The 72,089-nt window shown below is 46.4% G+C and overlaps 2 protein-coding genes and 1 non-coding gene across 3 annotated transcripts; 1 reads left to right on the top strand and 2 right to left on the bottom strand.

Annotated features, from left to right (window-relative positions):
- Window positions 1-14,569: 14,569 nt before the first annotated feature.
- Trnal-aag (transfer RNA leucine (anticodon AAG)) lies at window positions 14,570-14,651 on the bottom strand. Its single transcript has one exon. It is a non-coding gene; the product is annotated as a tRNA-Leu (tRNA).
- A 26,360-nt stretch (window positions 14,652-41,011) lies between these two features.
- LOC144174742 (uncharacterized) lies at window positions 41,012-61,078 on the bottom strand. Its single transcript, XM_077703582.1, has 4 exons — window positions 60,721-61,078; window positions 46,873-47,074; window positions 43,840-43,969; window positions 41,012-41,770 (listed from the first exon to the last, which is right to left on the bottom strand). The coding sequence occupies exons 1-4, from the start codon at window positions 60,788-60,790 to the stop codon at window positions 41,687-41,689; spliced, it is 486 nt and encodes a 161-aa protein (XP_077559708.1). The 5' UTR covers window positions 60,791-61,078; the 3' UTR covers window positions 41,012-41,686.
- On the top strand, window positions 55,809-56,889 carry LOC144174741 (uncharacterized). The gene has a single exon (XM_077703581.1). It carries the CDS (start codon window positions 55,832-55,834, stop codon window positions 56,807-56,809), a length of 978 nt encoding a protein of 325 aa, XP_077559707.1. The 5' UTR covers window positions 55,809-55,831; the 3' UTR covers window positions 56,810-56,889.
- Window positions 61,079-72,089: the final 11,011 nt, after the last annotated feature.

Raw genomic sequence — 72,089 nt, 5'->3', positions numbered from 1 at the left:
TGAAAGCTTTCAGGAATTCGGATCCTGTGTCGGTTTCCCGCTACGAATGTGCGCGGACTTCAGATTACTCTCTCGGGAGCAAGAAGAAAAAAACGACGTCAAATGGTGAGCATAAGGAGAGAGAGAGAGAGAGGAAAGATTGTGAGATCGTATTGTGGTATTGTGGAGGTATTGTGGTATCGTCGGCATATAAAACCTAACGACATAAGTTTTCACGATTCGAAAGATCATTGATGCAGATTATGAACAGCAAGGAACCAAGTCTCGACCCCCGGAGCACACCTTAGTTAGTAACTTGAGATTATAAAAACGTGCCATTCGTGCACACAACGCACTCCCTGATTAATAGCTAGCTTTTTTAAAAACACTTGCCCGGTCCGGCAGTTCTACAGCTTTGACGCTTTGTAAATAAGTGGCTATGATATATGTTATCAAAACCTTAAGTAAAGTCCAATAATACCGAAGAAACTCGATAGACATAGCCAACAGAAATGATCGGTTGAAAGAAGCAAGGCCAGACCAATTGAGCTTTCTGAACAAAACCCAACTTAGCACTGTTGTAATAACATATTTAGTTACTTCAGCAAACGTTCAGGAACTTTCAATATCCTACTTAAAGGGGGAAGTATCTGAAACAGAAATTCAGTTTTAAATTAAAATTTAGGCACCTTTTACGCATTTTGAATTTCATGGAAGAAGCAGCTACGAACAGATTTAGCATCACTTAAATAAGAAAAAGTTCACATCACTTCCGCAACCCGGACTTCTTGCAATAGTATATTACGCAAACTACCGAGAGCTGATTTCGGCAGCGGACTGCGCATCAAGTCACACAACGTCACTGGTTGATACCCTCACCAGCTCGCCTGCGTGCGCTACGGAGATACAACATTTACTGTGCTGTCGTGCGGCACAGCCCCACACTGAGGGCTCAACCTCCACGCTAATGAAATGACGTACGTATCGCATATATCGCCTTTACATGCAACCTTTACGTGCGTAAAGGTTGCAGTTGCAGACATTGTCCGGATTTCCAAATTCCCTGGTCAGCAGAGTCAGCATGCAGCGAGCAAAAACAATAACGAGGACCCCCGATCACCGCAAGCCCCTGTCTCTTCAAAACAGGCCATTGACAACACGTCTATATACAGCGGGGCGCTGAACATAAGATAGAAAGGTATAATGAAACATCGTAGTTATTTTTAGGTAAACAAGCAAACCGGCTGTGTATATTCTCGCTTCGCAACAAATATCGTCGAAAGACCGTGGTGTTCTTCCGCCCCTGCCCCGTAACTGTCCCTCCTATCTCAGCCGCCTACCTCTGACGCTATTCACCCCTTGTTTCGTCGTCGTATGATAAAGGCAATGGAAGTTTGCTGAATTAAACTTAATTTTCCAGCGTTTCCACGGCTGGCACGGCATCGTTTGGGACTTTTTGTTCCTCGGGGGATGGCCCTCTAGCCACTATAAGTAGAATCGGGCGCGAGCCCTTTTTTTATTTTCGTGGTCACAGTATTGTTTTATAGGCCCCAGACAAAAATGACGGCAGGAAAAATATTTGTAGTTTTGTATTTTCGCGTGTCGTACTGTCGTCTTGTCGTAGTATTGTCGGGTCGGGATTCTGATGTTCTGTGGCGTGTCGTATTCATGTCTTCGTTTCCATGTTCCGTCGTGCCGAATTCCTGTCTTGTCGTGATCCTAATGTTCCATCAGAAGTTGCACATAATTTGAATGTTATTGCCCTTCGTGAAGAGTAGCGTAAATGGCAGTTCTGTGGGGACTACAGGAATGTTTGTCGTTGGGAAAATTGACTTTGTCGTTACGAGAGAAATGTGTGTCGTAACAACAGAAGGCTTTGTCGTTACAGGACTTCTGTTGTGACAGCAAAGTTTTTTTGTCGTACGACCGGAATTCTTGTTAGGATCGTGGGGTATTCCTGTTGTGTTTTCAAACTGGGGCAACTTCTTTTTCTTGTTTCTATCGGGGAAAGTCATGCCCGCGCCATTTTGTTTATTAAAAGAAAGCTGCTAGTATCAGTTTTGCCTCAAATCTGTCTACTGCTTTCTTTTTGCTGAACAATGTCGACGAGGGTAGATTATTGTGCCAGCTATAGTAGTTTGGAAATATTTTGCCTATATATATTGCCGCGAATCATGCCTTCTATTTTGTTTACTTATGTGTTTTGTTGCCAGCGTCTGGCCGCGCCCGGTTGTTTTATCTGTGTTCGAAGCGAAGCTCGTGTTTCTTCCCTTTCATTTGCGTGCCGGGCAGGCTATCTTATCTGAAGGGGAGCATGTTTATCCCTCTCGTCACTAAAGTGGAATCTCTATCTTTGAGCGCCAGTGTTCTCGATCGAATTCTATCGTTCCCGAAAGAATGAGGTGGAGAGATAAATGCTCGCAGGGTGAACGCCACTGCATTCCATTCGCCATTCCATTGCACGCCACTCTGATAAAATTGCTTCTTTGACGCCTGTTTCTTCTTTAAGTTTATTGCGGAGAATAAATTTTCTCCAATAAATATTGTTTACTGGAAGAACCCCGCGTCGTTCCTGGCGACGTGATAATATAGACGTCTTGCACAAAAATTACTGTAACACTTAGCCGGGCAGCTGTATCTGGGGACAGACAGGCAGACATACAGGGACACAGACAGACGAAGATTTCTCATTTAAGTAGCCGACAAAAGCCGAAGAAGGACTGAGAATGACTGCCGTCTTTAAAACGCTTTAATTTTTGTTTCTTTGGTTTCTAGTAAATACGGGGCAGCAGCAGCGGCAAAGGGTTACGCAGTGGCGGGGAACTGAAAGTAAATTTGGCCTGGTGATAATTTTCCCTACTTTCTTTCTTTTTTTTTTTTTTTCGAGTGTATATTCTCTTCTTTAGCGGTGCCCCCGTGATGGCGAATTTGAAGGGCGGCATGGCCTATCAAGTTGTCATTTTTTTTAAATGCATACTAGATTCAAACATATCTCGTAAGGATGACTTGGATGCTCGTACTCGTTTTTATTCCTCCGTAACCCATAGCCTTCGTGACACTGAGGCGGCAGTCGCAAATATTGTATCGAGGGCACCCGTTAAAATTCGCTTGGATCATAAAGGAAAATTGAATGCTCAGAAAATTAAATGCGTGCAGGAATATACACAGGAAAATGGCCGGAAACCTAACGCACACAGAAACACGCACGTAGGCTATCGGCCCGTCTACAGGCTTTCCGTGTGAAGCCGGTTTTTAGTCTGGGAGGCGCATCATCGCCGAAGAAAGCATTTCCGCCTCACACTAGCGCCCAAAGCACATCACCTCGCTAATCTGCCATTCCGCGTCGTTCGCTGTCTGCGCATTAGAGAAGTTTCCTCTTGAATTCTCGTTCGATGGACGCACGCGCCGAATGTTGGTCTGGCGATGGTTGCGGCGGACGATGTAGGAATAAGGCGTCGGCGCTCGTTCCTTAGAGAGCCTTCCTTAACGCCAATTTGTTATTTCCCGTAAAACTACGCAAATTAGCACATTTAGATGAAGGAAGATATACAGGACGAAATATAAAAGGAAAGTTATTCCCCGGCTCTCGAGGAAGGCGTACACCATGAAGTGAGTAGGAGTAAAAATAGTGGCAGCAGCATTGGAAGCTAGGAATTTTATGTCTAGCCTTCGCCACTGTTCGCCTTCGGGGCGATAATATCATCATCATAATCATCCGCAGCACCAGCAGCATCATCGGCATGAATAATAAAAACAGCAGAAGAAGCAATAGCAACGAGGGTGCTGCTTTGGGCCAGTTGGAAGAACCATAGAGTTTCTTACAATATAACTCTGGCGCTAGCATCTATGCGGCTGACATCATGGCCGTCTATGTAGTCACGGACCGCCATTACATTATGCGATCGCCTTAGTTTCATCATTGGCCTGGATTGAAACGCTTTAGTGGCCGTATATTTGAACACGGTGCCACAAAAAACACAAATAATGTTTTTTTTTATTATTATAGAAGTGGAAAATAAAACAGGCTGTTTTAAATGTAAGGAAAAAGGAAGTAAAGAAAATTTTCGCAGGAACGGTTGTGCCTACTATTCTGCAGTCCAAACAGGTAGTTAACAACAATGGTAATATTTTGGGGGAAACTCATTAGAGACTCTTGTTTTATTAATTTTACCGTTATTTCAGATAATAGGCTGTTTGAAGTGTTTGGAAAACTTTTTGAGCGTGCCTATGAAAACGTCATCTTCGTGGTGAACCGGCGCACCGACTGTCAGCTACAGTTTAACAAAACTTGTTGCTGAGCGAGTTGGTTCATACTTGAAGAAAAGAAGAAAACGTGGCGTTAAACAGTCGCGGACAAAGAGAAGATAAGACAGATACAGGAGCCCGTATCTGTCGTACCTTGTCTTCGTTGAAGTATGTTTTGTTTCTTTTTTTTTTCGTCAGCTACAACTTTCGCGGCGGCAGATTACCCGCTCAGTCATACGTCTTTCGACTGTGGCATGACCAACGTCAGGTACGATCCCGCACTGCCTGTTTTAATGCATAGTGAAGAAAGCAAATCCCAAAAACCGCTTAAGAATCCAATTGTCATGCCACGCCCAAGCCAAAAGCGGGGGTCTTCCCATAACCACCCATGACGACACGGATTCCCAGGTGCAGTTTCCTGTCTAGTATACTTACTAAGAAACTCTATGGGTAGAACATGACTAAGAATTGAAGCGCTAGGACAACGAGACAAGCGAGTCAACAGACACAAAGCGCCTGTGTGTGTTGACTCGCTTGTCCCGTTCTCCTAGCGCTGCAAATATTTGTCAAGCAATAACCAAAACAATGAAAGAAATATCATCATCATCAACAACAACAACAATAAAGAGCTGAGCTGGGATATATGACGAACGGGCGTTCCTAATGTCGACCGCACGATTCCCTGTGTGCGGTCATCGCGTACATAATTCCCGATTTGTTCTTCCAACGTGACCCATCTCATTGTTTTTTAGTGGCTGTAGCTTCGGCGACGGCAAGAGGATAGTGCATCAGTATCAAGAAACAGATAGAACTTCGGCTGCAGATATACGTACGCATAAGATTAAAAAGCAGACATGAATAATTTGGCTAGCACTATTCCCAAAAATTTTGGACGGAAAATTTGATAGGCATTAGACCGAAATACATGACGGATCCGAGAAGATGTACCACCGTGTTGACAAGAACTATTTGTCCAACTCAAATCGCCCTAAGGTCCAGTCAAACTGAAACTTATTTGACTTTGTTGCAATACCACGTTGGTAGGAGATTTTGAACCAGTATGCTTATCTGTCCCGGCTCAATACAAGCTTGTTCAGCTGATATGTCACCCTTAATACCGCGAAATATGTGCGTGCGTATTGTCTGTACGCGTATATGGGTCCCGACACATCGTGATTTACCTCCGAAACCCTAAGGGTAGAATTATGAGTAGTATCACCATAAGAAACAACGGTGGCTCATCGCGTACCGATTTCGAGTGAGGAACCTTGCTTCATTAAAGGACGAAACCATGCTAGAAGTCGGCATTATATCCTATCCTCTTGCAGCAAAAGGCACAACCTTTGACATTCGATACTGCTTATCGAATTCCTGTGCTGCACTCGTGTGTAGCTACGCTACATTCAAGTGCCCTGCACCAAGACCTTGCGAAAGGCGGGTAATACACCGGGTAAATAGAACCAGCTAACGAGCCCACGGTTCGGACCCAGCTAAGATGATCCGCGGACGCGCAAAGATCATTACCCTACGATTTGTTTTACAGGCAGTGGTTACGCAACAGCACACCCGAGAAAGTACTAGAAACACCCTGTACAAAAGCGATATAGGGTGTCTTCTGAGAATTCCTCCGAGAACTGGTGTCTTTCGTGTAGCCGGGTTGAATAACACGATGCTGTTACGCCGACGATACACAACCCTTGAATTGAGTGTCTTCTATCGAAAAAGGTCGCTGCCACGACGCGAATCTCTGCAGCGTGGTTTGTTCTTGTGTTTATGTTGTTGTCGCATCTCTTTTTGCTTTGTATCGAGAAAGGTTACTCAACACATTGGGTTGGATATCCTAGTCTCAAGGGTCACTCAGTCAATAGACTAAGTAAACTGATACGCCAAGGTTAAGAACCATGAACAACAAGAAACACTCCAGTAAGCTACCGCACTGTTGTGGATAAGGTTACTGGTTGTGATAACATTGTTTCGTTTTATTAAGCGCATAGCAGGCAGCCGGATAAATGATCTAGCCAGCTCTTCACGCTCGTGTCATTCTACGAACATGATACAATGCTAATGTACTGAAATGAGAAATACTAGCGGTATTATGGGGGGATTTCATTACGTAACCATTACACCACGTGCGTAGTACACTCAGTTCAAAAGGTTTGCCGTAATAAGACTTCTTTATAGTATAGCGAAACACAATCAACAATAAAGTTGGACTCCATAAAAATCGATTTTTAAAAACATAACCGCAGACTTCTCGTATTATTGCACCGTATGTTTAAATGCGGAATGTTCCAAAGCGTCGCCCAGCTAAACTGTTTGTTTAGGGAAGAAGTCGGCTTTATAATTACCGCGATTGCATCGTTACAGCACTGTTCGCTAGTTTCCAACGTAACTACATTAAACTTCTCTCAACTCGCATTGCTCGCTTTTGCTCAGTTTAGATAGCAACGTATAGATAAAAAAATTTGAATCCTGCCTTGATTTTGCTGCAACGTCTATGTTCACTGCTTCACTTCAAGCCCCTAAAAAATTACTGACGTACTTACATCACGTTTTAGGGCTAAGGAGCTTTCTTACACTGCGTTAACGGAGACCATATCTCTTAGCGGCCAACAAAATTTCGTCTGCCCGACGGCGCGTTATTAAGGGCTCACTTAGCTCTTGGGGTACAAATAGCCTTTTGCGAATTGCCCGGAGTTGTTTAAAGCAGCAGAAGCTTGATCTGGGCGAGTTGGTGGAACATACTGAAGAAAACGTGCCTTCTTCTGCGGTATTGTTTTCTTCGTAAGTTGTTTGTCTGCCAGGCTGAAGAAACACGCGTCCAAATGTTTTTTTTTTTTTTCGGGAGCTAAGTTACCCTTGTGCACAAGAAGTACTTTATGGTGCCGCATACCGCAGTGAGCTACATACAAAGAGCACCAGTAAGGTTTATTGAGCATGTCCAAAACAGTAAAAACATCTGTTAATCAAAAATACCAGTCTGTTTTAAGAGAACGTAGGTACTTCATAAAGAAAAGCGAAGTTATAAAGGGATAAACTTGCGCAAGGAGGGTAGAAACTAACGAAAAAATAGCTCGTGCAACCCTGTAGAAAGAACATGCCTACAACGTGGCCTAAGATATACCACTGCAGATTTGTGAATCCGGCGTCTGTAACTGCTGGAAGCATAAGCCACCGTCACCGCGGCAACAAACAATTTTGCATTTCAAACACTTCTGACTGCTAAAGTCTCTGGTTATAAATGTCCATGCACCAAACAGCTCACCGGAACGTGTTGTATTAGAGAAGCGGGTTTTATTTGATGATGATGATAATGACTACGCAAACACCGCAAGTCTGTCTGCCTGTCTGTAATCTATCTATCTATCTATCTATCTATCTATCTATCTATCTATCTATCTATCTATCTATCTATCTATCTATCTATCTATCTATCTATCTATCTATCTATCTATCTATCTATCTATCTATCTATCTACCTGTCTGTCTGTCTGTCTGTCTGTCTGTCTGTCTGTCTATCTATCTATCTATCTATCTATCTATCTATCTATCTATCTATCTATCTATCTATCTATCTATCTATCTATCTATCTATCTATCTATCTATCTATCTATCTATCTATCTATCTATCTATCTATCTATCTATCTATCTAATTTAATTTTTTTTGCTCTTCTAATAGAGCGTGTTAGCGTGAACTGATCGATGATGGCGGGATGACGCCGTCTAATGATGTACTCTTTCGTGCGTGTGCACGCCCGCTCCTTTTTTCGGTTTTCGTTAACAATCCGCCACGGTCTAGTGAGGGCAGCGTAGGTATCAATTTAACCCGTTCTTGTTGGCATCGATATCAGCGTGACCCGAAAACTAATAGGATCAGCGCCGCGAAACCACGTTCAGTAACTCGCCGTGCGGCCTGTCATGAGACATGTGACTCCCAGTACATTCCCCGGGTTGGCGATGTGACCTGCTTCTCCAATGCCACGCCGGGCTGCGGTGTTACAAGCGCCCGTGCGTCGAAAGGTTTGTGTACATACCTGATTTGCCTCTACGCTGCTCCCATCGCTGTTTTCGGCCCACAGTAGCCAGTTTCCTACGCGTGATTTGTTTCCGCAGGGATTCCGGTACGAGCTTTTTACGATAAAAGCGCATCTTTGCCGAACCCCGGCTGGTTTCTTGGTGCCAATATTTGGCCGTTGCCCTTTTGGCGTCACCATTTTATGTGAAAGCATTTGCGGATCGTGGAGCGAAGAAGTGGTGTCGCCGGCACGAACAGTTTTCGTTGGCTGTGGCACGTTTCAGTAAGGAAAACAAACACACACCAGAAGAGCAGCGCGGGCAACAACGTTTGCTAAGGGCCTAGCCAATAGCAACGTAAAGGGAGGAGGAGTCGCGGGTGTGCGCCATATTTATTTTCGGCCTAACGTTGCCCTTTGTTGGATGAGAGGACACGTAATCTCAGCACGCGCAGCGCCGAGCTCTGCGCCCCTGCCGCTTATTATTATATCTGCCTCGACATTGACATTGACTGGTTTCACGTCTACGGGTGCTTCGACGTTGACTACGGCGACGGCGACACCTGCAACCAAACGCGTATGATCAAATGGCGAAGTAATCTCGGAAACACCCCGAAGCACCCATTTTTACGCACACCCGTCCGCTTTGGCATCCTCACACAAGAGAAAACTCAGGTGTCTCCCGCAAATTTTCTTTGGAGTAGTTTTGCACGGAATTTCTCAATATTTATTTGTTCCGAAACTCAGCCTCGGAACCCTTTCCCCTCGTACTACCTACCCCCCTTGTTTTGAACAAGGACGCCGCGAGTAAGCTCAAGCTCAGGAAAATTATTATTATAATTCTTTATTTAGAAGAGGCGAATGAAGATCTATTAAGGGATGGGGATGGCGGTAAAGGAGGTGGAAATAAACTTGCGCTAGTCTCATAACATCGAGCCTTGTTTTGTTAAAACTATGAGATACCGGTCACTAAAAGCGGGTGTCTTTAACGCGATTTATTGTTTAAATGCTTCACCTCTCCCGTGGAATGTTCGGAGGGATGCGTTTCAGTTTTTTTAAAGGGACCATGCAACACTTTCGATAAGCGCTTTCCTTCGCGTGTGGAACCACTACGAAAGCTATAGTTATCGCCAGCGCAGAGCGGCACTACGCAATTTACTCGGCGCACCAGATACACCTTCCATTTTTGTTTTGTTTTTGTGTCTCTTCTTTTTCAATTTGTTATTGAAAGCGTTCATTGCTGCAACTGGAGGACAACCGGCCAACAGCCGCTACACGGCCTTAGTGACGTAATTCGAGCCGTCAAAGAATGTCAAGACCGGGAAAGAGAGAAAAATCTTTTGAGCGCGTTTACAAGTTATCCGATGGGCATAGAGCGGTAATTTTTGGCTGAGCTACTTTGCGACTCCCTAATCTAAGTATTGGGTGTGTTGGGTGACCACGCTCTGCAAGCATTAAAGATTTTTTTAAAAAATTGACAAAAAGTGTTGCAGGCTCCCTTTAAATTGAAAGCTTTCAGGAATTCGGATCCTGTGTCGGTTCCCTGTCACGAATGTGCGCGAACTTCACATTACTCTCTCGGGAGCCAGAAGAGAAAAACGACGTCAAATGGTGAGCATAAAGAGAGAGGGGGAGGGGGAGAGAGAGGGGGGGAGAGAGAGAGAGAGAAGCTTGCAGCAGCAACCAGATAAGAAACCGTCAATCACAAAAGTTGATGCTAGAATATAAGTAAACATGAATCCGTGTCACGCTGCTGGTATTAAAGGCGACTTCCCGGAAAGGCGGAAAAGCTGAACAAAAAAAAAAATGGGGGAAAGAAAGCAGGGACGCCGCGAAGCGAAATTAAAGAAAAAGGTGAGTATAGGATGACAAAATCGACGGAAAAGCAAAGAAAGTGGTGATCACGGCGGCGCATTTCTGGTGCTTCGCTGTCTTTGCACGCCCTGATTGGATTAGATGCATGCTGTAGGTTGTGGTGGTACTTTTCAATACTCGTGGCATTTATAAACCGGCTTACGAATTCTAGGAAGGCTTCGGTACGAAGGAAGACCCTGCCGAATAGAGAAAAACAAAAGTGCAGTTCGAGAGCGAGAATGAAATTCCCCCTTAGAAGCAAAAATTAGAATCACAATGAGGCGATGGTAGCGAGAAGAAACCATACAAGGGCTACGAGGAAAAAAAAACGAAGAGGTGAAAAAAAAAATTCTCAGTGTATATTGAAAGCCTTCAGCGACGTCGAAAATGGATGTAGTTTCCTCGCAGAAAGAAGGCTACAAAAAAAAAACTTTACCGCTCGCCCCAAAAAAAGAAAATGTGGAAGAAAGGAAATTGTGCTTATCATGTAGTCGGGAAGGACGCGATGTTTTCGCCCAAAACAGAGTTTATTGGGGAGAACTCGGGCGTCACAAAACCACAAAACACTGGAAAATAGAACAAACGCCGAAGGAGCAGCATAACGAAGTGATGTGCGATGCCGAGCGTGGGAGAATCGAACTCCGCGGTGTTTCCTCTGCGTGAATTTACCTTGGAGTGCAGTGATTTTCAGAAAGATTCAATCCCACCGCGGTGGCTCAGTGGCTAAGGCGTTGGTTGTGCTGCCGAGCACAAGTACGCGGGTTCGATTTCCGGCCGCGGCGGCCGCTTTTCTGATGGAGGCGAAAAGCGAAAACGCCGGTGTGTACCGAGATTCCGGCGCACGTTACAGAGTCCCAGGTGGTCAAAATTAATACGCAGCCGTCCACTACGGCGCGCCTCATCTCCTGTGTAGCGGCGGCGCGTTCAACGTCATAATCGACAGTCATCATAAACTTCAAGAAAACTTAAAAACACGCATGGTTTTTATTCCAGTTGTGTACATTATTGTGCTTTGCAGAATTTGTACTCTTTGCCTGGAACGCCCTGCCCCATTTGCAGTCCAGCCCCGCCGTATTGGCTTTATGCAACTCGGCCCTCCCTCTTGAAAGGTTGCGGACCCCTGCTCTAGAGGAATTTTAACCCCTATAGGCCATCATACTACCGACGTCCCTACCCTGACATTGATTGCCCGATTTTCCTTAGATAGCGATCTTACACGGGCAGTCTGAAGCTGCGAGCCTGCTGCCCACGCGAACCCAGCCAACCAGTCCGGCCCACCAACCTCCCCGGGGACACGCGCCGAGATTCTGTCTTGAAGCCAACACAGAGCCTCCGTCCCTCCATATTTTCCTTCAAACGGGCCCAGAGCCTTCTCTCTCGAAAGGAGTGATCCTCATCATCCTCCTCCTTCTCCTCTAATAAAATGACGCAGCGTTAAGACTCGGGATAAATTATGTTATTAACGGTAGAAAGTCACCTATATATGCTGAGAAAACTAACCGAGAAAAACACATTAGTACATTTTAACTGAGTTTATTTTGCTTTTGAGTAGAAACAGCCAATTTTTGCGCCCACACAAACTCGCATTCGCAAACACTCGCATTCATTCATTCATTCATTCATTCACTCATTCCCTCTCTATTCATTCATTCCATATTCATTCATTCATTTCTGCAAATAGTAATTTATTCGATCATTTACCCGTTCATAGCACAGGTTTCAGTGAACAGTTAAAATAAGCAGTTCATGGCGCAGCTATCACTGGCGCAGGTAGCTGCAGCGCCATAAGCAGACAAAAAGAAAAGAAGATGGGGAGGAGAAATAAACGTTTATTGCTCCCAGAAAATCGGAAGAAAGGAGCAATGGATGAAATGAAAAAAATCAGTGCTCTGCCACTCTACATGTGAAGAAAAATGGCCACCGGAGCTAGGCGCAGCCGAAGAAGTGCCGAAAATAAACGCGCTGTTTGTAGTTTGCGAACGAGCATACTTTCTAGTTCTAATGAAAATTGGACGCACTACAGCTTTATTTTAGCAGATAACATGGGCTGTCCGTTTCCCTTCTGTAGGATCCCATGTATTGACATCAATAGGGGAATTCTACAGTAGGCCTACTGGGAACTAAGTAATTATGAAAAGTTAATAAACTCACCGTAGGGTTAGGGTCGTCTTAGCCGCCAATTATCACGAAAAGTCTTTCCGTAGAGTTTCGATAAAACAATAGTTACAGCCGTCTTCTGTAACCACCCTCTCTTCATAGAAGGAACTATATTGACAGCTCTCGGCAATTCTGTAACGTTTGCAATGTCATTGGGAACTAACTAATTACAACCAGCGAATGAAACTTGGCGTAATACTACTCGTCTTAGCGGCCAATTTCAGTATATCTTTTATTTTTCAATATACCTTTACTATACGCCTCGAGATTCGCGATCGCTGCGCCGCCTGCCGCCGCTTCTCCGCGGCGTTTGCGGGATTAGCGCTGCGTGGCTGATAGGTGGTCATGCAGTGTTTTGGTTCTCTTTCGATTTTCTTTGCCTTTCCGCGCACCAAACAACTTGTTATGGTGACGTCTGTAAGCTAACTGCACGTTTAGGGTGCTTAAAAAAAACAGCTGCGTCTTGATAGAGCGCTCGAACGCCAACAAGAGCTACCCGGGGAGGCGGTTCTGCGCGCTTCTTGGCCGCTCTTGCGGGCGTCGGCGACGGCAGTCATATCACCGCTGTCACCTTCGAACAGGTCAGCACAAGTGAATTCTATTTATTGTCACCTCGTTTAGACCTGATATTGGCACTGTAAGAGGTTGGTTCGTTTTGCAGCGCAGACAACAAATGCGGCTATGCTTCGAGTATGTACGTCGTAGAAAAATATGTTTCGGGGATGTGATAACCCAATAGCTGACAAAAACTTGTGCCTTTTATGGGAATATAAGCCACGCGAAAATGTTAAGTACACTCAAAGGCTGTGCATTGTCGGATATGTGCTCACTCATGCGTTATAGTAAGAACCAAGGTATATGTTAATGAAACCACGGGAAAATGAATGGTCTGCAAGTCAGCAATAAATAGAATAGTACGGGAATGAAAAAAACAAAAAAACAAGTGCAGCTTCTGAAATGCTAAAGACGTTTGTTTGAGCAAGGTAGTATTCACCAGACCAACTAGATGCGAAATGCACTGATATTTCGCTAGACATGGGGGGGGGGGGGGGTGAGGAGGAGGACGCTCAACTATCGTTGTTTACAAATGCGGAGCGAAATCAACGAATGAACGTTTTAGTAATCACACACACAAGCTGCGTGTTCACTTTTCGTTTATTTTTCGCCTTCAACGAACGGCTGATCACTCGGCGGACGCATTTTTTGAAGAATACAAGGTAGGCAGTTCACAAGAAATACGAGGTGTCGTTGAAAGAGTTGATTGATTGATTGATTGATTGCAAGGTTTAACGCGCCGACGCAACGGAGACGATGAGGCACGCCATAGTGGAGGGCTCCGGATTAATTTTGACCGAAATCTCGTACACGCGGGCTCGTTGGAAGAGTGTCGTATCTGATAAGGGTCTCTGATTTCGGTTTATGCTAGATTCTGCAGTCTCCCTGTGTCATACGACGATGTTTCGAAGAAGAGTTTGGTCGCGGACGCGGATTACTCTATAAGCCCATCTTCGCGCTTCTCGTGGAGGATAAATGTAACAGATGAATCTTTGCGAGCGCTCACCTCGGGACAACAAGACGACCCAGCATTAAATTTGTCATCGTGTGCTGACTCCGGAGTGTAATTTTGCATTATCCATCGTACTTATTTGGTACAATGTTTGCGAAATTTATGCCGCATTGGCTTGTTCAGGGTACTGATCAATATCTGATATGTGATATTGGCAGGCGTAACTTTCGTGCTATCAGGTATGAATGCTCCGCTGGATTAATTTACATCATAGTGTGTATGACCGCAACATGACCATCGGAGGAAACACTGCTTACGGAGACACTGCCACTAAATTTCAGGGCAGCGGAATTGCAATCAGCTGCATGCAAATGCTGGCTTCGGGACGCCGGCCGGTGACACACGCCCGGCGCTCATATATATAGATCTTTCTAAGATCGCGTTATAAACGTTTATACTCTCGTGAACACACCAGGCTTGCAAACAGAGTGCCTGATCCACGTTATTCGGTATTTCGAACGCGGACAAACGGTAAATCGCTGTCTTGAATGAGCCCCAAAAGCAACGGTGACAAGGGGGAGCGGGCCGGGGACTCCCGCGCCTGCTTTCGAAACGGGCCGCTAGGGGGATTTCAGTGGCGCCCCTACAGGCCGCGCTCGAGGCGTATAGTGAGAGTTACTGGGCATTCGCCAAGCAGTTGGCTTTGCACAAAGATTTGATTTTTACGACGTGACTTTTTTGCCTACACACGCTGTCGACGCACGCAGCTATGGTCGGCTATGATATCACAGCCGGAAATTAAAAAAAAATTCTGGCAGCGGTGGGATTCGAACCCACGCCCCCGAAGAGACTGGTGCCTTAAACCAGCGCCTTAGACCGCTCGGCCACGCTACCACGCCTACCGGGTAAACGAGAGCAACTTGAAAAGGAAGTGAAGCCCTAAGGCGACATCTCGTTCGTGCGGTATCGTTACAGAGGAGCACCGACCTAATGCCCCCATTTCAAATCTATAAATCCAGGGCTATGCTTCCTTTACCGAGAGTGCTATTGCAGGCGCAGCGGTTCTTTGTTCACCGCAGCCGTCTGGCAGGCAGCATTTACGAAAAGGAAGAAAAACAAAGCACAGCTTCGCACGCACCTGTTGGTACTGTTAGATATGCCTCGGAAAGAGCTGCTGATTTCGCAGTGAATATGTCTGGCGCGGCTGCTAAACAACGGAAACGCTCGCTCGCCATTGGCATGTGACAAAAATATCTGCCGTGTGTGCGCGCAATGCTGGACCTTTGCTAATAATAATACCAATAACAATAACATTTGTTATGCAACTAAAGATATAGTTGTGGCGGCATAGGTGTGACAGTTATGCTACAACTAGCCCAAAGGCTAGTTGTGGCAAAGCAGGCCTGCGGCACCGAGCTTAAAAGGGAAAAAAGTTGTGAAGAAAGATGGAGGGTGTCGAGGAAGAGGACCGTGGAATGCAGCAGCATTAATATTCAACGCATCCCGCCGTTCCGTTTCTTAACGTGAGATGGTGCTGAATTGTGAGACACGCCGTCTAAAAATGTTGGAACGTTCCCACTAGGATCATGCATTATATTTGCGGTACATTTGGAGCAGAAAAGGAGGGCCCGTGGTCAGAGTTGTGGGAATGGACGCTTATGCGAGGGAGAAGTTGAATACAAGAAAATGCAAGACAATTAAATGCAAGAAAATTAGAAGAAAATTAAATACGAGAAAGAGAGGTTAAATACAAGAACACGAGCTTCGGAGACAGTTCTTCATAGACACAACAATTTTTCTTTTTGAAGGCGATAGTGATTCTCCGATTAACTTAACGCGAAGATCCCTCGAACTCGAGTCAACTGCTTGTCGCCCGGGCACGGCTAAGTAAGGACACACTCAATGAGCTCCAACCGCGTTCCTTCACTCTCTTTCTTTAATATCTGTCCAACGCCATAACTGCTAAGTAATGCTAAGCATTTTTTTTTCGGGGGGGGGGGGGGGGGGGGGACTACTGGAAAGAACGAGGGTAGATTTTTGAGACCTAGTTGATGGGGCATAATTAGGGGCAACAAAGAATACCGTCCAGACAGGGCTACATACCGCTAAATTGGCGCAGGCACGGCGCCATCAGCAGATTATTATTTTTTTACTGAAAGGCTAAGCACGTAAATACATTCGTAGCCAATCAATAAGCATCTTACAGTTACATTGTGGAGTGCACTGGACACGGTCGATTTCCATTTTATTTTCACCGGTTTGCCTTTACAAATAACAACAAATGTAAATGTGACCTACAGACAGCTGCGACCACTATTTACAGGACTGCCCCAAACAAAAACAACACAGAACAACTTTTTATCGTCTAAAGAAATAATCTCGCAAGAAGGAAACCTCAGCTACTACAAAATACAGAAAGATTAAAAATTTTAGAAAAAACGACAATACTAATTAACGGTAATATTATACGATACGAACCCCTCAAATATTTTGTCATAAATTCACACACACGTAGACACAACATCAGTGGAAGATATAACACGAGAACATCTATTGGATCTTGTGTATTTATCTAGTGCTCTGTATTGACTTATTTCCTGTGTAATTATCTCGTGTAACTGCCTTTTTTACAGTCGCTTTCAATTATAAATCCAAACATCCAATTTCAATGTATTTTATTTATCCGTTATAACCGGTATTCAATGGCGCGGAATGCGTGCAGGCAACCAAGTGTGCGCCGCCATATCTGTGGTCAAGCGTCTGTTGCTAGGCGACGTTGTGCGCACGGCCCGCAGATCAGGCACCCCTCTTCTTCTCCATGCAACCGTGTGAGCGCGCCCACCGCCGGTCTAGAGTGGCGGCATGCGCGCGTTGATCAACGCAGCGCGCGCCGCCGCTCTAGCCCGGCCGTGGTGCGCCGTCACTCGTTACGTCGGACTCCACGGGATGGCGGTACTTGTCCATGCGAAGCACGACTGTGAAACACATGACTGTGTTTCACGTTACAAACTCTATCTCACCGAATGCAAAGCATTGCCTCGAGTTCAATGTGAGTTCGATTAATAACATCTCTGTTGACGCCACCGTTTGAAATCGGATTGGAACGGAGCAGATGACGCACGCCGGTGTTCTTTTTTTTTTTTTCTTCGGCGTGCGGTTGCAGTGGCCCAATCCGCGCCGTGTCCGTGGCGCATCGGCCATGTCTGTGGCCGTTTCCAGTGTTACCAAGCGAGGAAATTGACCGCTTGGTGGTACGGAAAGGGTCTCTGTGCCTGAGCCCGTTTAATAAAGTCCACTACTTAAAAATAAAAAACGAACTTCACCGACTCCCGCAGTAGTTACGGTGGCTTCCTAAATTTCTCGACGGGACACTAACGTCCAAGGTGCGCCCTCAGGTGCTGAAAACACAAATTTGATCCGACCGAAGTGACCCCCCCCCCCCCCCTGAACATCTCAAGACAAAGCTTGCGAAAGTGAGGGGGGTTGAGGACGGAAATAATCATGTCTGTCATCAAATAACGACTGCCAATAATTATTTTTATGTCCAAAGCTATGCACCTGTTTTAATCAGCCGCTTTGCGCTGCCCTCGAAGGAAAACGAACATTGGCGGAATAATCCCAAGGTCGTGTAGAATATGCCAACAGCATCCCGAAGTTTCGTTTAACTTTTGAACTGATTCTTTGTTTGGTTTTTGTGGTATTTTTCCCCGTATTTCCATGATGTATGTCCTTTCTTTGCGGCTCCACACACCTTCAACCATGTCGACGAGTATTTCGAGCATGTTGCACATCTTTCTTTCGCGCCCTAAAAGCGCACTACCAGTAGCCTGGAGAAAAAGCGGGGAGAAGTTCTTTCCCGACAGCTGTCCCTTCATTTCCGAGGAAAGTTGTCCCTTTTTGGGAAAAACTTCCTTGCATGCACCGGTAAGTTTTCTAGCATCATGTCTTGGAACCGCCGTTGTGGTGTCATCACTTTCATGAAACCGATCTCGAGAACACCTCAGCAACCACAAAAAACGTGGACTACCGCTACATTGATATCAGCCTAGCTATTTTCATACTATATATCGGTAAACAGTTCCATGCTCGTCAATTTCTTAACGAAAAATAAGTGATACACGGAGTAAATTTGAGGGAAACCCGAGTGATGAAAGAGATTATTAGGGCGCTGCTAATTAATAATGCAAATTACGTTTCAGAAGCGACGTTTAATTCAGGAAAGCCCCTGCGTGCCGACCGTTTCAACTTCAGGGGTTCCAAACTGCGTCGTGGGCCTATCACTTGGTGCTGTGGACAGTTTTGCTGTGAACGACAACCCCACCTTGGTTGGGAAACTTTCGAAGGGCGACGCTCAGGAAGCAAGCCGCTGAAATCCAACTGTCCTTACGTGCAACCGTTGCGTGTACCCTTTCGAAAGCCGCCATTAAGGAATGTCACCGCAACATCGGGTGATACTGCAGCTATAAAAATTGTAGTGGGGCGTGCAGCTGCGAAGAATATTCGACGCTATCATTATAATGCGACTACTCTACAGCACATTGCTTTACAGCTCGCCACTAGTAATATTACATACTGATTCAATAAGCTTACTCGGTTATAAACTTCGTTACTCGTAGCTTCAAATGACGTGTCCCAGCACGTAGTGAACACAAACGTTTCCTGGGCGTACATGTGGAGAGCACTCGGGCTTGAGAGGCTCACTGAAGTAAACTACTCGTATTCAGACTGCACCGACCCACTAGGCAATCTAACGACCATTTAATGACAATCTACCAAGTCACGGACAAAGACAATCTAACGGTAATCTAACAAGACAATCTAACGACCACTGGGAACGAGTCATCCCTACGCCATCGAATCACTTTTTTATGACTTCTCTTCTAATTTTCTTTTCATCGACGAAGAACGCTGCCAGAAACGGTTGTGACGGGGCCACAGACGTGTTTCCGTTCTTTCCCTCCAGACTACGGCACGTGTCGAAGCACCAGCATTTCCTGGCTCGCTTAACGGTGTCTGTACGGTGTCTCAGCGTTAGAGCACCCCGCCTATCGGCGAACTGATTGCGATGCCATTGCGGGCTCCGCAAGGAGCTTCCTCAATCGAGCCGCACGAAAGCCTCTTACCAACATCTCCCTTCAGACGTTCCGTGTGTGTACCCCATTTCAAACGCAACGATGATACTCGTCATGATGGTTTGTTTTGTTATACGAAGTGAGCGGAGTACCTACGTGCCTATTCACGCATCGTCCGGAAACCACTATTGGCGATGTTGTGCTTCCGTACTTCATGGGATATTAACATTCACGAATACGTATCGTTTAGCTTTCCATTTCATTTCCTATGGAAATGACAAATCGGCATGGGCCACGTATAATATCCCTTCCCATAAAAAAGAGAAAACGGGGACAAATATTTGTAACATATAGAGCATAAAATAATTCTTGGTACCTTCAGCTCGCCTTAATTTCTCTCACACTCACTACAGGCTTAAAAGACATCTAAACATTGAGGATAGTCTTCAGCTGCGGAATTATGATTGCTTGCGCACCGTTGGTAGCTGCTCACAATGGCAGCATTATAATGACTCCATGGGGGCTTTCTCCCTATGTGTTGATGATGCGCCGCAAGTTCCCACCTCTCCGCACAAGCGAAAGTACGACATAATGTTTGTTATGTAAATAACTCTTCTTAACGAAAAAAAAAACAGATGTCAATGAACCATCCGCTCCAAATGTAGTAGAAAATCAATACTTATTCCTGCTCCTCAAGGAATTTTGAAAACAACGCCATGGGTTGCATACGGTAAGCAGGGTTCTGGAAGGGAGGTTCATTATGAAAGTCCGATTTATTGAAACTTCAACGACTGTGTCGACCAGAACATACTTCTTTCTCAAGGCAAGCGTAGATAATTAATTAATTAATTAATTAAAGTTTTACTTTATGATATCATGCCGGAATGAGTCCCCGCTGTTCAGAGGTCCCCTAGATTGCCTGTCGTGGATTCACGGGCGGCGACGTTGTACTGGGTGGCCGGGGTCAAGGGTCTGGTTGTCTCCCTTGCGATAGGGTTCCAGGTGGATGCTTGGTGATGACGATGAGCCAGTGAGTGGAGAGCTCAGTTCAGACTACCAAACTCCTACCTCGTCAAGGAAACAAATGCATTAATGCGGAAACCTTAAATGGCCCATTTAGCAGAAACTGACACGGCACTACGAATAATTCCACAGCAAGAGCTTCGTGAACCGCCCTTGTTTGCAGCGCCTCTGCATGCGCCGAGCCGTGTGAAAAGCGGAGAGTTGCATTGTGTGCGGTTTTCCGCGGTTTTGTCAGTCATACCCGAGCGCGCTCCGTTGATTTCACACAGCGGCGCAACAGTTGCCATCAGTCTCAGCGCTGAACTCTCCAAGGAGCACCCAGCGCCTCTAACTTCGCATTAATGCCTTCGCATTCACAACTAATAGGAACTGCATAGGTGTCCTCGTAAATTTTGCAGACATCTCTAACGTAAAAAAATATGAGGCCGAAACAAAGACTGGAGCTGATCCTGTCGTGATGTTCTGGCGCGGCTATACTTCTCATTGGCGTTTTTTTTTTGTTGTTGTTGTTGTTGTTTTTTCTTATGCGGCGAAGCGAATGCCGGAAGTCGTCGAGCTGAGCCTCCGTTCCGAGAAGCCTCGATATAGAAGCCCGTTGCGCCCCACCACCACTGCAGACGACAAAGTGGCCTAGCAGGCGCGGCAGACGAAGGGCTTTGCTCCGCAGCGGATCTCAAAAAAGGGCACGAGCAACGAGGCGGAACCGACAAAGTCGCCGCTTCTGCGCTGACCTGCTGCGACGTCGCGGTCCCGGCTGGGGGCTGTTAAACCCGGCCCCTTCGCTCCCAGACAAGGGCAATGAACCGTGGATGACATCTTGGCCTGCGCCTCGTTAAAACGGAAGGAATGAGCTAAAGAGAAACGAGCGGTTGCGGAAGAGCACGAGAGGGCGTGAGAGGAAATGCAAACTGAGAAAAGAGCAAGCAAAATCGGAAGCAGTCGACGGCCAACCGCGTAGACGTACTCCCGCACTATGATTGGGATGAGTATTTTCAGTTCTGTCCAGCGTTTTGCTGAGTTTCAAATAACTTTGATTAGTCGGCGGTTTTTTAAGTGAATCGGGAGTTATATACTAGACAGAGTGAGATTACCGTGAGAGCTAACCGACGAATTAGGTTTGACTTGTTAGTAGGGATTACAAAACATATCCAGAAACTTCGGCCAAGAAAGGATATTAGCGCTGCGCAATATGTCCTTCCTATTGCCCTTTATTTGTTCATTTTTACGTACAATACGCGGCAAATGAAACGCGAACACGAAACTATGGATCAAAACACGCAAATAGCGCGATTTCTTTCCATACAAGTCAAAATGACGTGTATCTTGGTTACAAAAACAAAGTCCGGAACAGTGTTGCCATCGCTGGGCGTAAGACATCCGCTAAAAAGCAATGAGAAATCCGCCAGATTCCGCTAGATTCTAAAATATATCCGCTAAATTTCCCGCTAGGGCCTATTTTATTTAAAATAACAGTGCAATTTCGTGTGATAAATACCTTTATCATTCTTAAAAGCTCCCCAAAACTACGAGAGCTGAAATAACATATAAAAGAGTCTTCCAAGGAGTCTAACAGAACACTTCAGGTTTCAGTGCTGCGGTGGTCGTCATTGGTCAACCTCATCACAGAAGAGGCTAAGAGTCTAAAATGTTCACACTGATGAAAAAAAAAAAAGAACTCAACGAAAACGAAGAACTCAACTCAACTCAAAGAACTAAACGTCAACGAAAAACACATCGAGGTCTTCGTCGCTGCTGTCGTCGTCTGACACCATCTCCACAGGACCGCTGGTACTTGTTGAGGGACCAGAAAGGTGACTTGGTTGCACATACGTTGCAGATGTCCCGATTGCACTAACTGCTGCGGGAAGTTCGTAATTAAAACAACTTTTCTGGTGTCACTTCAGCCCCGCTCTTACGACGAGGATGGCGTTTGTTGTTTCAAGCTTCAGGTTGTTCCTCATCTTGAATTTTATTATGTTAAGCTGACTAAACCTCATTTCTACTTCGGCATTTGAATACGGTACCACGAGCAAGACATGGAAAATCCGGCCAGCTCGGCGAACGGGTTTTCGCCGCAGGCGTCCTTATGGGAGTGAACTTCACACCAGAACGACTGCGTGGACGATATTTGCTTCCACTCCAGGAGGGTGATTTTGCTCCACTGGTTTTGAATTTTTTCGATTGTCGCAGAGCCGTTTTGAAATCTCACGGATTTCTTTGTCTGAGATAGGCGGAGCAAATGAACAGGAGCCCTCCTAACCTCTGAAGTTAAGCAATTTCTGTATTTTTAGAGGACACGGAAATGGTTTTTGCAGGCCGATTTTGAATCGGTGCACTGCGTGAAGTATCCGCCAGAAATCCGCTATGTATGAAAATGGCCCGTCAAAAAATCCACTAGCCGCTAGACTGATTTTTTCCCCGTCAGAATAAAATGAAATCCGCCAGATTTAGCGGAAAATCCGCTAAATTGGCATCACTGGTCGGGAAATGTGGCTTTCTGCATATACCAATAGTGCGCCATTTTTAGATCTCAACTAACCGTATTTTTTCAATTTTGCGTGTTCTGATTCGTATTTTCGTGTTCGCGTTTCATTTCCGGCGTACTGTACGTAGGTGTTGCCAAGTTACTCTACTTGTTCCCAACTCAGTTGTGAACAAAAAAGTGTGGTTTTATTCCTATCTCAGCAGTAAGTGATCAAGCTTCAAAATTATGTTCAGGTTGTGGCGAAGTCGGGTCCCTTAGGCGCCGGTTTCACACTTGTTCTTTCGCGGGCATCTCAGCGCAAATAAAAAAAGACAAAAATTCTTATGTCTTTATTTACTTTAATTTACATCTAGACTATGCCACAAAAAGATCTAAAATGTGCGCATGCGTGTTCAGAGGTTCCGGAAAGAGCCTCAGTCACTCCTCGAAATTAATCCGCCAACACGATTTTTGCATGCGTTCTTTTCCTTTGAATGATGACTGTGCGAGAAAAAAAATATATGTGCAGAACCACGGAAAAGTATTGATGCAAGTCAAACACAATGAAAGCGGTAACGGCTCCCTTAGCGCTGTATCCAGACGTTGCCGGTAGTTTTGAGAGAACCGCAGTGAGTCTACGGAACAGTTCCAGGCCCCGGAACGCTAGCATGCTAGCAAAGCACACGTTTAAATACGAAGTAGTTTTGAAGTTCTAAAACTAAACTGCTGTGTAATTAAAGTAGGAGTCAAGAGCATTCAAAATTACCTGCAATAATACTTAGAAAGAAGGTGATGGTGTAATAACACAGAGCAATGCAGCCTAACCGTAGAGTTGAAAAAAAAGGACAATAGGAGAGGAGCTAACGGCGCACCTTGCAGTATCTTCCTCTTATTCTCCTTACCCCTTCCAAGCGGTGGGCTATTGTAAGTTAGAGCTAGTACAAGTGAAAGTTCCTTGATCAAGAAGACGCAGGGGGAGGAAAGAAAGCGCTCACTTAACACAACAAAAAACGGAGACCGTATCCATTTCATTATCCAGAACAAACGCCGCCAGGGCTCTCCGCAAACTTGGCCTGGACCCGCATCTTCAGCGCCCCCTTCCGTTAGGCCTCCCACGCATTGATGCAACCGTTCTTTGCCGTCTCTGGCTGGGAGTCGCCTTCACAAATGCTTATTCCTATGTGATCGCGGAATTGGCGACAATGAGGCGTGTTAAGTCTGTTACACAGCGGCGACCATACACCATGCTCTATGCGAGTGTTCGCATTTTTCATCCGCAAGAAGGCAACTCTCCTCAACTTTACGGAAGCTGGATTCTCGGTGGCCGTCGTCCGAGGAGAAACTATGGGCCGCTGGCCTTTGCGTCATGTACGCACAACGCCACAAAAGCGCCACTGTGCTTCCTAAAAACGAGCGTGCACAGAAGGCTGCAGCAGGAAAGACTAATCTCTATGAAGTGAATGAAATCTATCGTCTGTACTGCCGTAACGCTGGGCACACCCCTTTACGCTCTGTCCTTTTCTTCCCCTTCTTTTGCTTCTTTCATCTTTCCCCCCATTCTTTCCATTTCCCACGTGTATGATAGCAAACTAGGCCACAGCCTGGTTGACATCCCTGCCTTTCCCTTACCGTTATTCCTTCCTTCCTTCTCCTTAACTTTTAAGGATAACGACTTTTTCCGTCGGGAAGTCAACGGGTACTGCCGTGTCAGGCTGCAAACGGGCGAAAACAGAAAAAAAAAAAACGCAAGAAGTGGTGGCTGTAAGTCAGCGAACGCTTACAGTGAGTGAAGAGACTTCACTATCCCTTCCTAAAGAAAGTCGAGAGAAGCGCGAAAGCTTTCTCACGTCAAAACTGCGTCCAACGTGCGGCAAACCTTTCGCTTAAAGTCGTCCAGTCGATCTTCATACCTTCGAAGACCGAAGTCGGAAACAAAGAACGAACCCATGCACCGATTTTTAGAGCACTACGTAAAGGCATCTACGAATTATCAAAATGTATACCGATACCTGGTTTATGAGATAAGGGTACACTATTGTACTCATTCGGCATGATCGAAATAATCGTTTGGACACAATGGAAGCCCGGTTTCACGCACGCGCCGTGTGTCCAGGCATCTTATCAGAGCTTTTCTGTTGACCAATCAGTCTATGGGGAAATTCATTAGGTTTTTGATAGGATGCCATCGGTCCGAATAAGAATGCTTTCACTCCAAAAAACAAAATGTATGTCTGTGAGGGCCAGCCCTTGGAGGAAACAGGCGCAGAATGTACGGTATCATGAAGCACAAGCTCGTAAAAAGGGGAGCTAAAGATACAGACCGAAAGGGAGCTGTAAGTCCCCTTGTATAACAAAGTTGTTGCAAAAACAAAACAAAGGGTAAGTTCACTTGAGTATGACGATCTAGGTGCACAAGTTTGCAGGGCGAAATTGTGTGTAATACATACGCATGGCTGGGTATCCCTTCCTTTGCGCGCCTCTCTCTCTCTCGCTCGCCAGAATCTTTTTCCGCATGCTTGCGTGCTTTTACCGTGGTTCAATCTACTATGCATCTTTCACACGGGCTTCTCCCTTCCGGTTGATTAACGAATAATCTTAAACTTTGCTAATCTGCGTCTCTTGGACGTTCCTTTTCAACAGAGAATTTCTTCTATCCCGCTTTAGCCGCTGCCATCGTTGCCAGAATCTAATTAGTGTGTAAGAACTTCGGGTTGTTCCTTTTTATTTTTGCGTTTGTTTTTCATTAAATAGTGAATGACGTACTAACTGACGTCATTAGTTCATGCAAAATTCATCGGTCTTCTCGTGCGCCCCGGATTACTTTCAAGAGGATTGTTTTGTTTGCCAGTAGGCTAGCTACCGAGAATGTTGTTAGGGGATTATGTCCGTCTTGAAATCTGCTATAGTGAGAGGACGCAGATGGAGCGGACACAAGAGTGGAAGGAGGAAAAGGAAGGAAGGAAGGAAGATTGTAGAAGAAAGGCAGGAAAGTTAACCTGGCTAGAGCCTAGTTTGCTATCCTGCACGTGGGAAAGGGGAAATGGGCAAAAAAGAGAGAGGAAAAAAAAAGAGAAAAGGTTGGACCAGACACGTATGCCCAGCACTGAGGCACTGACAGTGATTGACACTGGAAGCTCTCAGTCTATAGCCTAGTGTTCAAGTTCGTCGCCCGTAGAAAACGTAATAGTTCCTTAGTCGCCTTCTGAGCGGATGACTGAGAAGGCCAGTGGCACAGAATCTTTCCCTCCGAAAATGGCCGCCGAGAGTCCAGGTTCCTCAGCGCTGACGACAGCTTTTTTCTTTCAGCCGAGTAGCGTGGGCACTCGCATAAAACGTGGCGTATCGTCTCCGATGTGCCGCACGTTTCGCACTCCGCCCTTGCTGCCATTCCTATTAAGTACGAGTAAGCATTTGTGAATGCCACCCCCAGCCAGAGACGGCAAAGAAGAGTTGCGTCAGACTGTGGGAGGCCTAGTGGAAGGGGACGTTGCAGGTGCGGGTCAAAGGCACCAATGCGTGCGCATGTGGAATCATCTGGAGACCATTGGGAGATAGCTGTTTCCCGGGCAAGAATGCGGAGGACCCTAGCTGCGTCCGTCCTAGACAATGGGATGAGTACAGTTGTCGCTGTTTGATGCGCCAGCCGGGCGGCAGCGTCCGCACTTTCGTTGCCGACAATGCCGCAGTGGCTAGGAAGCCACTGCAGGGTGACATCATGACCCGCCTGGGCAGCACGGTCGTATACCATTCTTATTTCTGTCAGGAGCTGTTCGTGAGGTCCCCGGCACAGCGCTGACTGGAGTGACTGAAGTGCAGGCTTCGAATCACAGAAGATAGCCCATCTGCGGCACGAACTTTGCTCGATGGTGTGAAGAGCGCTACGGATGGCCGTAAGTTCTGTAGCCGTGGATGTCGTAAGATTGGCTATCTTGAATTTGCTGCACAGTGACAGTCGTGGTATAACAACAGCTCCGGCAGAACCCGACGATGTTACCGAGCCATCAGTGTATACATGGGTTCGGTCTCTGTATGTCTCGTGCATGTACGTCAAAGCGAGCTGTTGCAGGGCCGGATTTGGAAGATCACGTTTTTTTGTCACTCCTGGTATATCTAGGCACACACGGGGCTGCATCACACACCACAGCGGAACGAGCGGTCTCATCGCCGGCGTGTAGTTCGATGGAACGCTGGTGTTGTGGGCAGCTACTACCCTTGCGAACGACGCCCGGGGACGGGTCGCTGGTATTCCCGCGAAGTGATGATCAGGTAGACGGGCGAGGTGCCTGATATGTGTCCTGAGTATTTCGACGTCCACAAAGGGTTTCAGAAATAATAACTGCGCTAAAACAAATATCTGTGAAACAAATGTGTACCTTGTTCAAACAACCAAACTACCAACCACAATGCGGCTTCGCCAAGTTGAGCAAACAACGCAGCAGAGAATTGTGTTTTGAAAAGAAAGGGAGTTGGGAGGGGGGGTCGGCAATACCGCGGTCACGTTGTTTTCTTATTTGAGACTGGGAGACGTCATCGAGGGGTCATCAATACAAAAGGTGAACTTCACGCAGTACATGCGTGGGCACAATCCTCTCTTTAATGCCCGTTCTGCTTAGTTCAAAGTCCTTATCCCCCGTTTCGGTCGTGGTCCCGGAAATATTGCACGAAATTGCCGATTCTGAAAGAGCAATACCTTCCTTTTCCCGTTGCAGTGCCCAGTGAGAATGGACGGTGAAGGACGCCGTTTCGAATCATAGCTCGGCCTAACGTGGTCTTGTAGTAGAAAAAAAAAGGGCGAATGGAGTGACCACTTCCAAACTAAAGGTTTTTTTTTTTTTTTTTCCTTTTGGGATCGAGCCCATTGATCTGATTTATGTTACCGTGACTTGGCATTCGGGCACACAGAAATCCTATTGAAAGTTTGCACAGTTCACTCTAACGCCGGACTGGTGAGAACTATAGCTAGGCTAGCTGCCCCAAGAAAGCTCATCAACAGTTACGTCAACAAGCATTTAAACCCAAGCCTCTCTTGAACCGGGCAGCCCTCATCGCTCCTTTAATATACAGAAATATTATCCATCTTAACTATTAGTATTGCTCTCACCTGGCAATACTGACCGGTAATAGACGGTGGCCAAAAACACCCCCCTCCCTTTTCCTCTGCTTGCCCTCTTCTAAAGTAAAAAGTAGAGAAAAAGCTACTGCTTTGCCAGAGTGCGGTCGCCGCCTAAAGAACTAGCGCGTGGTTAATGATCCACTATAGGTACCAGGCCGTTGTCGGTCGGCTGGTAATGATTTGATGATACGGAGGCGAAGTAGGTTTCAGCAGACGCAGTTGTCGTACATGTGCCCGTTACGAGACGGGACGCGACCGCTCTTCTCTCTCCTATTATACGCGGCGCCACGACGACTCACTGGACCCGCCCTGACCACAGCCGTTGAGATTACATCGACTTGAACCTGATTGTGGGTATCGGTTGCTCCCCTGCACTCAGCGTTGCTTCACGAACTACGACACGGCGTAGCCTTAACCGGTCGTTGCAACACGTCATCAGCGGTGCGAGTGACCCTTGCTGTGAAACGTGCCATATTTCAGTGACTGTTTAACAGTTTCTCTGCAACTTTCCGCGCTACTCAAATCTGGGCAGAAATTAGCTACATCATTGGACCAGTTAGGCAAGCCGGTATTGTCTGGGCGTCGTGTAGAGCCCTGATTAGAGCCCCTGGTTAAACAAGGCGTTCAGGGAAGAACTGACATTTTTTTAGAAGCAACGACTTGAAAGCAAAATTGTAGCTCTCGACCTGTCCTGTAACGGTGAACGGTGAACTATTGTATGTAAACTGTGTGTATATATATATATATATATATATATATATATATATATATATATATATATATATATATATATATATATATATATATATATATATATATATATATATATATATATATATATATATATAGCGAATCAGAAAATGGGAAATGAGGGGCTCCGTGAAATAAGACAGAAACTAAGGGTTGGCAGTCAAGAAAACCTCGGAAAGCAAAGGGGAGGTTGTGGTGGGTCATAGAAAGAGATGAAGAATTTTTTGAGTCGAAAAGAAAGTGGTGAAAAAATGCCCGCCGGGTGGGATCCGAACCCACGACCTCCAGAATACCGGTCTGGTGCGATAACCACTACGCTACCAGCGGGGCTGTTTCCCCAGCACTTTCTCGGGTATCTATGGTAAGGTGTTTTTGTTTCCTGCACTTGGGGGTGGTAGCCAGCGCCACTCGGACTACTCGGGGTGAAGGGGACCTTCTTTTTAGCCCCCGGGTCGTGACTCGAGTGTCTACGACATGTCGAGAGTGGTCGACCAGCGTTGAACCCTCTTAAGCTCCCTTTGGCACCAAGACTGCCAGAACAGTGGCCCTCGCTAAGCATGTAGCGAATCAGAAAATGGGAAATGAGGGGCTCCGTGAAATAAGATTTTTTCACCACTTTCTTTTCGACTCAAAAAATTCTTCATCTCTTTCTATGACCCACCACAACCTCCCCTTTGCTTTCCGAGGTTTTCTTGACTGCCAACCCTTATTTTCTGTCTTATATATATATATATATATATATATATATATATATATATATATATATATATATATATATATATATATATATATATATGTAGAATAAGGTTTGGCAGTCAAGAAAACCTCGGGAAGCAAAGGGGGGAATGTGGTAGGTCATAGGATCCGAACCCACGACCTCCAGAATAAGGGCATGAAGCGACGCCCACTGCCCCCCATCGTTTCACGTGTCGCTTCGCGTCCTTGCCACAGTGCTTTTCTGCGGCTCTCACTGTGTGCACACCTTCCTCAAAGCGACGGCCACAACCCCAGAACACATGCATTTGCATGGCGCCACCCCGTCGTTTCAAAGCGACGCCCCGTCGTTTTAGGGAATTCGGCCCCAGGTGTTACGATGATTACGGCGTGGCTCTTTCTACGAACGAACCGAGGAGCGCATGTAGAGTTCTCATTCCGATCAGGACGCTCCTCTCGAGTGCTACAGCGGCCGATGTCACGTGTCTTTGTCTAGCGGGTATTGCGACAGCTACGCGATAGCGTTCTGCTCAGATAGTTTTCTGCAACACCGAACTTACAGCCAGTAACAACAGCTCCGCTGTTAAAAGATTGCTGCTCTCTGTGTTTTTCGTGTAGCCAAGACAGCGCACAGAAAACTGGCTGGTGAAACCTTTTCCTCGAGAGAAGGAAAAATACTGGCTTCGTCGAGACGTCACGCGCGAAATACACACCGATCGTCGCAATGGCCGAGTAATCAATGAGATGTTTCGATGCTCTCGGCTGCCGGCCAAAGTCGCAATTCAGCTGTTTAGAAACGCGACTGTCATGCCTTCAAACAATAAGCACCATGAAAGCTCACGCCACCGGGAGGTTCCTTGGGCACCTCGCTTCTGGAGTGGCATAATGCTTTGGTGCACGGCGGGGAATGTTTCTGTATGTGCACTTTCAACCACGCGTCTCCGGGCAACCAAAGGTATCCTGTTATGCGGCGGGCTGGCAATGAAGGCAATTTCGCTGATCACCCGAGTTTCCTTTAAGGTCGAGAAAAGGACGTTAATGGTAAATGAAGCCGAACAACGTTAACTTGCTTGCCCTCCGTAAATACTCTGTATACAAGCTAATGCACAGAAGTTTTTCTTCCTAATTTCTCATTTATTTCTCATTTTCAATACAAGACGGAGTCCTGAAGTAAATAGCATGAGCAAATAGCGGCAGTTAGCTTAGGCATGAACACTCAAGAAGTACGACATTATCCACGGAAGACACAAATCTTAATGCTTGGTGTTTCTAATACTTAGACAAATTTAACGCTAGACAATTCGAGGAAATTTGTGCACTCTGAGGGCGGTGGAGGCGTTATAGGCGTTCAAAAATAGGCGGTATCAAAAAAATTGCTGCTAACGGAGAAAAAATTCTGAGGGCACCTTATCCCGGGTTAGGAGGTGTGGATGCGAAAGCATTTATGTCCAGTTGAACGCCGCTCTGTGCTCTTTCGAGTTTGTTGCTCAGGTGTTTCCTCTGTTTTTTTTTTTTTTTTATGAGCGTTTATTTTGCCACAGGGCATACATATGGGGGTATGAGCTGATGACGAAAAGTGATTAGATGAACATGAGAATGTTCGCTTCGCGGATGAACTCAAGGAGTGAACGATGATGGCGCCCATGTATCCATGCGGCGTAGGCGGAGGCGTCGTCTACGCGGAGGCCCGTCGCCGCAAGGTCCCGCAGTCTCGTCGGCCTCAAGGCGAGGCAGGACCACAGCAAGTGGTGGAGGTCGGCGATCGCGTTGCTGCGGTGGCAAACTGGGCAACCAGGATTTGTAAAGGAACCTCGGTATTGAGGCCAGTGGCGGGTCACGGCGAGAGTTAAGGCCACCCCCACCCGAATCCTCCTGAGCGCAACCTCCTGGGCACGGGTAAGACCCGGGGGGAGGGTGGCAGCACACGGTGGGATGAGAGCACGTGTGCGGCGCCGGAGGTGTTCTTTTCTCGTCATCAGAAGAGTGGCATCATCCAGCTCTAACGGGGAAGTCGGAGATGGAACGAATGCTGCCAGTCGGGCTGCTACGTCTGCCTTGCAGTGGTCTGTGAGTAGGTGACGTGGAACCCATTCAATCGGAATCTTGTGAGCGATTCCTGTCGCAAGTTGGTGAATACTCTGAGCCAGTACAGGGCTACGACTAACTAACCGTGGTAGGCAAACTGCTTGAAGAGCATTGGTGCGAACTACGATGCGCGGCCCGGGCTGCTAAGTGATTCCGGTTGCAGTAGTCAGAGCCTCTCTAATGGCTACAAGTTCTGCAAAGAATGATGCTGGAGGTTCACGCGAGCACGGCGAATATTCATGCGAATATCGCGCTTGGATACGTCATAATCACGTGGGTTTATCGTCAGCTTTCGATGCCGACACCGGATATTTCGCTTAATTGGCCATTTATTGCTTTTGCATTGCAACTTCGTTGACGTAATCAGGCAGTCATAACTAAAGGTTGCTGTTTATTTCTGGAACGCATAAAAAAATCTGCCGAAATAGAGCGCAATGAACTCACGTTCTTCGCGTGCGCTCAGGTACGCAAGATCCGTAGTAACCGGATATTATTTCCTAGTGAACTTCACAAACGTAGAGATGACAGAACTGTAATGCGAGACGCTTGCGAAGGAAGTTATAACTATCCACCTGCGAAGTTCACAATTGACAAAATCATTTGGACGCCGCTTGCAGCCCACTCATTTGTAGTAGGCACCGCTTGCAACGCAGAGCGAACGTGCTGGTGGTAGCGCGTTCAGACGTCCTGGCGTTACTTTTACACCGGGGCCGAGACCGCCAGGCGATGATTTGCAGAGCTGAATTAGCTGTTTTACGCCGTGGCGTAGAGGTAATTCCCTGGGTAGTGCTAACATTTTAGGCGAAGCTTATATGGTAAGGCTTCCAAGTATCTTCACGCCTGCAAACAAAAATTCGCGTGTTTTTGAAGCGCCACTCGTTGGAAAACGAACGTCACGGTGTGTATCACCTAATGTTTCAGAAGGCCCGTGATTTCGATGGTGACTGCGCAAGTACAGGACATACCGGGATGTTCTTTTTCTTCACGAAAGCAGCTCGGGGCATCGGTTCGAGCGCGGCACACGTACAAACCGCGTCGAGACAGCATTTTGTTTGATGCTAAATAATTTATTGAATGAAGTGGTGCGACTGCGGGAAAGACATAGGCTATAGACCTTTTCAACTTCTTCTTCCTGGGAGCTGCCATTTTATCAGTGGGCTGTGCTAGCGGCCCTATAATTGGCGCAGTCGACAGGAATTTGTAACTGCGCATACGCAACGCAGCCCAGGACATGTCCTTATCTTATCAAAGATTAACGGATAGAAAGGTTTATAGGTTTCTGTGCATTTTTATTCTTTGCGCGCAAAAGCGCCTTGCTGCAAGTCAACTTTATTGCGAATTCTCAGCAGAAAAATCATGCACCTTTCCGTCAAACGATGACGGTGGTTGAACGAGAAGCTTTTTCATGGCGGATTCTTCGGTTGTCGTCTAAGTCTTCGAAACCGCTTCGGCCACGCCGAAAAGGACCAGTCGGATGGACGCCGTCTTCATACTGCGACGGTCACAGGTTCGATTCCGGACACCGGGAGCGTTTTCTTCTCTCACTTCGGCGTTTTCGTGTTACAGACGCCATCAGTGAGAACTCGAAAGCTTCGCTTACGGCTGTAAGTGTATGTATTTTTTACAGGGATAACAGCCGCCAACGCTCAAGAGATGCGAAATGTGCTAATATTGTTCTCCTAAATTCTGTCACCTTCACGTCATGTCCTAATAAGCTTCTCTGGTCATCCACCTACAAAGAGTGCAAGAACTCACGATTTTTATGTAGTTTTCTCCCACTAGCTGCCCCTTAATCGGCAAATTCGCTGACAGTAACTAAGCGTGTTTCCGTTATTTCATGAATTTTCAGACGTTTGGCGCCTTGTATGCAAGTTAAACAGAGGGCTTCATGTATCGCCGCCTTCAAACCCCGTGGAACATGCCCCAGCGTTGTAGCACCGGCATTTAACAAATCTGCCTTCCTGCGCTTCTTCCTTCACCTCCCTTCCGTCACCTTCCGTCAACCCCAGCACTCAGTAGGTGGCGGACATAGATTCAGTTGTTTTGCGCCTTGTTTCTATTTACTTCTAGCATACAAATTTTTCGCTAGAGTCTAATCTGCAGAAAGATGGAAAAATCTCGTAATTTTGAAATACTAGTAAGTAAAGCTTTGCTTCCCCGTATCGTTCACATGCAAGTAACTTTCTTTATACGAGTGATTACAGGGCAATAGATATACACCCCCCTGTATTTGCGGAAGGAGGAGGAATAAATGTTAATTTGACGAGCATTGGTGCTGCTGTTAGGGCACCTGCCTGGTGGGTGGCATGCCGAGTCCGGGATGCCCTGGACTTGACTGGCAGTCCAGGCCATCTGCACCAGTGTGCGCTAGGTACCAGGGTCGGGAGTGCTCGAACAGGCCACCCGCTGCTTCTAATAAGGGGAAGGGTTGGGGGCAGACGTGAGGTTTGTCGGCACTCCCATACCTGTTGGTGTAAGGTGCCAGGTAAGGGACAGAAATTGCAGAAAAAGCAACTTCCTACGCATGGTTCCGATAATTGGCTCGCTGAGCTCAGGTTAATAACGTACACAAGTGATTATCTGCTCTTCCTGTGCAAATTATCAGCTGAAAACGATCTGGAATTGAATTTATTTTAGAACGGAGGTATAGTTGCAAAATAATCGCAATGTGAGGGCCGAGGGAAAGGTATGAAAGGGGAAACACTATTTACAACGTCACTCGAGATTCGCCAGGAGAACCAGCAGATATTATTCACAATGCGGCGGCGGCACGTCTCTCCCGACGTTCTTCGTGCGACGCGACTCGATGGCTCCCATACCATGCAAGGCATAAGAAACCTACAAAATGGCGCGGTCTATGATTTGTATACTCGTACGTTGTTAGCGGGAGGACGGCTTCGTGAAACCCACTATATCATTTCAACATGGCAATAACAGGCTTACTGCGCAACAACTCCATCGTTTCTAAATGCCACTTATCCCGCCCTACAGGTATCGGTTGCCGGACCCCTTAAGCACCTACCACACGCTGTTCCATATCCTTTTGCGAAATCGTTGCTACTTACTCTTGCTGTAGGGGAGAGTAAGAATGACGGCACGTTTTCCTTTTACTGCGGTTCCTATTCGAGATTGCCCGAAACAAGTGCTGGAAAACGCCCTCGTTGCACCCTACATCTGTCCAGCCGATCATTCCTATACACCCTGCTTAGTTATCTATAGTTGCACGCCTTTGAGTTGTTCGTTGAAGAACGCGTACTTGCCCCTAATCACTGTGCTTTGCTTTTGGGCGGAGAACACTGCTTCGGTTTTACCCTTTGGCATTTTAAGTGCAGAGCACTTTATGGGCTCAACTTGTCGTCGTATCGCGCTAACGGTCGGTGCGAATGCCGGAATCAGGCGGCGCAGCAAGAAAACGGACCCAAGTACAGCATGATGTACAGCCGTCAGGGGGTCACGCTGAGGCTTCGAAAACCACTTGGTTTAAATAGTCATAACCGTTCGAACCTCGTGAACCACTGCCGCTTGTCATACATCTCCCCGTTGCTTAGCGCAAAGAAAACTGCAGGCACATTTCAGGCAAAATCTGTGTATATAACCGGCAGCCCCCGCATTCATTTAGTTAGGAACGCTCGCAGGGTTGGTTTTTACGATAGTAAGCGAAAAAAAGCGGCCGCAAGAAAAATTTGGCACGTCCGAAATGACGCACATAGGCTCCACCCACGCAAGAAAAAAAATGGCGCGTTCGAAATGCTGCAGAAAGGCCCCAGCCGCGCAAGGAAAAAATGGCGCGTTCGAAATGACGCAGAAAGGCTCCAGCCACGCAAGAAAAAAATTACGCGTTCGAAATTACTCAAAACAGCTCCAGCATAAGAAATTATTGCAAGCACAAAAAGAACAGAACCCCCGCTGGCGCAGTTTCCGGCAGGGGGCGCGCGAGCACTGCGAAGGCGGGAAATTTGAAATGGATTGGGTGGCAGCAGTCAGCGGATAACGGCGCTGCAGCCCATAATGGCGAATCACTGCTCTACACTTCCGACAGCTTTCCCATTGAAAGAAACGGCTTTAATTTTTACTTAACAAGGCGACATCAGATCATTTGCCACGCGGAGTGTTAGCCTGCCTTCTCTCATAGCCCTCGTAAATGACGACAAGGAAAATTCCTGTAGTTTGTCGTATTTTTGCGTGTCGTGCTGTCGCCTTGTATTCTTGTGTATTGATTCTGGCAGCTGCCTATGTAACGACAGCACGGTGGCTGTAGTAGCGACAGGCAGTTCTTTTGTGACTGCAGGAATGTTTGATGTTAAGAAAACAGACTTTGTGATTACGACATAAATGTGTGTCGTAACAACAGATCGCGCTTTTGTAGCAACAGTACTTCTGTTGTCACAACAAAGTTTCTTTGTCGTATGACAGGAATTCTTGTTTGGTTTCTGCGGTATTCATGTTGTCATTTTAGATTGGGATGGGAATTTATCTGCACGCGTAAAGAAAGGTCTCATGCATAGTTCACAGTGGTGCGATAAGTAGCTCATCCGACCCGTCTAAGTTTGTTGAGGGCCACTTGTAGCTCTGCGTATTTCTAAGCTATACAGCTGCAGGTCTAGAGAGCTGCCGCTATTTTTTTTTATTCTGTTCTCAATATAGTAAAACACCTCTAAATATTTTTTGTTAAGAAATTGGTGAACTCCGCCTAATTTCCTGCCGCCGTGTTACGCGAATCTTGTGCGGCTAACGTTCTAGGCATTTTTCGGTCCTGTGAACATATATCCACGTGCACACACGCCTTTGAAGCAAGAAGCTGGAAAACGAACGTCCTGGTGAACGTGCTATTACTAATGCACGCGGTAACTGCAAAAGTCACCCACCGTTCAAAAGATCGATTTTAACTTCAGGCCTATACGTATGATCACTTTATATGCATTTTAAGTAGATTATTTAACAATACACACTATTTTCGAGGTTTAAAGTGATCCAGATCCCAAGCTTATACGTTTCGTCACTTTGATATACATTTTAAGGCGCAAAGTGTCGTCATTGTTGCCGTTTTCTCTTTTAAAAAATCGCCGCTGCTGTAAAGGGCTAATAAAAATCCACTTATGATTTCAACCTCGGTTTGAACCTTGGCCTGCTGCTGTTCTTTTGTTCGTCGCACATACATACATGGGACATTGAAGAATCCTGAGCATTTATGGGCAATGTGCCCGCTTACAAAACTATGACTTTGAAACGTCTAAGTTGTGTGTCGCGTGACACTGGGGCGTGATTGCATGTGAGTAGAACCGGTACAGACCAGCCGCGCAGGACCTTGATTCCAGGGAAGCGGGGGTGTGTGCCAGTCTGCTTGCTGACGTAATTCACCCCGTAAGATTAAAGAAATGGAGGATGCTCACACTAACGCGTAATACTTGGAGGTAGCAAAGCCGTGCGCAACCTTCACGACCATCACGACGATTTAACTTCACGATTGCAGCCGATTTGCTTCTTCTTCGCTGCCGCAACGACTTTTCCTCCATCTTTGTTGCTATAACGCCGAAGAAGGAGCATATCGAAGAAGCAGAACGAACGAACGGAACGCGCAAACTTATGGCGTATTCGGTTGGGCGTTTACGAGCGCTCTGGAGTGTTCTGAAAAGCGGCCGCGCCTTCGGTTGGTAGAATTCGAGCGCTCCAACTACCTTCGGTTGGTTCTTTCGGAGCGTCGGTCTCCGACTCGGAGCGCTCCAGACCGCTCTGACTTCGAAGTGAGAGCGTGGCGCGATCTGGTCGGGAGGACGAGTCACGTGACACAAAACGCGGCGGTTTACCCGGCGGCTTCCCGCGCTGGCTGCACGGTGGCGCTACAGGCACGCTGCTCCTAAGGTCCCTAAAAGTCCTTTTAGGGACCTTAGCTGCTCTAAGATCGCCGATGTATTCGATTGGTACGCTGCCTCTCGCGCTCTGATTGCTAGCCGCCTTGGCATCTGGCGACTGCGAGCCAGAGGACCGGAGCGGCCAACCGAATACGCCATTAAACTAGGCGCCCACAGGTGCAACGTGTAGCCTACCACGTGTTCTGTGTCGAGCAGGTGGCGTGATTCCTCTCTTCAAAGTTACAGCCGAGCGAGTAAACCGTTTTAATCTCAGGTACTAACTCACGGCCTTAGCCAAGGGGGTAAGACGACTGACTCGAACTCCGTTGATCTACCAGACACAGGCTCGAGCCCTGCCGGTGCCGGTGATTTGTTTTCTTATACTGAGTTTTGTGGAACGCCGGAATCAACGAATTGCTAAACAGCCTCACTGTCAAAAAAACGGAAGGGGAGAATATTTCATGCCAGAAGGCATGGAAACAAAAGCGAGAAAAGAGGTGCGAATTTATGATTTAGCAGAAAACAAGTGGTTAATAAGCTTCGCCAGGTTTTCCCCTTCGCAGAATGTAAGCAGACTTAAGTGTTCCGATTAATCTTTCGCATGTCTGATGGCACGCTGCACTCACCAGCCAAGAAGCTAATTTATTGGAGTAGCGCCTTGAGAAACCACGCCTCCTATCCAAGTGACAAGCACTTTTTCACTGTAAGCATGAAGAAGCCCACCTTCAGGCTCGGCTAAACACCAAGTCCCTCAAAATCTTGTAAGTAGGATGGTGGTAAACGACTGGCGAAATCCTCTTAAAATTTCTTGGGACACTTAAGTCTTCTTATGCGCTTTGAACGCGAAAGCATGGCGAGCTATTGTGACAGGTACCTTTTATTACATGCCCACGCACTCTGCACGCTCTTTTACGGTCCTTTATATATGCAATCCCATTTAACCCCTCTTAATCCAGACCTGCCGCGGTGGCTGAGTGGCTAAGGCGTTGTGCTGCTGGGCCTAATGACGCGGGTTCGTTTCCTGGCCGCGGCCGCCGCTTTTGTGATGGAGGGGAAAAGCCAAAACGCCCTTGTGGTCAAGATTTCGGCGCACGTTAAAAATCCCCAGGTGGTCAAAATTAATCCGGAGCCCTCCACTACGGCGCGCCTCGTCGCCTGTGCAGTGTCGGCGAGTTAAACCCCATAATCAATCAATCCATTAATCCCTTTGTTCCCACCGGAATTCATGTTAATCATATAAATGCGCCTTAATTTATCCTAATGCACCTCAGTCCCACCTTATTAATCATTACTGTCAATCGGTCATTCCATCTTCCATCTTCCATCCCAGTTTATCTCAATCTACTGTAATCCATCCTGTTCTATCGTAATACCATTTATTCTACCCTAGTTTCACCTCAGTAATTATTACTGCCAGTCCCTAATCAATTATTATTACATTTGGTAATCGTTAATCCTGTCTTGTACTCGCCTGGCATGCTGTGGTTCGTTTCTGGCCCGTCTTGGTTCACTTCAGTTTTTTCATCCTTCGTGCCGACGCCGGGGTCAATATAAGGTCAACCTTCCAATCAGACATATACGGCATCCGCCTTAACGAAGCCGGAACACTGGGAAAGGCGACCACCCACGAGTCGAATGACTGAAGATGTCGCTGTGTGTATGGTGTTCTGGAAGGAAAACACCAGCCGACTCTGTGTGAGTTCACTGCGATGATTGCAGCCAGTACGTACACAAGGACCGTGTTTCGGAGTTCCCAGAGCCCTTCTTCACTTGTTTCAATCGCAAATATTAGCTCTTGCTTGTGTTACGCCGGGTTCTGACTAGATGTGCTCCACGTGCCGTCTCATCTTCCCCACGGGGCAAGATGGAACTTCCGGACCCTTCGAAAACGGAGTTTTGTCTCATTTCGGGACTGCTCTGCCCAGGATGTAAGGAGTATCTGAATAACACTAGCTGGTCCTTTGTCCCGAAAAATAAAAAAAGCGGATTGGTTGCAATTTCTGACGTATTTCGCCCCACCGTGCCGTAATTATTTGTAAAGTAAAACATACAAAGCTCATCAAAGTTACGAGGTCTTTTTTTTCCCTCCGTGCACATCGTCTGATCTAGAACACCGCATATGTATGTACATGGGGCGTTTTAAAGACCATAGTCTTTACTTACACGCAGACATTTTGGCCTTTCTGTCTCTCTGTCTGTCTGTCTGTCTGTCTGTCTGGCTTGCTGGCTGGCTGTCTGGCTGGCTGGCTGTCTGGCTGTCTGTGACTCGATTCAGCCACCCGGCCAGAATCAGAACATGCGTAATAGTCTTGTATACCCACAGCCAAATATAAACATATAAGTCCGGTGCTAATGTTCACACTTGTCAATATTGTTGAACAAGAACAGGACATTACGCAAATATAAGGCAGAAAATCAATACATAAGTGATATTTGCAGTGTTATATTACTAAAAAATTCGCGGATGTTTGGTTTTTGCGATAGTAAATGAAATACTACATCAACTGCAGAAAACTGTCGCCTGCTGTTGCCCGCGCTACCATAGCTCCTGGCGGCATTTAAAATATTAAACGGCAACATCAACGAAAGGTTCCACTAGATACGTTCCGCGTTCCGCTTGGAACGCTCGTGGAGTATGGCAACGTGGTTCTATAAACATTGTAGTAGGGTGCCTTGATTCACGCGCGTCTCCGCCATGCGGCAGCGCTGGCGTCGAGGCACCCGGCCTGGAGCAGTGGAACGCGGTAAATTTAAATTGACGTGAGCAAACCTCTAGCGTGTTATTTGCATGCGAGGAACAAGACGGGAGAGGAACAGCATGAGAGGTGAGCGGGAAGGAGAAGGCAGGGATTTACTTGGCAGGGGCGCCAGTCGACTATCGTCTTTCGTCGACATTTACAACAAAAGGGGCAGATATGCGGCCATTTTTTAGTATTCAAGCCACATATATTCCGGCTGTGCGAAGCCGTGTACGGCCATATAAATACGTTCATTACAAGTCATTGATAAGTAATCATATGCACTTTCAGCATCCCACCAACCCTCACTAACATGACGGCGACTCTATCAACACATAATGAGACGAAGGCGGCAGGCTTGCGCTGTATGACAATCATTTGCTGACTGCAACGGACCGCCACTGAGCTGGTAAACGCCGACTGGAGGAAACAAGAGCGAAGATGTCCTGCCTGAATGGTAATTCCGCGCCCAGCGAGTCACTCGCCCCAATGCCTCGCCAGGAACATAATTCAGTTTTCTATTTGCGCCGCCGTGTCGCTTTTAGTCATGCTTCGTCACGACGCGGTAGCACGTGAGCCTATTTTATTTCAGTAGCATGTGATTGAATGCAACAACATGACAATAGAAATGGTAAGGAGTTTCAAGTTGAGTTACTGGGAATTTATTCCTCGCAGGTACTAATCAAAGTGAGATTTGGCCCACAAAATAGAATGGACACTTGGGTCACAGATTTATGTGGAACGTTTTGCAGCTGAGCTTAGGGTGCGTTTCAATTTACCGTTGTGACGGCTTCGTTGCCTTCTTCGCGGACAGTCCACCATGTTAAGCGCCGTTCCAATTCCAACGAAGCAGTCAACGGAGACTGCTTCGAGGAAACAGCATCCAAGTCAGCCAACGATGCAGGCTACCTTCCTGTCCAAACTATCAAGTGACGACAACGCCACCTTTTCGCGTATTAATGTTACAAACTAACTTGTTTTTTTATAGAAATATTTAGTGTAATTTACTAGTGGTAACGATGATATTAATTCTTAAATCACGTAACGTTTGTAATATTAACGATTTTGTTATTTACGAAATCTGCGCCTTGCGTTTCTCAAAATGTCTGCTGCGAGGTTGTCGTCTGCGTTGGTGTTACGTTCGTGACCGCTGCGACGTTACAATTCTTATTCCTTTAGATGTCTAATTAGGCTTCTTCGTAAGCTTTCTACCAAGCGTTCCTCGAATTGGAACCTGCTTGTAGGCCTAACTACGCAACAGGAGTATAGAGAAAAGTGTTTTCCGCGCCGCTTTCCTCTGCAAGCGGAAAAATCTGAAACGAGAGAGCGGCATCTAACGGTTGCGCGGAATGCATTTCAAGCTGTTTTTATCCGTGGCCTCCCTCATGCGTTTGATGAGCCGGCTGCATGCAGCCATGGGTGAAATGCAGAGAGGCATTCACGAAGGGACCATGAAAATACTTTTATTGGACACTATGGGCACACATGAATGATACACATTTAGTCGCACACCTTCGAATAAATAAGACACGCTTGTAAACGCCCCTGCAATGCAGGGTGGGACTAGCGTATTCTGGCGGTAAGCGGCTTCATTGGCGACTTTGGCAGTACACACGTGCGAGATGTGCGAGAAAGTGGCCAGCCAACTGCGCACCTTCTGTACACGGCCTTTACAGAATTTTGTAATTTTTTAGTACACTGTTACACGAATGCTTGAAACCTCAATCAAGCTCTGCAGGCACACCACGTGCGCGCAACCTGATTGTTTTATTTTTTGTTTCATTTGCACACGCGCAGAAGCATCGTTTCTGTACCGGGAACCACACCACCACCATTTTTCCGATCTGCTATAACTCTATGGTAGGCACTGGATGAAATCCCTTACTTCTCGCCAATCGAATCTCGCCAGACCCAAAGTTGGTCATCTTTGGATTATCCGCGGCGGTCAAAGCTAAGTCGAAGGTGCTCAACAAAGCGGCTGCCAAAATAATCGACGCCTGACGTGCACCCGTCGCTGGGTATTGCAGGGCACAACGCAGCGACTTGCTGAGTCCGCGACGGTGTGAAGGCGGTTGTCCTATGTACAATGTCGCACAGCGGCGGTACGACGCTTCTCCGCATTCAAGAGTCTTGACGCTCTACAGCCGGGGCCCCTGGAGTGTCCTTGCAGTCACCCAGCCATTGAGCAAGGCGCTGCTTGTGGGACTGCGGGTAAGAGAAAAACAAAGAAGCTTACGATTAGGGATGCATCGGTCCTAAGAAATGAATGAATCAAACCACCATATTTTTTTCACTAAATATCTAGGACCATCAAGCCTTTCGAATTGTCAAAGATATTAGCCAAGGGAAATATTGAAGCGTAATGAGAACAGAAGAGAGGGATATAATGAATACCCTCCTTAGAGCTCTATGCAGCTATTGTCTGACAGAAAAGTGCTAAGAAAGATTAATGAGCTCATAATTGCTTAGAAGGGTCTTCATTTATAAAGTACTCCACATTTACGAGGTTCTTTTTCGTCAATTTAAGTTTAAAAAAAGAATTGCAGTAGGTGCCTCCCGTCGTTCGCGCAATTTCATTTGTCTTGCGGCCCCCGGAACGGCGGCCCCGGGGATATTGTTTAATAATAAAGCATGAATGCTTAGCTCACTTCCTACATTGAAATTTACTGGAAACCGGTTTCACAAGAGGAAATAACGACCGCCTATTAATGGAGTTCAATGTTCATTGGTTCTTCCGAACAAAACAGTCCGAGGACACTTGGGCGTTTAAGTGTTCTGAATACGAAATCATTATTGTCGTATTGTACGCCCGAGACGCTCTGCTTCCTTTCGCACTCTGGTAAGGCTTCGTCTTCTTGCCACTTGAGGCGATATGCTTCGAGGTTCCTTCCCACCTGAAGCTTTCGAATGGCTTCGATCTGTCTATTGCACACTGCGCCGCTGCTCGGCCCTACCGCTATGTATTTGGACTGAGCGTTGATGTGGCGGATTTCTCTGTCTGCCTGTTCGCTCACTTGGCTGCATCCTTGCGCTCCCCTACTTCATCCGCGGTGCACTGAGGTGGATAGGCCCCTCTTTGCTACTGCGCGCTTAATTAAGCGCGTGCAAGGTGCAGAATGCTTCGCCATATGAAACGCTTCAAAGGCGCATGGTAGAACAACAGTTTCGCTGTTGAAGACGCTGACACCAATGCGAACCCCTGCCTTCTCGCTCAGTGAAACATTAAATTAATTCTTTCCCTAGAAATCGTGGAAACATTATCGTAGTGAAGTCATTTAAAATGCCTTGAGCATGCCAACATTTGCGCACCAGCGTTGCGCGCCTACAGGAGTGACTATGTATGTAACAATGGCCGCCAACTGAGGCCAAGAATGGTGAATCCAGCACAGTGATGATCCAAGCTGTCACTCATTGCTGCTCCGTGAAAGTAAAACCGATGGACGTCAGTGTGGAAGGCCGCAGCGCGCGCATCTATCTGGGTGTTAGTTGGGGCTTCTCGCGCTGCTGTAGCCGGAATTATGAGTCGCGAACACTACAATGAGGGCATTTAATTTTTCCCGATGTATTAACGGTATTCGTGTGCACTCGGAACCGCGCAATACTCGCTGTCTAAATATGAGCTCGTAAATAACGATTAGTTTGTGAAGATCAAAATTTAGTTAATTTCACTAATAGTTCGCACTTTTTGTGTTGGCTCTCATTTACGTAAACGGTTAGTGAAACCTATAACTGCGGTAGCGGCATCGACATTCTCTGCAATGTGTTGTACGCACAATAAATTTACATAAATACACAGTGAAACCTCGTTAAACCGTACCTGACGGGGACGCGAAGACAGTACGTACTAACCGGCACTGCGGTTTGTCCGAATGCATTAGATTAAAGAGAAACCGAATCAGGGATTCGTCTAAACAACGAATAAAAAGAAAATACGGCTTATGCGGGTACGTTAGAACAGTATTCCACTGTATTCCGTCAATGCTGCTTTCAGCAAACTCTATACTTCCATGAATTCTTGCGTCTAAATGGTTACTTCTAGTCATGGCAGCCATAATAGAAAAATGACTGCTGCAAATGGCAGCTTCCTTCGCAAGCCTTGTCTCGGCGTCTGCAGCACTCATCGCAGCTTGTATACGCAGAATGAACAACACGTACCGCGTGTAATCTAGGTGACAGCAAGCTACTACACTCATCGAGCCAACGAACAGGGAAGCGCCGAAACACCGCATCTACGCGCGCATAAGCCACGCTTAAGACGAAGCCTGAACGCTTACGGCAGCCAGGTCCCTGTCCATGACTCCCTCGCAGTGGCCGTTACATCGCAAGCAGGGCCGGTGCATCGCGTACCCTCCGCATTCCGAGCAGTCCAGGGAAATGTGCTCCTGGTGCCAGCTGACTCCGCACCTGCGACAAAACAAACGCACGCTCATGGGCTCTGCTGTTTGCACAGTTCGACGCCAACGTGGCTTACTCTTCGTGTACGCTCGCCAAGCTCTTACAAGGAAGTAGGACTGGTTTTATTGTCCCCCCGTTGAGAAACATTTGGCTGCTTCGTTTGCAGCCTTGCGAAATAAAACGTTTCAGGGCCGAAGCCCCATAGGGGCTGGGGCTGTTGGCGTCTCCTGTCGTCACCCTCACAGTCGTCGTCTCATGTAGTCACAGTACTAAAACACCGGAAAACTCGTTTACGCTTCGCGCTAGAACGTAACGCGTACTAAAAAAAACCACCGGGACACTCGTTCACGTCTCGCGCTAGAGAGCTTCGTGCTTCAAAGACAAGAGACTTTTACAGCAAAGCTGTATACCCTCCTCCACCCCCCCCCCCCTTTCTTTCAGAGAGTAATGGGAGATTTTGAGGTCCAGCTCCTCACTGGCGACCCAGCTAGACGGGCCACAAGACCCAATTTAGACGCCCAATCAATGCATTATTTCTCTCTGTATATATATATATATATAGATATAGATATATATATATATATAAGAGAAGAAAAACTTCGAACAAGGTAAAAGCACGATTGTGGCCTACGTTTCAGCAAAGAGAACTTGCTTTCCTCAGGGCAATCTCTCGCCTGGCAGGCAGGGTTTATATAGGGGTAGGACCCCAGGTGAAAGGAGAGGGAAAGAGGGAAGGGAATTTGAGCAAGCTGATTGGTTTCGGAGTGTGTCGGGGGAGAGATTGAGGGGCCAAGAAGGTTGTCTAGTTTAAGCCGCGAAGTAGGTCACACGGAAGTCAGCTGGTGGTTGATATTCGTGGAATTTTTGGACAGAAAGGATGAGAGGGTGCTTATTGACCCGCCGCGGGGTATAGGAAAAGGATCTCAGAACCGCCGGAAGCAGACCGGGCGGTGAGGGTGGGGTCCTTATCAGAAACTATCTGCAAGCCTCAGGTCAAAAGAAAAAATAGAGACGGGGGAAAACTAACTAGGTCAAGAAAAAAAAATAAAAAAGGAGAAAAAAAACAGGGAGGGGAACCACATAAACCCACACACAAAAGAAAAAGCAATGGCCCGGCAACTGAAATGGCACGTGTCACCCACGGCAACATTCCTGGTACAGGCCTGTCCTGAAACTCAAAAACGAAAAGATAAAGTTAGAGTGTTCTCTACCATCTTGTGTTCTCTACCATCTTCAAAGTTCTACTACTCCCTATATATATATATATATATATATATATATATATATATATATATATATATATATATATATATATATATCCCAACGGTTTCATCTCCGTTGGCAAAAATGCCAAGGCGCCAAGAATACACTTAAACACTGCATGCGTCGCCCCTCCCCAGGTTTCGCGTTAGTGGAGCAGGCCTGGGATTTTTTTACTGTATTTTTGCTTGAATACGTCATTAAAATTCAGGGAGAGGCATTAAAAGCAGTCCGAAAAGGGGGATATAATGTTAGCAGGGGGATACATTTTGACGTTGTATCTCCAAGACGAATAGAGTGAATAGAAGTCAAGTCGCATTATCAGCCGGGGGTGATATAAATGCGTTGCATTTATGGCCTTGCGTCGGTGTCGCTTGAGATTGGCACGCGGCCTCCCCAGAGAGAGAGAGAGAGAGAGAGAGAGAGAGAGAGAGAGAGACGCGAAAGGCGGTAGCCAGTTTCCGCGTTGAACAAGATTTGCACGCAATACAACCCCCGTTAACGATTAGTTAGAGCGGCGATATTTGAGAAAAGCGGCAGAGTTTGTCGCGGTCAAATGACTTAATAAAAAATACGCGTTTTGTGATGAACAGTTCTTCCGAAACTTCCAATTTCTGCTAGAGAATTTTTCTTCACATATTTATGACACATTCATTATTAAACGCGTGCGAGAGCCCTACTAAAATACAAGAGACACATACAGGCGGGGAGTACTTCACAGTTAATTTAAAAAATGAAGCACAAATGTGTGTACGCGACAGGGTTATGAAGATCACGAAGAGTCGAAGAGAAAAGGCGATGCACACGGCAAGGGACGGGGCGAGTACATTAATGACGGCGTTAGCCTAACTACGTACACTTAATAACACGCGATATACTTTCCCTTCAAACAACAACGTGTCATGTCTGTGACTTCCCTGGTCTCACAACTTTGCTGAAGGAAATTGTTGCCAGCCAGTAGTTCTACTGCTTCTACTTGCACTGTATATTAACTGTGTGTGAGCTATACGTCAACCTGTTAATAAACATAAACTCCTAAGTTGAATTTCGTCTTCGGTAAGGAAAAAACTAGTCGCTACCGACGACGTATTTATATTAACCTCTTACACGGCACAACCATATTTTTTATGTTTACATTTGAAAAAGGCAACATTTCATAACAATTCTTGTACATGCAGGGATGTAAGGCACTAGTATATATGATAAAAAAATAACAGCGACGTTGCCGAGCAGCCCCTAAGAAATTATGGGGAAGAAACGTGCATGCGTATCTCACTTTTGAATTTATATTTTTTTCCTGTCGCCGCTGTCATTTTTTGTTTGCTTACCCACCAGCTTGAAGGCCTCAACACGCTTCTCTGGAGGCCGACGTTCGGTTTAACTGCCGTCAAACGTAGATGAGAGACCACAATAGCAACCTATGCACGCCAGACAAATGCGGCATACATCGCTTCCAGGGTAGCCCAACAGTTGCTCACAATTTTCAGCGGCCAACGATATCACACGGTTTAAAATACCACGAGGTTAAGCCTCGTATGCCTCTCATACATGCTCACAGAGCATGCATGATAAGTTGAATGAATACAAGAAGGCCGAACAGAACGGATTACAGAACTCGGTAAAGAACCCGCCGATCTGTTGAAGAAACTCACGTGTAGCACGAGTTGTAGTGGCTTCTGATGTTCTCCATGCTGAAGGCTTCTGCTCTATGTCGCATAATCCGCTGCTGAGCCAAGCTTCTGACGCTAGCCTCGGAGCATTTTCGGTCCTGGTCCGAGCACTGCGCCGGGGACGATTTGCGCGATGGAAGCAGCAGCAGCAAAGGCTCGGATTTGGAGTGCCGCATGCGTCTCACTGCAGACATTCGGAGAGAACATTCGAAAAAGAACAGTCAATATCATGCACGCCATCACCGATGGATCTCTTGTCCGATAAAGCCGTAATCACCAAAGCTAAACTCAGAAAGAACAGCACAGGTTCTGTTCGTCTTAAGCTTGTAAGTCGCGCTGCAGTGGGAAGAATATTATTTTTGCGAAGGTTGAGGAAAACGAGACATAACGTAGGTTGGCGCGGTCGTGTCTACGACCGTAAGTTGTCTACCCTTGACCATATGATGCGACAAAGCATCTTCCTAGTATAGCATATTACTTTCTGGTCATAAACATTATAAGTCAAGCTGCTGTTCCTATTGGTAGCCACTGTTGCTACGTATAATAAGTCTATAGAACTGGTACACGCACCAATGGCTGCTTGCGGACATAGGAGCGTGTGCAAGCGTGAACACCACCTGGAAACCTTATTCACATTTCCAAAGGCGTGCGTGTTCCCCAAAATTTCCGTACAAAATTTAGTTGTACGCACAGAATACAGCAAACAGCGTAAGATAATCGAAGTTTTCATTTGGTTAGGGCTTGACAGCGCGGAATGAATCAGCACTTCGCCTATCATCCTCACAAATGGGGGTAAAAAGGAAGTAAATAAAGGAATAAAAAATAATAAAGAGGTACCAATGGAATGAAGCAATGTATGCTACCACATTTTGTTAAGACTAGGTGAATTGTTTCTTGAAATTGGGTTATTGCTCTTTCTCTAGCTTATTTATCATGGGGATATTGTGACGTCGCGACAACCGCGAGTGGCTGCGTGGATGAAAGCAGTAAAACACTTTTAGTCGCCCGCTCCCTCGTGGATCCTGTGTATTTTCTTGAGCTGTTGTCACACCTATTGCCGAAGGTTTTGAGGTATGTACTAGTCACAAAAAGTTCTAGTATAACGTAAGCTAAATATTCTTCATGCAGAGTTACTGGATTCAGCATCCCGTCGGATCATACATCTTTGTACTAGCACACCCCTTATCCACCGCTCCACCCCCCCCCCCCCTTTTTTTTTTGCCTGAACAACCCGCAATAATGGATGCATTAAAGTGAATGTTTCAGGATTACTGCAGCAAGCTTTGAGATTGTTTTGCCTGCCTTATGTGACAACAATTTCATGAGGAGAGTGACAGGCACCAAGGAATATTGGCGTATAAAACGTGAGGCCCAGCGTGATAAAGTTTACCTTTGCAGGCAAAACTGAAAGCTGTTTTTTTTTTGCGTAACTTTATAACTAAGGAAATCATCGTACTAGCGAACACTAAACAGAGACAAAGGTAAAAGAGGCGACGAAACACACGCTAGAACTTCAACTCAGTGTATGCAACAGAAACACGAAAAAAGGCTATATGTACATGAAACGTGGTAAGGGTAAAAAACAGCGAACACAAACAAAATAAAATAAAATAGTGTCACACTCGTCACACTTGCTCATATAACAGAGCCACCTCACAGTGCCCGCCAATATCACTCGGCGTAAATTAAACTTACACGTGTGTTCGGCTATCACCCCTCACCCGTGCACAACCGGCTCCCCCTCTCCAAAAAACCGATTTCCTTTGCAGACAGTGCCAAGGATGGTGAACTGACGCACCTTTCCCTTTCTCTGTTTATCATGAAGGCCTCAAAAATTTCTCGTTCTGTCAGCGAGGAACACTTGTACAAGATGCGCGTGCCGAAAATCTGGAGTGCAATCCTTACACCTCCGGCAGTGATCAGCCAGGTGGCCAGCCCCCATCTGCGCCTTCACAGCCGCTTGGTGCTCTTTCAGCCTTACATTAAGGCACCTGCCTGTTTGACCGACGTAGCATTTTTTTGCACGACAGGGGGATCCTGTAGACTACGCCCATCGCACAATCCACAAACCTACTTTTGCGCTTCGTGTCACAGCGGGGTTTTGTGTAAGGGTTGTTCACCTTACGCAGCATCTTGGAGAGCTTCTCAGGTGCCGAGAATACCACCTGCACACCGCACTTCCCACCGACCTTTTTCAGGCGGTGGGACAATTGATGCACGTACGGAACAGCCACCACACGCACTTTTTTCCTTTGGCTTTCCGATCCTGGCAAGCGGTCACTTTTCAAATCCTTGACAAGGATTCATGTACATATAGCCTTTTTTCGTGTTTCTGTTGCATAAACTGAGTTGAAGTTCTAGCGTGTGTTTCGTCGCCTCTTTTACCTTTGTCTCTGTTTAGTGTTCGCTAGTACGATGATTTCCTTAGTTAGTAACCAACTCGCCCAACTTACCGCCTTAGTCGTAACTTTATTCTCAGATATCTCACACAATATCTCCCATTCCCTACAACCGAGTAAGATGTGCGCATAGTCAGGACCATGATGCGTCCCATAGATGCCGCGACATTACTGCCATGACCAGAGTGGTGGAATGGATATCACGTCGGCTCGACGGTGACTACGTATTCAACGTTACGTTATACCTCTCAGGTTAAATTCGAATGCGTACATTTTCGGCTTGGTAAAATGAAAAAATTGCGCAACAATGCCATAAGCAACGTCTTAGGTTTGATTACGTAAACAGAGTGCGTCACCCGCCGCCATGGCTCAGTAGCTAAGGCGTTGTGCTGCTGAGCATGAGGACGCGGGTTCGATTCCCGGCCGCGGCGGCCGCTTTTCTGATGGAGGCGAAAAGCAAAAACGCCCGTGTGTACGACATTTCGGCGGACGTTAAATATCCCCAGGTGGTCAAAATTAATCCGGAGCCCTCCATTCCGGCACGCCTCATCGCCTGCGTTGAGTCGGCGCGTTAAACCATAGAGTAAATCAAACAGAGGGAGTCATAGTTTGTTTACTTGGAGATTATCAAACTTTCTAATAACTTGTATTGTTCACTTTCAAAGGTAAGTAAGTTAGCTTTAAAAGCAATCAGGTTTGGCCGAGTGAAATAAGGCACTTCGTAATCCATCTTACAGCTTCGGAGCGCGAAAAAAGGAGCCCTAGTCGTCCATGTACACGCGAGTATTACATGGTTTTCGAATCTTAAAGCCCTTGACAAGGAATGCATTGCTTCGAGCGCGTCACAACAGGCGCATATATACGCCGGAGTCTGTGCACACCCAATTTCTTGGTTGAAAGCACTTTACTCCGCCGCTACATTCGCCGACGGGGCGACGCCGTGTAAACATCCGCGTGCGGGTTCTCGCGCGCCAGACAATTCCTAGACACCCGCCGAGATAAGATACCCGCGGCGGCTGCGCCTTTCTCCACGCAACGGCAGTGTCCCGCTGCGAACGAGAACGTTTCCAGTGCACACGCCGCGTCCAAACGTCACCACCTCGTGAATTCGTGAATGAACGCAGAAATCAAGCAGGGAATAAGGGAAGTTAGTTCTTAGCTTCCGCATAAACTGGTGTCGTTCCGACTTGCGGAAGAACGGCGGGAAGAACATGCTTATATGGTAATATGATTTTTCTTTGCGGCTAGGTTTTGTCACGTGATCAACTCTCGTTGTGAACTTGGATAGTTCACAAGTTGCGGCGAAAGCCGAGTCTAAAATCACAGCAGGAATACCACAAAACCCTAACAAGAATTCTTGTCGTGCGACAAAAAACTTTGTTGTGACAACAGAAGTCCTGTTGTTGCGACAGAACCGTCTGTTGTTACGACACACATTTCTGTCGTAACGAAAAAGCCAGTTTTCTCAACGACAAACATTCCTGTAGTCACAACAGAACTGCCATTTAGGCTACTCTTCCCAATAACCTTCAAACCATGTGCAACTACTGATGGAACAACTGGATCACGACAAGAGAGGAATTCGGCACGCCATAACATCAAAATCAGGACAGGAATACGACACACGACAGAACATCAGAATCACGACACGACAAGAATACCACAAGACGACAGTACGCCACGCAAAAATACGGCCGACTACAGAAATTTTTCTTGTGGTCATTCCCGACTGGGAGTTGTTCAACTTTCACCCCAAATTGTGAACTACCCAAGACACAAGGACTGTTTTTAGAATTTGGCGGTCGATATTTCAATCACTGTTCCGAGACGTGACCAGGTTCCTGATTGTAACGCACAATGAAGCTAGGATGTTTATGCGTTTTTATTCGGAATGTAAACACCACTGGTTCACGTCACGTTTAGAGCCAAGCCCTAAATCTTGTACAGTCAACTCTCCTTTATTGCCCTAACATCCACTCCTGCAAGGTGCAGCAAGATAAAAAGTGAAAACGCGCACCGAACACGGTAGGTTATAAAGGAAAAGACGTTCGGCTCCCCCGCGGAAGCCTTGTTCATTAGCCAGAGTGCAGCAAACAATTTCAGAGTGCAGGGCACACTGCTCATTCTTCGTAAACGACTTTTTTGAACGCGAACTGCCAGCGTTAACTCCCTCAGTGACACCGACTCCCGTTCAGGAAATAAATAAATGAATAACGAAGAAAAATAGGAAGTAACATTGCTGTGTGCATTGATGTATTAATTTTGTTTCAAATAATATGTGCTGGCCTTTCCAAGCTCAGCACTCTACTTAAGATTTACACAGCGAGAAAATTAGTTATACATTTATACATAGGGTCCTTTGTTTTTGCGTAAACCCGGTATCGTCTCACAATGTACCCCCCCCCTTCCCCCCACCCCCCACCCAAAAAAAAAATGCTTTCGGGAATTGCACCCCTTCCGCCCCAAAATACGCCACAAGCACAATAGTTAGGGCCACGAAAGGGACCTCCGCCATAAAACGCACCTCTTCTGAAAAAAAAAAAAAATGAACCGCCAAATCGGGTTTGTAACGATCCTAAATCTAAACCACAAATGTTAAAAATGTCACCGTGTAACTGTTTGACGATTCGAAAATTTACTTTATTTGAATGAACGGCCCATAAAAACTTTTTTGGAAGGAAGATGAAGAATAAATGTTTATTTGACGAGTGTTGGTGCTGTTGTTAAGGCACCCGCCTGGTGGGAGCGTCCCTACTCCGGGATGCCCCGGCCTCAGGTCGCAGTTCAGGCCCTCTAAGCCTAGACTACGCTCGTTTGGGAGGAATTGACACCAGACGACCACAGACGTGACAACTAATAAGCCCACGTCTGCACTCCAGCTTGCAAAGAATGTCCACTGGCGCCCATGACAAGTCCAGTAATTGGTGGCGTCGTGTTAATTAAATTATTCATCACTCTAAGGCAATCAAGCAATCTCAAGCATTCTTTGCACAGTTGGCACTGAAGGCGAAGTATTGCTTGGTGTTCGGTATCGGATTTAGGAGAAGTTTCTACCCATTTCCAGAGATAAGCCGTCAGGCGAAACTCCATGGGCCGAAACTTTCGAGGACTAAATAAACAAAATTTTCATACATTTTTACAAAGTTCTCTTGCAAAGTTAGCATCCGAAGTAACGGGCCACTGCCGGTGAAATGTCGACTCTGTAAAACAGCTCTACTAGGCTTCTGATAGTGTCTCCAAAGTTCAAAAGGGCTGAGCAATATGTGAAATGAGTTTTTAGTCAACACAGGACTGATGCATCCACTTGCCAGAAATTGTTATAAATGCCTATACTTCGTCTCTTTTCCACCTCTACTTTTATTTTCCCATATAGGTACCCTCCTGTCAAATGTTTATGGAAGTGTAAATCGCATGGTGTACACGGAATCCTCATCTCACCCTCGAGAATCCCGACGACTTCTGAAGAACATGTCCAACATGTCAGAAGCAACCCCGAAATTTTACAGAAAATTACAGAATTCGGTCTCAAAACAGGTCTCTATAAAGTAGTATGATGCCGGATCGCTCACCCACTCTCTAGATGGCGCCCCAAAAACACCCCTTGTGGCTCCTGAACGGCTCCTATTGGATACCCCGATCATGGTCGTATTAGAGTGTCCTCGCCACAACTTCAACTGTGCATACCGTGCTAAGTGAACCCTCGCAGTACAGTGAAGATTTTATATGAACCATCATCCCCTACCCCTTTTTTCCCATGCCCCCCAACAGGGCCTATTGGCCTCCTCCTATAATAAAGTCATCCATTCGATTCCATTCAACCCAAATGCGCTAGGGCCTTGCGGCCACCCGCAGAAATGAATGAATGAATGAATGAATGAATGAATGAATGAATGAATGAATGAATGAATGAATGAATGCACTTTTATTGAAGCACAGGACTTTTGTTGTAGCTGATGTTTGGGGCATCTCCAGGACACAACTGAGTCTGGACTTCACCCGGCCAGCTGCATACGTGACGCAAGTTCCAATGCCTCAACATTGCAATGCAATTATGCGCTCCATGAGCATTACCACCGTTAAGCCCCTTGCCGCCTCGAAAGCCAATATTGCTGCTTCTAATTATTTTCCCATTAAAAATAAGACCAACGTTCTGGTTGTACAAAAAAAAAAAAACTCGACTTGCAACCGGTTTGCCACTTTCATAACATTGCCTTATCTTTACCCCTGAAATTAGGAAAAAATATAAATGCCTCAAGCGACTGAACCGTGCATGCCCAGTTTATACACGACGTCAAAACCTGCTTTTCCGGAGCACCACGTCCAGATTCCTCGGAGTCTGGAGATAACAGCGCAGGACAAGTACACAGCCTTCCATCGTGCACGCGGTACGCTTACCCGGCGGCTGGTCTTGACGTCAGTGTCAGCCATTTAATAATTGCCATATCAGTCTTTTATTTTGTCCCGTAGAGCAGCCCGGCAACTTCGCATGACCCACACCTTCGCCTAGCCGACGGCCAAGAAGGCTCTTGACCTCATCGCCTGTCGTCCTTCGACGTGATATCGCCTCATGAATTTGCAGGGAATAGAGCTTGGCCCTTCTGCCGACGGTATTCCTGGAAACTTTCCCCCGTGCTGAGGCAAACAGTATATACACCTGTACTGTGCAGAAGGCGCTGAGAGCGCGCAACATTTCCCATAATGTCGGCCTGCAGTACACGCAGGGTCTTCGAAACACGACTGTCAATTTCTTCACCGTGCACTCACAAACCAGTGCCTGACGCGCCCTGCCAACTTTTTGCAGGGCGCTCCGAGCCGCTCCGCAGGACAATCCGAGACGAAAAGTAATTATAAACGACGCACCGGCGTCTCCTTTTCTTGTTTTTTTTCTCTTTGTTTTGTTTTTGTTTTCGTCTTGTTATTAACAACCTGATTGGCTCGCCGCAAAACCGCCACTGGGGTCTTGCGATCTTCTTCACTTCTATTTTGCTGCTACCGCGAAAATTACGTCCACGTCTATTTTTAGTTGAAATAAAAGAACATCAGCTATGTATTAATGTTTTGCCTCAAATATCCCTGATGCTTGATTGACTGATTCTGGGGTTTAACGCGCCGACGTTACACAGGCGATAAGGGCGGGGCGTAGTGGAGGGCTCAGGATTGATTTTGACGACCTAAGGATATTTAACCTGCGCCGAAATCTTGACCACACGGGCGTTTTTGCTTTTCGCCTCCATCAGAAAAGCGGCCGCCGCGGCCGGGAGCCGAACCCGCGCCGGCAGGGCCGGTGAATCTACAAACTGACAAAAAGTTTCCCGTTTAAATTGCCCAAGAAACACTATCGCCTTTAAAATATCCAATCCTGCCTCTAAATTGCGGAATGTGCCATTTGCGCACCTCTACGGGGTATGGAATGCGCATGCGCCACCCCCATCAGGTGGCCGGCTGGGCGGATATTCGTGGCGCGGCCTTCTGAAGATTTCTTGCTTCATGTGTTCCCGTGGTATTCTTCCGGCAGGCCAATTGGCAGGCGCCGCGTGAGTGGCTGTGTCGCGTTCATTGTTTTCTTGACTTGTTTTTGGTTCTTTTTGTTCGCTTGCTTTCCGGGGCACGTGAATAGCGGTGCTGCGTTCGTTCTCTTCGCTTTCACCTCCTTTGTAACACAAAGACTCCCAAAAAAATCCAAAACTAGCGAGAGGCTAACAACTTCGCTGTGGTATTTACGCTCCACAACATCATGATGTGTAAAACGGTGCGACTGGTCTGGAGGCAAACATCAGTAGAACGTGTCTACACGCACGTGCTTTCCTGCGTCTAGTTAGCGTTGGCCAATTCGCCCCTGCGGGTATGTGTATGACCCCGTCTAAGCGTGGGAGTGTGGAGCAGCCACGCGAGGTCAAGCCACCAGCTTTGCCGAATCTGAGTGATTCCGAAGGTGTGCAAACAGCCAGCAGTTCCTCCCCCTCGAAGGGAATGAAGACAACACCAACAGAAATGCACTGCAAGTAATTTCGAGTGACCTTTCCTTGCAAGTGTCCTGTTCGCCAAGTGGTTAACGCCGCTAAGAAAGTTGCGCTTGTGGACGAAACGTTTGGACAGGTCTTATTTCAGTGACTGCTTCTTCATGATTACGTTACGTCGCCATCGCTAGGTTCAGCGGAATGAAGACAACACCTACAGAAATACCCCGCCGGTAATTTCAAGTGACCTTGTCTTGCTAGTGTCCTGTTCACCAAGTGGGAAACCCTGCGAAGAACGTAGCGCTTGTGGACAAAACGTTTGGACAGGTATTATATCATTGACTACTTCTGCCTGGTTACCTTTTGTCGCCTTCGCTAGATTGTCGTTATGTGCAAGAAAAGTGAACATGAAGAATATTGATTGACCTCTGCTGATCATTTTGTTTGAAAACACCATCAAAAAGTACGTCTCCAGAAGTAGCTGATCCTATCTTTGCGAGCTTACACGGTAAATAAGCTTGCACGGCAAAATAAGTTTCTATCCAACACTGAAGTATGAGACGTGCACGCTTTTTCATTTTACGAATGAGATCGAATTTACGAAGAGTTACTTGGTTCTGCCTCGGACTTGTTTTTGTTTGTCTATACTGGATTCCCAGGCACCCGGTGCCAGATTTTTTCTGCTGGGATTCGCCTGTACCAGACGTAAATGTTAGCGTCAACGAAGACAATTTCGTGCCGAATTTTGTACACTTCGTCAGGCTCGGAAACAAGTCCCTCTCTTTCGTCGAAGTCGTCTGCATTCGGGCCGCTTGGATACAACAGAGCCCAGACATACTGATGATCCACTGTGACAACTGCAGCGCGACCAAAAAGAGCCCTTTCTGGAAGCACATCAAGGACATCCCGCGATTAAGCCTGCGACACATCGAGAAGCCGGAAACTATCTTCGGTAAAAATATTAGCCACGTTCAGCACGCCTCCGACATCGTTCGCATCAGGGTTCTCCGAGAATATGGAGGCATATACCTCGACAGTGACTGCTACCTCGTGAAGAACTTGGACAAGTACAGACGCTACGAACTGGCCATTGGGTGGCCTCCTGGACAATTTGTTGGTACACAAGTCATTGCAGCCCATAAGGACGCCGAGTATCTCCGGCTGTGGTACGAGTTGTACCATGACTATCGTCCTTCTGAGTGGTACTACAATGCCGGTGAGCTTCCGACCAGTGCGTTGCTCCAATCCCGTCCCGGCCTCGTTTACAGAGTACCTTGCGACTTCGGCGTGCACGAGGCAGTTACAAGGTTTCTGTACGAACAGTCTTCGTGCGCCTGGAGAAATTTTACGGTGCTGCATTTGTTTTTCAGGCTTAGGAATTTTTACTGCCCCTTCGACTACTTTGGCACGATCGACTTCGAAACAGTCCGAAAGTACAACACGAGCTTCGGGCAGATGGCCCGACTAGTTCTCACAGGAACAACAAAGCTTGGTGACTATCCGGTCAAGAACATCGCTCAGATGAGAGCAGAAATGCTGGATTACTCTGGAGTATGCGGATGACTCAACGTTCTTTGTTCTTGGGGCTGAATGCATACCCTCCTTCAAAGTGGAGGTAGTATTTACAGTTGTTTTTGGATTGCGCCAAACACTAGGACTATCTTGACGTCGACACACCAGCCATGATACAATCCAAAATGGTGTGGCAACTCAGGGGTAAAAGTTCCACACAAGGACATCGGTATGCGCGCCATCCTCATGCCAAGTGGAGACAGCTTCAGCTAATGGTGCATACAAGCAGTACAAAGTGGTGGAGCGAATAAACGTACGGATTGATTGATTGATTGATTGATTGATTGATTGATTGATTGATTGATTGATTGATTGATTGATTGATTGATTGATTGATTGATTGATTGATTGATTGATTGATTGATTGATTGATTGATTGATTGATTGATTGATTGTGTATTGACATTCGTTTCTTTCAGGGCATTTTCAAATAGTTTCCAGGACCAAATAAATTTGCTACTGGTCCCATATTTAGTACATCAGTACAGTTCCTTTTTCACAGAGTATTATAGCACGGTGCCGCAACCGAAGGTATGTTACAGCCGCAGCTCTCAATAGTTCATTGCATCATGGGCAATAGCTATTATTAAAGGTAGTACTGTTTTTCCGGCTGTTTCTGTTGCGTTAAAGGTATCGCCGTGCACCATGGATTGGCCCCCAGTATCACGCCGCATTCGCGTGATACGAACTTATACTGATACGATACGAAGCATCACGAACTTTTCAAACTGCTGACATGCCCTGTAAGCGTCCACATTATGAAGCGCGAAGGGAAAACGCCGGCAAGTTTGAGGCAAAACTAAGTACCAGCGTCCTCTTAACTAAGAATACCCATTTGGTTGGTTTTAACGAAAGCAGAACAAATAAAAACGCTTTAACAATGGGGACGAAGGCAGGCTAGATAAAGGCGAACACTGGAACAAAAGATGTCGGCTGGAGCTTTTCCAGGAAGGACAAAAAAAGAAAGTCCGAGGAGATGGCAGCGAGCAGTGAAAGCGCGGGAAAACTGAATTAAACAAAAGCGATTGCATTCGTAGTAAGAGGAGGTAAAATGGAGGGGAAAAGCGTGAGGGGTAGGTGGAGGAGACAGGAGAGGGCGCTATCAGGCAAGGGGGGCAGAGAACTATCGTCTTTCAACGACATTTGCAGCTTTGAAAGTCGCAAGAAAATGGGGGTTTGACGCACCGAAGCTACACAGGCGCGTCGTAGTTGGGGGCTCCGGATTAATTTTGGCTTCCCGGGGATCTTTAACCTGCCTTAAAATTTCAATGCACGGGTGTTGCCAATTTTCACCTCCATCAGAAAAACAGCGGATGCGTCCGGGACCGAATCCGCTTCCTTGAGCTCAGCAGCGCAAAGCCTTACTCATTGTTTTGGGCGCATCGCGTCGCATGAAACTAATAAACACGTTAAAATTACGTCAGGCGAAAATAAAATTGTTAAAGCTGAGAGAAAAAGGCTAGAATAACAGTGTCCTTGTTTCGTCTGCGTTTGTATTCGACCGACCGACACAAAAATTGGTTTTGAAACAGCATGACCTTTGCCTCCGGCCCCAGGCAATACTGCGACTGCATGCTGTGTGCGTAACCCAGGCAGTGATAACAAAAATGAAAGTTCGCCAACTTTACTTCGTCATCGAAGGAATCATGGAGATATTTTAGCTATGTTCATCCATTTTTTTACTTCAGCGTTTGCTTATAATGGTCCCTTGAAAATATGGCCTGTAAGTCAAGCGGCTCATCGGTCCTCCACGCGAAGTCCACCTAGGTCGAGGAGCACCAAATTCGGTACACTTTAAAAGTGGCTATGTAACTTCAGTCCACGTTGAAGCGACCCTCCGGCTCATGTTAGACAATGCCCTTCAGCAACTCGCAGCGTTGTAACAACATTATGGGTGAATGACCGAAAGACATTCCCCTTGAGGCGTTTTGTATTAGGTATGTGAAGCATGCCAAATGTATGTGAAGTGCTCCTTCTACTGTTCGCGATTTTTTGCTTTGCTGTTATGTCCGTTGTGTGCGCTAGCGGATCGGGCCCACAAGTCTTCACCGGTACTCTCCGAGACTGTACTACGGCACTGCTGTTAGAGGAATGTTTCTTTCTTTCTGAAATTTTCGCAGAGGTTACTTCCCCTTCACTGCAAGCAAACAGCGCGAGACACAGTACACGACAATTAGACGGAGGCAACTGCTGGCTGACGACCAAATTTTTTTAGCCGTTAGATGGAGCTTGTGCTCGTTGTTCTGAACGGCTGCGTTCTTGGTAGTGCTGGTTGCAATTAACCTTTACCAACTACACTGACCTGGTGCTACAATTTTTCGTTTATTTTCGTTACACTCCCATTTTCATGCTCCTCCATAGCCGAAAGGTAACTTTAGGCACGGCATAACTAAAAAATGCCAATCGTGCGCATGTGTCATCTCTGATAATGACTGTGCCCCTCACCCCTCGGTGCTGTCAATAAACTAATTAGCGTTAAATGCTACCACACTCTGAGATTAGCAGCAAAGTGTCACAAAAAAGTACCCGTAAGCTCTCACATTTACCTCAGTCAAAAAACGTTTTTTTTTTTAATTTTATTGACCATGTTTATGCCAAAAAGAGTACTTGCCGAAAAACGATGTTCAAGCAAAATTGTAGGGTCTCGCTCGCAGACACTGTATTACACCGATGACCAGTACCACACCTTCCTACACCTATGCCTTGAGCATTCTACCCACACAACATATTCACAACCTTTCCACATATTATGTAAGCAAGCAAATCTGTATAGAACCGAGGGCGAACGAATGTATACTTACGTCACCTAACAGAAAACCTGCTCGCCTTGTTTTATAGCCAGCAGAGAATGCTTTGCCAGAGTCGGTGGGATAGTTGCCAAAATCGAACGTTTGGGTGCTAATTTCTATACTAAGTGTACGAATGTATGCTGTACAAGTATGTACAAGTAAGTATGTAAGGATCACAAAAACATATAAATAAACAAGGGGAGTTGGAATTTTGCGTCATTTTTTGTGTAACCTTAATATCATATGACATTGCCTTGATCAATCAAACTTCTCAACATCGATATCACGCCCGTACAACATCCTACAAGAAACCGAAAATGTCCAGTGTGACACGACCCTTTTATGAACTAAAGATTATAGAGAGAGAGAGAGCGAGAGAGAGCGTGGTGTGATTTTCTGCGTGTTTGTGTCTGTGTGCGTGCGTGCGCGAGTGCGTGTGTTTTGTAAGCGAGGTCTCCGCATATCACCTGTAAATCTCCACATCTCCACCTTCCTAATTCCGCGGCTACAAAGTTGTTCCCACCTAATCTCTACATAATCTCCATCATTGCGTGATTGAACCCTCTGCGGCACGATCACTACCATAAAGCATCGCTCCCAAAACCTTGTCTTCCAAGGTTATGAGCGAGAACCACCTGTTGCACAGCTTTTACTGATTACAGTTTATAGGAAAAGTAAACGTTATACTAGTGTAATTTATACGGCGGAGAGCTCGGGTAAATGGGTTGTTTGTGCGGTAAACCTATTGGCAGCTAGAAATAAACAAAGATGCGAAGATGAGGAAAAAAGACCCCAGCGCGCGTCCGGTCTTTTTCCAGCTCTTCGTCTTAGTTTATTTTGTGCTGTCCTGGCGCACTGACAAGACAGCTGAATTCAACATTAAGTGCGCAGTAGTGGAGGATTATGTACACACAGCGCACACTGAGACGCTTTCACTCCGTAGCCATTGCTTGTAACTTCCAGGAGAAACAAAAAAAGCCATATCGTGCGGGAGTCGCACCCGTGATGTCGTTCTTAGCAGCATATCAGCGCGACAACATGAACATTGAAAGTTTTACATCTCGCTGATTCGCTGATTACGCAGATACGGAAGGTAGTTGAAACGTGACTAACCTTTGCCCTGCTCCAAGACCCCGGGTCCCGCAGCCGATGACGGGTAGCTCACTAGAACGCCGGTGGCCATGTGTTTCCGTTACTGGGACACAACAGGGAGATTGCGTCGGGAGGCGATGTCACGGCGTGTTGCTGCGGAAAACGCTGCCGACGCTCAGCTGCTCCGAAGAGATATCGACTTTCGCTCCAACGTCGCACGCGGGGCCCGCACGTTCGCCGGCGAGTGAATGAAGTGAAGAGTCGAAGCGGATGGTTCACTGCGAGCGAACAGGTAGCGCCGTGCCGCGGAGCCTGCTCATCCACATCGTTCGCCGGCTCGACGGCGCATGCGCGCTGCCGCTCGCCCGCCCTTGGCCAACGTTGCCGGTTGGCGAAAGGCTTCCCCGGCGGACGCTGACGTCGGCTCGCGCACACTGCGCATAAGGCACGACAAGTGCGTCAATGGCTTGCCGTGGTTGTGTAGTGCTTTCGCTGCTTTCGCAATACGGATGCCCGGTAAAATAACAGAAGCGGCAAATAAAGAGCATTTGGTGTCTGTTGCGAAAGAAAGTATGTATGTATGTATTTATTGTACAAATGAAAGAAAGGAAGGTCCACCAACAGGCGTAAATTGTCTTGCCTGGGGGCGGACTCAGGAACGCCTGCTGGTGTAGGGGAGGTGGGATAGGGAGGAAAGAGTACGTAGGAATAGGGGGATAGGGTAGAGCGCTTACATAAATATATAACACATGGGCAAGAATAAGATGGGACATATATACAACGTTAGGTGAAAGAAAAGAAAAACAAAAAAGGAAACACTAGACATATAAATAAATATCAAAATACAGGACACGAAGGTGTGGCAAAAAAAGAAAGGCTAGTTTTGATAGTTTCGGACGAAATGTTCGGTATGCACGCGAGAAATTCATCAGTCCTTACACTCTGTGCAGAAGGACGATCAGCGAAGCTGTTGTGTGTTTTACCTCAATCGACGCATCCACGCACGAAACAAAACACGTTTGTTTGTCATTTCTGATTGAACATACTTCCTGTTAATTAGCTGGATGAAGGTTGGAAGGACTAGAGTTTTATTTTAGGTGACAAACATTTGTCTGTCCGTTTCCCTCCCGTAGAAGCCCATGAAGTGACAGCGGACGGCAATTCTGCAATATTTACAACTTCACTGTTTACTAAGTAACTATAAACAACAGGTGAAACTCGGCGTAATGTTGGAGTAGTGTTATTGCAACGCACCCCCCCCCCCCGAAATACATTTGTTACTGTATTAGAAATATGTGAGTAATATAGGAGAACAGCTGCATCTCACTATGAAGTGCCGTTATTTTTCACTCAATTGATATTAGTGCCAAAACTTCAGAAAAGCAGTCACTTTAAAGGAGCCATGAAGACAAAATACAAGTTGGGTTTATTAGAAAGACTGCTTAGTCCCGATAACAATGATACCAATATCATCGCAACCTTCGAACAAAAGCGGATATATTAAAGAAAACGTGTGAAGCAGTCGCGACCCCCTAGCCAATTTCCCGCAACTTTTCTATGACGTCACGGAACCTTGTTTGTGCGATTGGCGGCCGCCTAACTGACCTGTCGCGACGACACATGACTGGACGTCTGTAATTGGGCCTGTAGTTCCATTTGACCGCATCACTTGAATGCTAACGTGCAGTTAACGCGCTGAAAATTGTTTTATTGTTGGGCCCGTATGACGTCATTCTTGGTCATAACACGTCACTGTGGCACAATATTTGAAAGTTTTTAAATACTTCTTGCTTTTTTTTGTTTAAAAACATCTTTGGTGGCTGTATGCAGCTGAGTGAGATACTGAATCCTAGTTCATTTAAATTAAATGAAGTTGTATTTTCTCTTCATGGCTCCTTTAAGGCTTGAGGAGGAATTCGTTGATTGACATTACATCCGCGGTGCTCTTGTATACACCTCGTTCAACCGGTGCTTATGGGTTTCAATTGGGCCTCTTATGGACCCTTGCATTTATCACAATGTATTTGCCTTGCGAGACGTCCCCTATACTATACACTGCTAAAAACTGTAAAATTGGAGAAAAGAAACATGTCCCAAAGGGTTGGCGCTGTTTACTTGCCTCGAAAGATAAATGTTAAATTATTTTTCGCCGGACGTGTGATCGCAGAGCCAGTCGAAGTGAAGAGATTTTTACTTACAACCATGACTTAAATGTTCTCAGCTTTGGCTACGATTATTCGCGATGCCGGCCTGCAATGCAACAACGCCGCCGACCACATTTCTTGCCCTTTATAAACAAAACTCGCTTGCGTCTTTCAAAGTCTAGCAGCAAAAAAAAACTGTTGAAAGTGCTCGTTTGTACCATGTGTTCTATGAATTTATTCCGTAGCTCTGGTAATACTCTGAAAGTGGGCTTTATGTCGCCGACTCTTCGCACCTTAAGCGCCTTAAGGTTCCTGCAGGTAGCAAAAAAAAAAAAAGATAAAGCAGAATTTAACCCTACGCTCGTTGTGTGTGTAGACTCCTTTAACCGACGGTTGGCTGTGGTAAATATTAAAAAAAATTGGCCGCGTATCTGCTCCTTTCGTTGCAAATGTCGTCAAAAGACGATAGCCTTTGCAGACGTTTGCCAAGGAAATGCCCCCCTTTGCTTTCCCGCTCACCTCTCACGCTGTCCCTGTTCCGTCGCGCTCATCCCAAGGTAAACACACTAAAGGTTTGCTCAAGGTGATTTGAATATACCGCGTTCCACTGCTACAGGCCGGGTTCCTCGATACCAGCGCTGCAGTACGGCGGAGGCGTGCGTGAATCGAGGCGGCCGAATGAAAGGTTTATAGATCCGCGTTGCCGTGTTCCAAGTGCGTTCGAAGCAGAACGTGGAAGCTAGCTAGTGGAACCTTTCGTTGCTATTGCCGCGTGATTTCTCATATGCCGCCAGGAGGGGGCGCGGGCAACAGCAGGCGACAGTTTTCTGCAGTGGATGTAGAATGAAGTAAAATATCATTTTATATCGAAAAACCAAGCATCGATAAATTTTTAATAAAGGAACACTGTAAATGTCCCTTATGTACTAATTCCTTGTCTTATATTTGCGTAATGTCTTGTTCTTGTTCAACAAAGTTGACAAGTATGAACATATAAACCGGGCTTAGACGTTTACATTTGGCTGTGAGTATATAAGACTATTGCGCAGTATCAATTTTACTTTGGCCGTGTGGCTGAACAGACAGATAGACGGACAGACAGACAGACAGACAGACATACATACAGACCAAAATTTCTGTGCGTAAGTAGCCCAAGAAAGACTATCGTCTTTAATAGATAATTTCTCCCTGCCATCCCATCGCTTCTTAGTACTGGCATTTATTTCACAGTGAAAGGAGGGGGGAACGGAGAGAGGTGAGGATGAATTACTTTAGCTGCCGTAAGACGTTGACAAGAGCGGAATTCCTCAGGAAACCATACAGTATTTTCGACGTCCGGCTCACTTTCTTTCCATCTCGATTAATCATAGTTTTATGAGATTATATTGTCCCCGATACGAAGATGGCTCTCTTTACTCTAGAGGTAGTATAGTGGCTTTATTGCTACTAACTGGCCGTAGGGCTAAGAACAGCGTCTGCGCGCTTTCGAGTCCGAGCAACGACGTCGTCTTCTTCCGCCCGGCCTTCGTCGTCGTCGTCGTCGTCGTCGTCGTCATCACCATCAGCAGCAGCAGCAACAGCATGATGATGATGATGATGATGATAAATGTAGCCGAGTTGCGATGAAGTTGATAGCGGCGGCTAGCATTGCAGTGATAGAGGATGGCGTTTCTAGTTTGCAGAAATGGATATTTGCCGGAATATCTTGTTTCCTTTGTATATTGTTATAATGTCGTGTTTTGGAAATTGGCGAGAATTATCATCATCATCATAGTCGCCATCGCCGCCGTGTGAAATATCTATGGAGATTTCAAGTTTCTCGCGGGCAATATGCGATATGGAAAAATGCCAGGGCAGAGGGGCGCCGCTAGTTGACCGGTCTCTGAACCTCTCTAAAATATAAGCCCCCGTTGAAGTGAATTCGTCGCCGCGATAGCGCAGTTGGAGCGCACCGCACGCGTTATGCAGAGGTCGTCGGTTCGATTCTCGCTTCCAATCACGGCGGATTTTTTTCTCGACTTTGATTTCTTTATCCCATTACAACCAAAAAATGACGATTACCTTATTATATTGAGTAGTCACAGCGAAATACATAACAATATTTATTGTGACGTTTCGACGCAACGGGGGCCCGGTCGTTTTCACAGAAAAAAATCCCGGGCCATCTCCACTAACGTGAAACCTGGGGAGCAGCGAAGCATGCAGTGTATCAGTGTATCTGTTTCGAGAATAATAAATGACCTATCGACGTTTTCGCCCACGGAACCGAAACAGTAACATGAAACCTGAGGAGGGCTGACGTATGCTGTGTATAAGAGTACTGGCGCCTTGGCGTTTTTTCTAACGGAGCTGAAACCGTTGGGGGTAGAGGTATACAGCCTGGCTGTAAGTCTCGTGTTATTGAAGCGCGACGCGTTGTAGCGCGAGGAGTTGGGAAACCCGGTGCTTCAGTACCGTGGCTAAATAATGATACTACGACGACATGAGACGCCGACAGCCCGAGCGCTTATTCAAAATTATTTAACTGTTTCAATGACCTACCGCATTCTCCCCTTTGCTTTCCGAGGTATTCTTCACTGCAAACCTTATTTTGATATATATATATATATATATATATATATATATATATATATATATATATATATATATATATATATATATATAAAGGTTAAAAAAAGGGTACACTGCAGCACACCCTCTGCACCTATATAAGCGTGCGTGCTCCAACGTTGTATGTTACTCAAGATGAAGACTGGTCCCGCAGTCGAAACGTCAGTAAACCACTGTTTTTGTTTTTAATCGTGCGTCTACCATTTTCTCAAGTATTTTTTCTGGCTCCTCGAGAAGTTTGCTTTTACTGCTTATATATATATATATATATATATATATATATATATATATATATATATATATATATATATATATATATATATATATATATATATATATATATATAGTATATATAATTTTTCAAAGTTAAATCAATCGTCTACTACATAGAGCGCCGTTCGTAAATAAACAAAACTTAGAGGTGCCCGCATTTTAGGATTTCCGCTTTGAGAAGCACCGCAGGCACACCGTGTTCTGTGATATCCATTTCCAAGCTCGCCGCGCTTCCCGGTAGATGAGGCATTCGATATCGCCAGCGTGCGCGCAGAATTTAAATCTTCCGGTCAGTTCCCCTGCTATAGACCGAGCCGCCAAACACGTGCCGTTTAGCCGGGAGAGAACGCGGACGCCTTTGAGTGTGCTTCCGCAGCTGCACCGCCAACTGCTGGCGACGAAGCACACGGAAGCCGCCGTCGATGCACACGAGCTTCGCCGAAGAGTGAGCGGTTCCCGGAAGCCCTTTCCAGCGGGATTTCCGACGGGCTATTTCCGTCGCATCCGCTTTGCAAAACAAACAAAACTATACTTTGAAACGCACTTTGGTTATACACACGTGGCTGCTATATTCGCCATCCACAAAAAACCACGTCATGGTGCAGAACCACGGCTGCCGCTACTAAACAACCGGCCGAAGCACCGTATTTGCACGAGTCTAACCTACCCCTGATTGTAACGCCCCAGTAAGTTTTTTTAAGAAAATTTGAAAAGAAAAAATATTTGACGCCGAACCTAGCAGGCAGATGTAAAAGACATAACACCACGTAGCTGGTAGAAGACAGTTCATTTGAAGCACGCAACTGTGGCAGCAAAAATCCCCTATTTAAGAATTACCTTGCCCTTGAAGGACGTTTGCAATAACAAAACAATAACAACATGCTAAATGCAGCAGTAGCAGCAATATGTGCAACAGCTATCGAGATGCCTATCGAGGAATTGGTACGCCGGAATTTACTCATGATGTTTCGGATTGTTTTGGATTGGACTGAGTCGGATTTCAGGAAGAGTTACTGTCAATGGCGATGCCGCTGGCCGCTTTGAAGCCGACATCGGTGGTGGTGGTGGTGGTAGAAACTTTATTTATCCGAAGCTGTTTAGCAAGAGGCGCTGGTTGGGAGCACCGGCACACTACAGTCCCCTAGTCGATGGCCAGGAGCCCGTTGGCCCTAGCGACGAGTTCGGCCAGCTGGATCACACACTCTCGCACTTGTGGGAAGGAGCTTTCGAGCCCGCTTGTAACGCACGAACAAATAGGAAGGCTATTTTTAGCGGGAAAAGGTGCGCGTTAGAATCGCGAAAATGCGGCATTCCTCGGCGTGCGCACACATTTTAGGATTCTTGCGCCTTCCTCCGTGCTTACGAAACGGTAAGCCTAGGTAAAACATATAAAGTACACAACAAAATTTAGCGTTGTAACCCCATCATAATCGAGCTAGCAATGGCGTGAGCAGACAGTGGAAGATAATTAGTGGTTTCCTGAACTATCAATAGTTATAGCATAGCGGAGTACCGGAGCCGATGTGGCGCCAAGTACGGTGCACTCGAGCATTCGTGCAACCAGTTTCTGCCATTTGGGCACGCGTAGACGCGCTGGCCAGCGACGGTGTGGAACCGGTTCTCCAGTCTGCTATAACTCTGACTTAGCCGTTGCTATTTCCGCATGAAAATGAAAGCTGCTTCTATAGCGTGTTCAGCGGTAATCCATTAGTCCAAACGTTAAGCCAGTGTTCTCCATTGGGCCGACGCCTTGTTTGGACGGATATACCCGTCGCTTCCACAAATTGTTTACTAAGAAGCCGCAGAAACGGGGCGTTACGATTTTCACATACCGTGCCTTATTTTCAGCGTGCCCGCTTTGTAACCTGTCCACACGGGCATGCCGTCTGAGCGGGGCCGCTCAACAGCATGCCCTCTTTAGACCACCCCGGCTAAACGGCTAGCGTACTGGGTAACTTGCGGCTAGCGTGCCGGCTAAACGGCTAGCGTGTCAGCCGCCCTGGGGCTTGTAACATTATCGATGTTCCCTGAAGCGGCTCTCGTCAAAATGGCCTGAAGGATCGAACAGGCTTCCAAGGGTGGCACGACAGCTGTTGCCTTGCTTGAATGATCGCAGCACGTTTCTGTAATTCTGCACAGGCTGTTTCAGAAACAGCGCTTAGACAGCGAAAAGCAGTGCAGCGAGAGTCTGCATGTTTTGCGATAGTATAGTGCAAGTGTTGTCTGACGTTTCTTTGCTCACTTCATCCTGCTTTTGGCTGCACGCTTTAATAAACAAGCCAAGACACTGTTTCCGTATGAATTTTATTTACAATAGCGAAGTAATCTCCACCAGTGTAGATATCTAATTGCGAGAAGTTCGTTTGGGTGAAATGGATTGCTATCAGATAAAATGGAAAGCCAGTGCTGTTAACACAAAGGAAACCTACTTGAAGAAATTATAGCTAACGCCGCGTTTCAAATTTGCGCAGATAAAATGTCACCAACACAACTAAACCCATCTTCAAATCTGTGGGCACAAACATTTTCTGCGCAAATGCAAATCGTAAGCCGCTGTCGAGAGAAACCGAAACTACTCAGCACTGTTCTTAGTCTGAAGTAGTAAACACTAGGCTAAGATACCCATTGCGTCTACACCTACCCCCCCCCCCCCCCCTTTTTTTCCCATACGGGTAGTTTCACCCCTCCATACAAAACCCAAGCAATGCGGAAAGAAGCTGATGCCGTCACCTCAAACGGAGCGAAAACAACACACGAAGACAAACAAAGCAGTCACAACAAAATTAAGTCCCCACGGTCCCTTTTTCTGTCCCCCCCCTCACCCCCACTGATTGTGCGCACCTCATAACCCAGGTAGCCTAGGAGCATAAGAAATGAAAAAAAAAAAGAAAGATTTTGAAGCATCTTTTTTTCGTGCTCAGAGCAAACTAGTGCTCGATCCTATTGTATCAAAGAATATAATTTATGTTGACCCCGTGCTAGAAATGTCCCTTACGTGCTTACGCATGTTCCAGCATCTGATTGATTGTGGGGTTTAACGCGCCGACGCAACGCAGGCGATGAGGCGCGGTAGTGGAGGGCTGCGGATTAATTTTGACCACCTCGGGATCTTTATCGTGCGCCGAAATCTCGTACACACGGGCGTTTTTGCTTTTCGCCTCCATCAGAAAAGCGGCCGCCGCGGCCGGGAATCGAACCCGCGACCTTGTGCTCAGCAGCGCAACGCCTTAGCCACTGAGCCACCGCGGCGGGTTGTTCCAGCATCTTCGTTACTGTCATCATCAATGTAGTCATCATCATCATCATCATCAGCCACTGAGCGTGTCTTCATATCGCCACCCACTCATTACTACAATCACAGTTATGTGGTAGAAGGTCCCGCCTGCGGTTTCGAACCTTGGTAACTCCTCTTGTATACCTACACTGTGTAACTCATAGCATTGTACAAACTGAAATAAACTTTCCAAACTTTTTAAACCCTTAAGTAGATAAAAAAGCACGTGGTGGCACACTTCTTCCCTCTTGAGCAGCTTGATTATGGTATTTTTTGATGACTTATAGCGAAGGGAAAGCTAATGATGATGACGATGCTGATGCTGAGGCCTGTCCTCAAGATCGACATTGGTGTGTCATCGGCCTCCCCCTAAGGTAGCTAAGTATTGAGGAGTAGCACGCAGAATGCGCCCATCAGCTTTTGTCACGTTTTAACTACTTACCAATGCCACGGGGAAAAAAAATGACCCTGATTTTTTTTAGGCGCGAAGCCCCTTAAGGGCGCGGGCTCTCGGCGTCTTATATCGTCGTCGTCCCATGGCGTTGTAGTATCATGTAGTGACGGTAATTAAACACCAGGACATTCATTTTGTAACCCCCCGCGCTAGAACACTAGATGCTTCAAATATATGAGACTTGTACAGCAAAGCTGTATACTCTACATCCCAACTGTTTCATCTTCGTCGGCAAAAACACCAGGGCGCCAAGAATACACTTACACTCTGCATGCTTCTTCCCTCCACAGGTTTCACGTAGGGGAGATGACCCGAGATTTTTTCTGATTTTCGGCGCATTCGCATTCAAAGAACCCGCATAGTCTGAGAAATCGACTTCGATGACCGCTCTATGAATATGACCGGCTCCGTCTGCAAGAAGTTTAACTAGCCTAAATTTTTTAACCTTCGTTCAAAAAGCTGCGGGGTCTTTTGGGATAAATTATGCAGCCAAGGCTAGAGTTTCGCTGCTTTTGCGGGATCTTTTTCTGCGGCACCCGAATATTATATCGTTATTAATGCACTTCCACTCGGTCATTCTCTTTGCGAGGGTTTCGGTAGGGAATCGGTGTGGAGATTCCACGCTCAAATCTTGTTTTTTTTTTAACTTCGAATGGTGATACTGAGTGCGTACTTCAATTGGTTCATACGACTCTCGTAATTTATGTATCAGGCTTGTCGCCAGGATAATACGAGCAGAAATACTTTGTCTGCATTTCTTGCTGAATATTTGAGGTGCAGTACACTTTGATAGCTTTTGTTCGCCTGTGAGCAAGTGCCCCCCGTAGAGGGATTTTACTCATTGCGTACGTCGTTTTACTTATAATGGTTCATGGCGACCTCGGCTAAAAGATTCCGATGAATTAAAGTAGCCGGCCGCTCATAAGAATGAGGCCAGTATATATCTCTAACAAATAAATGAATATTTCTCTACCCCTGCCCACACCATCATTTACTGCAGTATAGAACGGAAAGTTGAGCTAGTTGGATCTGATTCATGTTTAAAGCGCGTACAGACGATACACAAGAAGCGCCCGTGTCGTCCTCTTCTTGTGTATCGTCTGTCGGCGCTTTTAACATGAACCATCAATCACCACTCCCTTCATCTACAGCCGAGCAGCGAGCGGGAATGCGCGCTGACGAACTCGCACCTGCAGGACCAGCAAAGCCTGATTCAGCGTGACACCCGAGCAGCATGCGGCTACCTATATTTAAAGTCTCTTCATCGGCCTCATCTGCTCTAAGGAGGCCAGCCGCATGTTCTTAACCTAGAACTTGATCTGTAAATGTTTGTTCCTCCCCTCTGTCCCTCTCGCTTTCTCTGGAAAGATGACGGCCGGGCGAAGGCCCCGGCTCCTTCCTGCTCTCAGCTTCCGTTAGGTAAGGCAACCTTTCTCCCGTAGGAAGATGGAATAAGTCTCTTCTCCTCCGTAACAGCAGCGGGTGTCTCATCAACGCCACCCTTGCGCGTAGGTTTTCAATTTCCGAAAGATTGAAAATTCGAGACCGTAGCTTTGGCGCTCCTTCTTCCTCTAGCGCTCAAATTTACTCACGGAACGTTTTACGCAAAAAAACTTCAGCCTGCCGACTCACTTTTTTTTTTTTTTTCACAAATCCCCGGATAAAGAGCGTCGCTGTGGTCCGGTCTTTATGGACCAAAAAGGCGCCAGCAACCGTTCTTACGACCGCTGCTCAGACAGCCACGCCGAGGGAAGCACCGGCCTTGCCAGCTCCGTGATGGCGCGCCCTTGGACGGGGCGCGGCTTGAGCAGAAAAAATGAAGCAGTCAGAGTGCAAGTAAAACAAACAACGGCGGCGCCATGGTCCCCGGCAGCGGGTACTTGGGGACCAACTAAAGGCCGGAAGACGGCGCGACAGCCACTTAGGGTGCAGCGACGCGGAATACAGAGCCGCTAGGCTCTATACATACATGTTATTCGTTGCGAAATCACAGCTTGGTGGACGAGTAGCACAAAAAAAAAAGAGATTTAGAGGCATGAGCGTTGACGGAGAGAAGAAATCCGCTTCATCAGGATTAAACTAGACAGAAAGGTTTAGTAAAATTGAACAGCTGTCATTAGGGGATGTTGCAGATTGAACCCATGGTGCAATATTTCATATTAGAATAAAATACGCTGTAGACTAAACATGCGCCGGAGACAAAGCATAAATGTAATTTAACCAGGCCGCATGAGCAAGGGAAATGTGCTCAGGCGTCTGCGGTTAGAGCGCCCGATAAGTGCCGTTGCAGCCGCTGTTCTACCATACTAGCCTAATGCCCTACTGCACCTATCGAAGTGTAGAACGGGTAACGAATCCACAACAACATATGAATTTTTTTATTTAATTGTGAATTAACTTCTTCTGCGCAGACTGTAATGTTTCGCCAAAATACTTAGCCGGAAGCAATTTCGCACTATGTATCCAAAGAAACGACAGCATTCTCGCACGGGGCGCCTGTTAATTACGTAAATTATGGTTACACGTTTCTAGTTTTGTTGCTCTTTCAATAGAACTAAAAATTACTAAATAGTGACAAAGCTTTATTTAACGGCTTGACTAACGTTAAGCATTTTTGGAAATAATGTAATCGATG

Source organism: Haemaphysalis longicornis, unplaced genomic scaffold (assembly GCF_048455015.1).
Source record: "Haemaphysalis longicornis isolate Haplotype H1 unplaced genomic scaffold, Haemaphysalis longicornis Haplotype H1 scaffold_3, whole genome shotgun sequence".
In the NCBI taxonomy this organism is placed as follows: Eukaryota; Metazoa; Arthropoda; class Arachnida; order Ixodida; family Ixodidae; genus Haemaphysalis; species Haemaphysalis longicornis.
Note: the sequence above shows the minus strand (reverse complement) of the source record. Positions and strands in the feature narration are given on the sequence as shown.

Excerpts from the sequence above, each read along its gene's own strand:
- LOC144174742 (XM_077703582.1), bottom strand. The coding sequence starts at position 60,790 with ATGGCCACCGGCGTTCTAGTGAGCTACCCGTCATCGGCTGCGGGACCC. Across the intron at positions 47,075-60,720 it reads GGTCTTGGAGCAGGGCAAAG|TGAGACGCATGCGGCACTCC; the intron begins GTTAGTCACGTT and ends GAATGTCTGCAG. Across the intron at positions 41,771-43,839 it reads TGGACAGGGACCTGGCTGCC|TCCCACAAGCAGCGCCTTGC; the intron begins GTAAGCGTTCAG and ends TCTTACCCGCAG.
- LOC144174741 (XM_077703581.1), top strand. The coding sequence starts at position 55,832 with ATGAGATCGAATTTACGAAGAGTTACTTGGTTCTGCCTCGGACTTGTT.